Source organism: Leucopleurus acutus (assembly GCF_964270905.1).
Source record: "Leucopleurus acutus genome assembly, chromosome: 18".
Lineage (NCBI taxonomy): Eukaryota > Metazoa > Chordata > Mammalia > Artiodactyla > Delphinidae > Leucopleurus > Leucopleurus acutus.
Genome location: NC_139160.1, coordinates 78965196 through 79037284, shown reverse-complemented (window position 1 = coordinate 79037284; position 72089 = coordinate 78965196).

Genomic DNA, 72089 nt, shown 5'->3' with positions numbered 1-72089 from the left:
TCCCCTCACCCGTCCCCTAATCCTAACCCGTACGCTCACACTAACCCGCGCCCTCACACGTACGCTCCCCCTAAACCGTTGTCGTACCCTCACCTGGACCCTAAACCGTCCCCATCCCCTAACCCTAACCCTAGCCCGAACCCTAACCCTAACCCTTCCCCGAAACCTTCCCCTCACACGTCCCATAATCCGAACCCGTACGCTCACACTAACCCGCGCCCTCACACTTACGGTCCCCCTAAACCATTGTCGTACCCTCACCTGGACCCTAAACTGTCCCCGTCCCCTAACCCTAACCCTAGCTCGAACCCTAACCCTAACCCTTCCCCGAAGCGTTCCCCTCACCCGTCCCCTAATCCTAACCCGTACGCTCACACTAACCCGCGCCCTCACACGTACGCTCCCCCTAAACCGTTGTCGTACCCTCACCTGGACCCTAAACCGTCCCCGTCCCCTAACCCTAACCCTAGCCCGAACCCTAACCCTAACCCTTCCCCGAAGCCATCCCCTCACCCGTTCCCTAATCCTAACCCGTACGCTCACACTAACCCGCGCCCTCAAACGTACGCGGCCCCTAAACCGTTGTCGTACCCTCACCTGGACCCTAAACCGTCCCCGTAACCTAACCTTAACCCTAGCCAGAACCCTAACCCTAACCCTTCCCCGAAGCCTTCCCCTCACCCGTCCCCTAATCCTAACCCGTACGCTCACACTAACCCGCGCCCTCACAAGTACGCTCCCCCTAAACCATTGTCGTACCCTCACCTGGACCCTAAACCATCCCCGTCCCCTAACCCTAACCCTAGCCCGAACCCTAACCCTAATGCTTCCACGAAGCCTTCCCCTCACCCGTCCCCTAATCCTAACCTGTACGCTCACACTAACCCACGCGCTCACACGTACGCTCCCCCTAAACCGTTGTTGTACCCTCACCTGGACCCTAAACCGTTCCCGTCCCCTAACCCTAACCCTAGCCCGAACCCTAATCCTAACGCTTCCCCGAAGCCTTCCCCTCACCCGTCCCCTAATCGTAAACCGTACGCTCACATTAACCCGCGCCCTCACACGTACGCTCCCCCTCAACCGTTGTCGTACCCTCACCTGGACCCTAAACCGTCCCCGTCCCTTTACCCTAACCCTAGCCCGAACCCTAACCCTAACACTTCCCCGAAGCCTTCCCCTCACCCGTCCCCTAATCCTAACCTGTACGCTCACACTAACCCGCGCCCTCACACGTACGGTCCCCCTAAACCGTTGTCGTACCCTCACCTGGACCCTAAACCGTCCCCGTCCCCTAACCCTAACCCTAGCCCGAACCCTAACCCTAACCCTTCCCCGAAGCCTTCCCCTCACCCGTCCCCTAATCCTAACCCGTACGCTCACACTAACCCGCGCCCTCACACGTACGCTCCCCCTAAACCGTTGTCGTACCCTCACCTGGACCCTAAACCGTCCCCGTCCCCTAACACTAACCCTAGCCCGAACCCTGACCCTCACCCTTCCCCGAAGTCTTCCCCTCACCCGTCCCCTAATCCTAACCCGTACGCTCACACTAACCCGCGCCCTCACACGTACGCTCCCCCTAAACCGTTGTCGTACCCTCACCTGGACCCTAAACCGTCCCCGTCCCCTAACCCTAACCCTAGCCCGAACCCTAACCCTAACACTTCCCCGAAGCCTTCCCCTCACCCGTCCCCTAATCCTAACCCGTACGCTCACACTAACCCACGCCCTCACACGTACCCTCCCCCTAAACCGTTGTCGTACACTCACCTGGACCCTAAACCGTCCCCGTCCCCAAACCCTAACCCTAGCCCGAACCCTAACCCTAACCCTTCCCCGAAGCCTTCCCCTCACCCGTTCCCTAATCCTAACCCGTACGCTCACACTAACCCGCGCCCTCACACGTACGCTCCCGCTAAACCGTTGTCGTACCCTCACCTGGACCCTAAACCGTCCCCGTCCCCAACCCTAAACCTAAACCTAACGCTTCCCCGAAGCGTTCCCCTCACCCGTCCCCTAATCCTAACCCGTACGCTCACTCTAAGCCGCACCCTCACACGTACGCTCCCCCTAAAGCGTTGTAGTACCTCACCTGGACCCTAAACCGTCCCCGTCCCCTAACCCTAACCCTAGCCCGAACCCTAACCCTAACCCTTCCCTGAAGCCTTCCCCTCACCCGTCCCCTAATCCTAACCCGTACGCTCAATCTAACCCGCGCCCTCACACGTACAGTCCCCCTAAACCGTTTTCGTACCCTCACCTGGACCCTAAACCGTCCCCGTCCCCTAACCCTAACCCTAGACCGAACCCTAACCCTAACCCATCCCCGAAGCCTTCCCCTCACCCGTCCCCTAATCCTAACCCGTACGCTCACACTAACCCGCGCCCTCACACGTACCCTCCCCCTAACCGTTGTCGTACCCTCACCTGGACCCTAAACCGTCCCCGTCCCCAAACCCTAACCCTAGCCCGAACCCTGACCCTCACCCTTCCCCGAAGCCTTCCCCTCACCCGTCTTCTAATCCTAACTCGTACGCTCACACTAACCCGCGCCCTCATACGTACGCTCCCCCTCAACCGTTCTCGTACCCTCACCTGGACCCTAAACCGTCCCCGTCCCCTAACCCTAACCCTAGCCCGAACCCTAACCCTAACCCTTCCCCGAAGCCTTCCCCTCACCCGTCCCCTAATCCTAACCCGTACGCTCACACTAACCGCGCCCTAACACGTACGCTCCCCCTCAATCGTTGTCGTACCCTCACCTGGACCCAAAACCGTCCCCGTCCACGTCCCCTAACCCTAGCCCGAACCCTAACCCTAACCCTTCGCCGAAGCCTACCCCTCACCCGTCCCCTAATCCTAACCCGTACGCTGACACTAACCCGCGCCCTCACACGTACGCTCCCCCTAAACCGTTGTCATACCCTCACCTGGACCCTAAACCGTCCCCATCCCCTAATCCTAACCCTAGCCCGAACCCTAACCCTAACCCTTCCCCGAAGCCTTCCCCTCACCCGTCCCCTAATCCTAACCCGTACGCTCACACTAACCCTCGCCCTCACACGTACGCTCCCCTTAACCGTTGTCGTACCCTCACCTGGACCCTAAACCGTCCCCGTCCCCTAACCCTAACCCTAGCCCGAACCCTAACCCTAAACCTTCCCCGAAGCCTTCCCCTCACCCGTCCCCTAATCCTAACCCGTACGCTCACACTAACCCGCGCCCTCAAACGTACGCGCCCCCTAAACCGTTGTCGTACCCTCACCTGGACCCTAAACCGTCCCCGTCCCCTAACCCTAACCCTAGCCCGAACCCTAATCCTAACCATTCCCCGAAGCCTTCCCCTCACCCGTCCCCTAATCCTAACCCGTACGCTCACACTAATCCGCGCCCTCACACGTACGCTCCCCCTAAACCATTGTCGTACCCTCACCTGGACCCTAAACCATCCCCGTCCCCTAACCCTAACCCTAGCCCGAACCCTAACCCTAACGCTTCGCCGAAGCCTTCCCCTCACCCGTCCCCTAATCCTAACCCGTACGCTCACACTAACCCACGCCCTCACACGTACGCTCCCCCTAAACCGTTGTCGTACCCTCACCTGGACCCTAAACCGTCCCCGTCCCCTAACCCTAACCCTAGCACGAACCCTAACCCTAACCCTTCCCCGAAGCCTTCCCCTCAGCCGTCCCCTAATCCTAACCCGTACGCTTACACTAACCCGCGCCGTCACACGTACGCTCCCCTTAAACCGTTGTCGTGCCCTCACCTGGACCCTAAACCGTCCCCGTTCCCTAACCCTAACCCTAGCCCGAACCGTAACCCTAACCCTTCCCCGAAGCCTTCCCTTCACCCGTCCCCTAATCCTAACCCGTACGCTCAATCTAACCCGCGCCTTCACACGTACGGTCCCCCTAAACCGTTGTCGTACCCTCACCTGGACCCTAAACCGTCCCCGTCCCCTAACCCTAACCCTAGCCCGAACCCTAACCCTAACCCTTCCCCGAAGCCTTCCCCTCACCCGTCCCCTAATCCTAACCCGTACGCTCACACTAACCTGCGCTCTCACACGTACCCTCCCCCTAAACCGTTGTCGTACCCTCACCTGGACCCTAAACCGTCCCCGTCCCCTAACCCTAACCTTAGCCCGAACCCTGACCCTCACCCTTCCCCGAAGCCTTCCCCTCACCCGTCTTCTAATCCTAACCCGTACGCTCACACTAACCCGCGCCCTCATACGTACGCTCCCCCTAAACCGTTGTCGTACCCTCACCTGGACCCTAAACCGTCCCCGTCCCCAACCCTAACCCTAAACCTAACGCTTCCCCGAAGCGTTCCCCTCACCCGTCCCCTAATCCTAACCCGTACGCTCACACTAACCCACGCCCTCACACGTACGCTTCCCCTAAACCGTTGTCGAATCCTCACCTGGACCCTAAACCGTCCCCGTCCCATAACCCTAACCCTAGCCCGAACCCTGACCCTCACCCTTCCCCGAAGCCTTCCCCTCACCCGTCCCCTAATCCTAACCCGTACGCTCACACTAACCCGCGCCCTCACACGTACGCTCCCCCTAAAGCGTTGTCGTACCCTCAACTGGACCCTAAACCGTCCCCGTCCCCTAACCCTAACCCTAGCCCGAACCCTAACCCTAACGCTTCGCCGAAGCCTTCCCCTCACCCGTCCCCTAATCCTAACCCGTACGCTCACACTAAGCCACGCCCACACACGTACGCTCCCCCAAAACCGTTGTCGTACCCTCACCTGGACCCTAAACCGTCCCCGTCCCCTAACCCTAACCCTAGCCCGAACCCTAACCCTAACCCTTCCCCGAAGCCTTCCCCTCACCCGTCCCCTAATCCTAACCCATACGCTCACACTAACCCGCGCCCTCACACGTACGCTCCCCTTAAACCGTTGTCGTACCCTCACCTGGACCCTAAACCGTCCCCGTCCCCTAAACCTAACCCTAGCCCGAACCCTGACCCTCACCCTTCCCCGAAGCCTTCCCCTCACCCGTCCCCTAATCCTAACCCGTACGCTCACACTAACCCGCGCCCTCACACGTACGCTCCCCCTAAAGCGTTGTCGTACCCTGACCTGGACCCTAAACCGTCCCCGTCCCCTAACTCTAACCCTAGCCCGAACCCTAACCCTAACCCTTCCCCGAAGCCTTCCCTTCACCCGTCCCCTAATCCTAACCCGTACGCTCAATCTAACCCGCGCCCTCACACGTACCCTCCCCCTAAACCGTTGTCGTACCCTCACCTGGACCCTAAACCGTCCCCGTCCCATAACCCTAACCCTAGCCCGAACCCTGACCCTCACCCTTCCCCGAAGCCTTCCCCTCACCCGTCCCCTAATCCTAACCCGTACGCTCACACTAACCCGCGCCCTCATACGTACGCTCCCCCTCAACCGTTCTCGTATCCTCACCTGGACCCTAAACCGTCCCCGTCCCCTAACCCTAACCCTAGCCCGAACCCTAACCCTAACCCTTCCCCGAAGCCTTCCCCTCACCCGTCCCCTAATCCTAACCCGTACGCTCACACTAACCTGCGCCCTAACACGTACGGTCCCCCTCAACCGTTGCCGTACCCTCACCTGGACCCTAAACCGTCCCCGTCCCCTAACCCTAACCCTAGCCCGAACCCTAAACCTAACCCTTCCCCGAAGCCTTCCCCTCACCCGTCCCCTAATCCTAACCCGTACGCTCACACTAACCCACGCCCTCACACGTACGCTCCCCCTAAACCGTTGTCGTACCCTCACCTGGACCCTAAACCGTCCCCGTCCCCTAACCCTAACCCTAGCCCGAACCCTAAGAGTAACCCTTCCCCGAAGGCTTCCCCTCACCCGTCCCCTAATCCTAACCCATACGCTCACACTAACCCGCGCCCTCACACGTACGCTCACCCTCAACCGTTGTCGTACCCTCACCTGGACCCTAAACCGTCCCCGTCCCCTAACCCTAACCCTAGCCCGAACCCTAACCCTATCCCTTCCCCGAAGCCATCCCCTCACCCGTCCCCTAATCCTAACCCGTACACTCACACTAACCCGCGCCCCCACACGTACGCTCCCCCTAAACCGTTGTCGTACCCTCACCTGGACCCTAAACCGTCCCCGTCCCTTAACCCTAACCCTAGCCTGAACCCTTACCCTAACCCTTCCCCGAAGCCTTCCCCTCACCCGTCCCCTAATCCTAACCCGTTCGCTCACACTAAACCACGCCCTCACACGTACGCTCCCCCTAAACCTTTGTCGTACCCTCACCTGGACTCTAAACCGTCCCCGTCCCCTAACCCTAACCATAGCCCGAACCCTAACCCTAACCCTTCCCCGAAGCGTTCCCCTCACCCGTCCCCTAATCCTAACCCATACGCTCACACTAACCCGCGCCCTCACACGTATGCTCCCCCTCAACCGTTGTCGTACCATCACCTGGACCCTAAACCGTCCCCGTCCCCTAACCCTAACCCTAGCCCGAACCCTAACCCTAACCCTTCCCCGAAGCCTTCCCCTCACCCGTCCCCTAATCCTAACCCGTACGCTCAAACTAACCCGCGCCCTCACACGTACGTTCCCCCTAAACCGTTGTCGTACCCTCACCTGGACCCTAAACCGTCCCCGAACCCTAACCCTAACCCTAGCCCGAACCCTAACCCTAACCCTTCCCCGAAGCCTTCCCCTCACCCGTCCCCAAATCGTAACCCGTACGCTCACACTAACTTGTGCCCTCACACGTACGCTCCCCCTAAACCGTTGTCGTACCCTCACCTGGACCCTAAACCGTTCCCGTCGCCTAACCCTAACCCTAGCCCGAACCCTGACCCTCACACTTCCCCGAAGCCTTCCCCTCACCCGTCCCCTAATCCTAACCCGTACGCTCACACTAACCTGCGCCCTCACACGTACGCTCCCCCTAAACCGTTGTCGTACCCTCACCTGGACCCTAAACCGTCCCCGTCCCCTAACCCTAACCCTAGCCCGAACCCTAACCCTAACCCTTCCCCGAAGCCTTCCCCTCACCCGTCCCCTAATCCTAACCCGTACGCTCACACTAACCCGCGCCCTCACACGTACGCTCCCCCTAAACCATTGTCGTACCCTCACCTGGACCCTAAACCGTCCCCGTCCCCTAACCCTAGACCTACCCCGAACCCTAACCCTAAACCTTCCCAGAAGCCTTCCCCTCACCCGTCCCCTAATCCTAACCCGTACGCTCACATTAACCCCCGCCCTCACACGTACACTCCCCCTCAACCGTTGTCGTACCCTCACCTGGACCCTAAACCGTCCCCATCCCCTAACCCTAACCCTAGCCCGAATCCTAACCCTAACCCTTCCCCGAAGCCTTCCCCTCACCCGTCCCCTAATCCTAACCCGTACGCTCACACTAACCCGCGCCCTCAAACGTACGTGCCCCCTATACCGTTGTCGTACCCTCACCTGGACCCTAAACCGTCCCCGTCCCCTAACCCTAGCCCAAACCCTAACCCTAACCCTTCCCCGAAGCCTTCCCCTCACCCGTCCCCTAATCCTAACCCGTACGCTCACACTAACCCGCGCCCTCACACGTACGCTCCCCCTAAACCATTGTCGTACCCTCACCTGGACCCTAAACCATCCCCGTCCCCTAACCCTAACCCTAGCCCGAACCCTAACCCTAACGCTTCGCCGAAGCCTTCCCCTCACCCGTCCCCTAATCCTAACCCGTACGCTCACACTAACCCACGCCCTCACACGTACGCTCCCCCTAAACCGTTGTCGTACCCTCACCTGGACCCTAAACCGTCCCCGTCCCCTAACCCTAACCCTAGCCCGAACCCTGACCCTATCCCTTCCCCGAAGCCTTCCCCTCACCCGTCCCCTAATCCTAAACCGTACTCTCACACTAACCCGCGCCCTCACACGTACGCTCCCCTTAAACCGTTGTCATACCCTCACCTGGACCCTAAACCGTCCCCGTACCCTCAACCTAACCCTAGCCCGAACCCTGACCCTCACCCTTCCCCAAAGCCTTCCCCTCACCCGTCCCCTAATCCTAACCCGTACGCTCACACTAACCTGCGCCCTCACACGTACGCTCCCCCTAAAGCGTTGTCATACCCTCACCTGGACCCTAAACCGTCCCCGTCCCCTAACCCTAACCCTAGCCCGAAACCTAACCCTAACCCTTCCCCGAAGCCTTCCCTTCACCCGTCCCCTAATCCTAACCCGTACGCTCAATCTAACCCGCGCCCTCACACGTACGGTCCCCCTAAACCGTTGTCGTACCCTGACATGGACCCTAAACCGTCCCCATCCCCTAACCCTAACCCTAGCCCGAACCCTAACCCTAACCCTTCCCCGAAGCCTTCCCCTCACCCGTCCCCTAATCCTAACCCGTACGCTCACACTAACCCGCGCCCTCACACGTACCCTCCCCCTAAACCGTTGTCGTACCCTCACCTGGACCCTAAACCATCCCCGTCCCCTAACCCTAACCCTAGCCCGAACCCTGACCCTCACCCTTCCCCGAAGCCTTCCCCTCACCCGTCTTCGAATCCTAACCCGTACGCTCACAATAACCTGCGCCCTCATACGTACGCTCCCCCTCAACCGTTCTCGTATCCTCACCTGGACCCTAAACCGTCCCCGTCCCCTAACCCTAACCCTAGCCTGAACCCTAACCCTAACCCTTCCCCGAAGCCTTCCCCTCACCCGTCCCCTAATCCTAACCCGTACGCTCAGACTAACCCGCGCCCTAACACGTACCCTCCCCATCAACCGTTGTCGTACCCTCACCTGGACCTAAAACCGTCCCCGTCCCCGTCCCCTAACCCTAGCCCGAACCCTAACCCTAACCCTTCCTCGAAGCCTTCCCCTCACCCGTCCCCTAATCCTAACCTGTACGCTCACACTAACCCGCGCCCTCACACGGACGCTCCCCCTAAACCGTTGTCGTACCCTCACCTGGACCCTAAACCGTCCCCGTCCCCTAACCCTAACCCTATCCCGAACCCTAACCCTAACCCTTCCCCGAAGCCTTCCCCTCACCCGTCCCCTAATCCTAACCCGTACGCTCACACTAACCCGCGCCCTCACACGTACGCTCCCCCTAAACCGTTGTCGTACCCTCACCTGGACCCTAAACCGTCCCCGTCCCCTAACCCTAACCCTACCCCGAACCCTAACCCTAAACCTTCCCAGAAGCCTTCCCCTCACCCGTCCCCTAATCCTAAACCGTACGCTCACATTAACCCCCGCCCTCACACGTACACTCCCCCTCAACCGTTGTCGTACCCTCACCTGGACCCTAAACCGTCCCCATCCCCTAACCCTAACCCTAGCCCGAACCCTAACCCTAACCCTTCCCCGAAGCCTTCCCCTCACCCGTCCCCTAATCCTAACCCGTACGCTCACACTAACCCGCGCCCTCACACGTACGCTCCCCCTAAACCATTGTCGTACCCTCACCTGGACCCTAAACCATCCCCGTCCCCTAACCCTAACCCTAGCCCGAACCCTAACCCTAACGCTTCGCCGAAGCCTTCCCCTCACCCGTCCCCTAATCCTAACCCGTATGCTCACACTAACCCACGCCCTCACACGTACGCTCCCCCTAAACCGTTGTCGTACGCTCACGTGGACCCTAAACCGTCCCCGTCCCCTAACCCTAACCCTAGCCCGAACCCTAACCCTAACCCTTCCCCGAAGCCTTCCCCTCACCCGTCCCCTAATCCTAAACCGTACTCTCACACTAACCCGCGCCCTCACACGTACGCTCCCCTTAAACCGTTGTCATACCCTCACCTGGACCCTAAACCGTCCCCGTACCCTCAACCTAACCCTAGCCCGAACCCTGACCCTCACCTTTCCCCAAAGCCTTCCCCTCACCCGTCCCCTAATCCTAACCCGTACGCTCACACTAACCCGCGCCCTCACACGTACGCTCCCCCTAAAGCGTTGTCGTACCCTCACCTGGACCCTAAACCGTCCCCGTCCCCTAACCCTAACCCTAGCCCGAAACCTAACCCTAACCCTTCCCCGAAGCCTTCCCTTCACCCGTCCCCTAATCCTAACCCGTACGCTCAATCTAACCCGCGCCCTCAAACGTACGGTCCCCCTAAACCGTTGTCGTACCCTCACCTGGACCCTAAACCGTCCCCGTCCCCTAACCCTAACCTTAGCCCGAACCCTAACCCTAACCCTTCCCCGAAGCCTTCCCCTCACCTGTCCCCTAATCCTAACCCGTACGCTCACACTAACCCGCGCCCTCACACGTACCCTCCCCCTAAACCGTTGTCGTACCCTCACCTGGACCATAAACCGTCCCCGTCCCCTAACCCTAACCCTAGCCCGAACCGTGACCCTCACCCTTCCCCGAAGCCTTCCCCTCACGCGTCTTCTAATCCTAACCCGTACGCTCACACTAACCCGCGCCCTCATACGTACGCTCCCCCTCAACCGTTCTCGTATCCTCACCTGGACCCTAAACCGTCCCCGTCCCCTAACCCTAACCCTAGCCTGAACCCTAACCCTAACCCTTCCCCGAAGCCTTCCCCTCACCCGTCCCCTAATCCTAACCCGTACGCTCACACTAACCCGCGCCCTAACATGTACGCTCCCCCTCAACCGTTGTCGTACCCTCACCTGGACCTAAAACCGTCCCCGTCCCCGTCCCCTAACCCTAGCCCGAACCCTAACCCTAACCCTTCCTCGAAGCCTTCCCCTCACCCGTCCCCTAATCCTAACCTGTACGCTCACACTAACCCGCGCCCTCACACGTACGCTCCCCCTAAACCGTTGTCGTACCCTCACCTGGACCCTAAACCGTCCCCGTCCCCTAACCCTAACCCGAACCCTTAACCTAACACTTCCCCGAAACCTTCCCCTCACCGTCCCCTAATCCTAACCCGTATGCTCACACTAACACGCGCCCTCACACGTACGCTCCCCCTAAACCGTTGTCGTACACTCACCTGGACCCTAAACCGTCCCCGTCCCCTAACCCTAACCCTAGCCCGAACCCTAACCCTAACCCTTCCCCGAAGCCTTCCCCTCACCCGTCCCCTAATCCTAACCCGTACGCTCACCCTAACCCGCGCCCTCACATATACGATCCCCCTAAACCGTTGTCGTACCCTCACCTGGACCCTAAACCGTCCCCGTCCCCTAACCCTAACCCTAGCCCGAACCCTAACCCTAACCCTTCCCCGAAGCCTTCCCCTCACCCGTCCCCTAATCCTAACCCGTACGCTCACAGTAACCCGTGCCCTCACACGTACGCTCCCCCTAAACCATTGTCGTACCCTCACCTGGACCCTAAACCGTCACCATCCCCTAACCCTAACCCTAGCCCGAACCCTAACCCTAACCCTTCCCCGAAGCCTTCCCCTCACCCGTCCCCTAATCCTAACCCGTACGCTCACACTAACCCACGCCCTCACACGTACGCTCCCCCTCAACCGTTGTCGTACCCTCACCTGGACCCTAAACCGTCCCCGAACCCTAACCCTAACCCTAGCCCGAACCATAACCCTAACCCTTCCCCGAAGGCTTCCCCTCACCCGTCCCCGAATCCTCACCCATACGCTCACACTAACCCGCGCCCTCCTAAACCGTTGCCGAACCCTCACCTGGACCTTAAACCGTCCCCGTCCCCTAACGCTAACCCTAGCCCGAACCCTAACCCTAAACCTTCCCCGAAGCCTTCCCCTCACCCGTACCCTAATCCTAACCCGTACGCTCACACTAACCCTGGCCCTCACATGTACGCTCCTCCTAAACCGTTGTCGTACCCTCACCTGGACCCTAAACCGTCCCCGTCCCCTAACCCTAACCCTAGCCCGAACCCTAACCCTAACCCTTCCCCGAAGCCTTTCCCTCACCCGTCCCCTAATCCTAACCCGTACGCGCACACTAACCCGCGCCCTCACACGTACGCTCCCCCTAAACCGTTGTCGTACCCTCACCTGGACCCTAAACCGTCCCCATCCCCTAACCCTAACCCTAGCCCGAACCCTAACCCTAACCCTTCCCCGAAGCCTTCCCCTCACCCGTCCCCTAATCCTAACCCGTACGCTCACATTAAGCCCCGCCCTCACACGTACGCTCCCCCTCAACCGTTGTCGTACCCTCACCTGGACCCTAAACCGTCCCCGTCCCCTAACCCTAACCCTAGCCCGAACCCTAACCCTAACCTTTCGCCGAAGCCTTCCCCTCACCCGTCCCCTAATCCTAACCCGTACGCTCACACTAACCCGCGCCCTCACACGTACGCTCCCCCTAAACCGTTGTCGTACCCTCACCTGGACCCTAAACCGTCCCCGTCCCCTAACCCTAACCCGAACCCTTAACCTAACACTTCCCCGAAACCTTCCCCTCACCGTCCCCTAATCCTAACCCGTATGCTCACACTAACCCGCGCCCTCACACGTACGCTCCCCCTAAACCGTTGTCGTACACTCACCTGGACCCTAAACCGTCCCCGTCCCCTAACCCTAACCCTAGCCCGAACCCTAACCCTAACCCTTCCCCAAAGCCTTCCCCTCACCCGTCCCCTAATCCTAACCCGTACACTCACCCTAACCCGCGCCCTCACATATACGATCCCCCTAAACCGTTGTCGTACCCTCACCTGGACCCTAAACCGTCCCCGTCCCCTAACCCTAACCCTAGCCCGAACCCTAACCCTAACCCTTCCCCGAAGCCTTCCCCTCACCCGTCCCCTAATCCTAACCCGTACGCTCACAGTAACCCTCGCCCTCACACGTACGCTCCCACTAAACCATTGTCGTACCCTCACCTGGACCCTAAACCGTCCCCGTCCCCTAACCCTAACCCTAGCCCGAACCCTAACCCTAACACTTCCCCGAAGCCTTCCCCTCACCCGTCCCCTAATCCTAACCCGTACGCTCACACTAACCCACGCCCTCACACGTACGCTCCCCCTCAACCGTTGTCGTACCCTCACCTGGACCCTAAACCGTCCCCGAACCCTAACCCTAACCCTAGCCCGAACCCTAACCCTAACCCTTCCCCGAAGGCTTCCCCTCACCCGTCCCCTAATCCTCACCCATACGCTCACACTAACCCGCGCCCTCCTAAACCGTTGCCGAACCCTCACCTGGACCTTAAACCGTCCCCGTCCCCTAACGCTAACCCTAGCCCGAACCCTAACCCTAACCCTTCCCCGAAGCCTTCCCCTCACCCGTCCCCTAATCCTAACCCGTATGCTCACACTAACCCGGGCCCTCACATTTACGCTCCTCCTAAACCGTTGTCGTACGCTCACCTGGACCCTAAACCATCCCCGTCCCCTAACCCTAACCCTAGCCCGAACCCTAACCCTAACCCTTCCCCGAAGCCTTCCCCTCACCCGTCCTCTAATCCTAACCCGTACGCGCACCCGAACCCGCGCCCTCACACGTACGCTCCCCCTAAACCGTTGTCGTACCCGCACCTGGACCCTAAACCGTCCCCGTCCCCTAACACTAACCCTAGCCCGAACCCTAAACCTAACCCTTCCCCGAAGCCTTCCCCTCACCCGTCACCTAATCCTAACCCGTACGCTCACACTAACCTGCGCCCTCACACGTACGCTCCCCCTAAACCGTTGTCGTACCCTCACCTGGACCCGAAACCGTCCCCTAACCCTAACCCTAACCCTAGCCCGAACCCTAACCCTAACCCTTCCCCGAAGCCTGCCCCTCACCCGTCCCCTAATGCTAACCCGTACGCTCACACTAACACGCGCCCTCACAGGTACGCTCCCCCTAAACCGTTGTCGTACCCTCACCTGGACCGTAAACCGTCCCCGTCCCCGAACCCTAACCCTAGCCCGAACCCTAACCCTAACCATTCCCCGAAGCCTTCCCCTCACCCGTCCCCTAATCCTAACCCGTACGCTCACACTAACCCGCGCCCTCACACATACGCTCCCCCTAAACCATTGTCGTACCCTCACCTGGACCCTAAACCATCCCCGTCCCCTAACCCTAACCCTAGCCCGAACCCTAACCCTAACGCTTCGCCGAAGCCTTCCCCTCACCCGTCCCCTAATCCTAACCCGTACGCTCACACTAACCCACGCCCTCACACGTACGCTCCCCGTAAACTGTTGTCGTACGCTCACCTGGATCCTAAACCGTTCCCGTCCCCTAACCCTAACCCTAGCCCGAACCCTAACCCTAACCCTTCCCCGAAGCCTTCCCCGCACCCGTGCCCTAATCCTAACCCGTACGCTCACACTAACCCGCGCCCTCACACGTACGCTCCCCTTAAACCGTTGTCGTACCCTCACCTGGACCCTAAACCGTCCCCGTCCCCTAAACCTAACCCTAGCCCGAACCCTGACCCTCACCCTTCCCCGAAGCCTTCCCCTCACCCGTCCCCTATTCCTAAACCGTACGCTCACACTAACCCGCGCCCTCACACGTACGCTCCCCCTAAAGCGTTGTCGTACCCTCACCTGGACCCTAAACCGTCCCCGTCCCCTAACCCTAACCCTAGCCCGAACCCTAACCCTAACCCTTCCCCGAAGCCTTCCCTTCACCCGTCCCCTAATCCTAACCCGTACGCTCAATCTAATCCGCGCCCTCACACGTACGGTCCCCCTAAACCGTTGTCGTACCCTCACCTGGACCCTAAACCGTCCCCGTCCCCTAACCCTAACCCTAGCCCGAACCCTAACCCTAACCCTTCCCCGAAGCCTTCCCCTCACCCGTCCTCTAATCCTAACCCGTACGCTCACACTAACCCGCGCCCTCACACGTACCCTCCCCCTAAACCGTTGTCGTACCCTCACCTGGACCCTAAACCATCCCCGTCCCCTAACCCTAACCCTAGCCCGAACCCTGACCCTCACCCTTCCCCGAAGCCTTCCCCTCACCCGTCTTCTAATCCTAACCCGTACGCTCACACTAACCCGCGCCCTCATACGTACGCTCCCCCTCAACCGTTCTCGTATCCTCACCTGGACCCTAAACCGTCCCCGTCCCCTAACCCTAACCCTAGCCCAAACCCTAACCCTAACCCTTCCCCGAAGCCTTCCCCTCACCCGTCCCCTAATCCTAACCCGTACGCTCACACTAACCCGCGCCCTCACACGTACGCTCCCCTTAAACCGTTGTCGTACCCTCACCTGGACCCTAAACCGTCCCCGTCCCCTAAACCTAACCCTAGCCCGAACCCTGAACCTCACCCTTCCCCGAAGCCTTCCCCTCACCCGTCCCCTATTCCTAACCCGTACGCTCACACTAACCCGCGCCCTCAAACGTACGCTCCCCCTAAAGCGTTGTCGTACCCTCACCTGGACCCTAAACCGTCCCCGTCCCCTAACCCTAACCCTAGCCCGAACCCTAACCCTAACCCTTCCCCGAAGCCTTCCCTTCACCCGTCCCCTAATCCTAACCCGTACGCTCAATCTAACCCGCGCCCTCACACGTACGGTCCCCCTAAACCGTTGTCGTACCCTCACCTGGACCCTAAACCGTCCCCGTCCCCTAACCCTAACCCTAGCCCGAACCCTAACCCTAACCCTTCCCCGAAGCCTTCCCCTCACCCGTCCTCTAATCCTAACCCGTACGCTCACACTAACCCGCGCCCTCACACGTACCCTCCCCCTAAACCGTTGTCGTACCCTCACCTGGACCCTAAACCGTCCCCGTCCCCTAACCCTAACCCTAGCCCGAACCCTGACCCTCACCCTTCCCCGAAGCCTTCCCCTCACCCGTCTTCTAATCCTAACCCGTACGCTCACACTAACCCGCGCCCTCATACGTACGCTCCCCCTCAACCGTTCTCGTATCCTCACCTGGACCCTAAACCGTCCCCGTCCCCTAACCCTAACCCTAGCCCAAACCCTAACCCTAACCCTTCCCCGAAGCCTTCCCCTCACCCGTCCCCTAATCCTAACCCGTACGCTCACACTAACCCGCGCCCTAACACGTACGCTCCCCCTCAACTGTTGTCGTACCCTCACCTGGACCTAAAACCGTCCCGGTCCCCGTCCCCTAACCCTAGCCCGAACCCTAACCCTAACACTTCCTCGAAGCCTTCCCCTCACCCGTCCCCTAATCCTAACCTGTACGCTCACACTAACCCGCGCCCTCACACGTACGCTCCCCCTAAACCGTTGTCGTACCCTCACCTGGACCCTAAACCGTCCCCGTCCCCTAACCCTAACCCGAACCCTTAACCTAACACTTCCCCGAAACCTTCCCCTCACCGTCCCCTAATCCGAACCCGTATGCTCACACTAACACGCGCCCTCACACGTACGCTCCCCCTAAACCGTTGTCGTACACTCACCTGGACCCTAAACCGTTCCCGTCCCCTAACCCTAACCCTAGCCCGAACCCTAACCCTAACCCTTCCCCGAAGCCTTCCCCTCACCCGTCCCCTAATCCTAACCCGTACGCTCACCCTAACCCGCGCCCTCACATATACGATCCCCCTAAACCGTTGTCGTACCCTCACCTGGACCCTAAACCGTCCCCGTCCCCTAACCCTAACCCTAGCCCGAAACCTAACCCTAACCCTTCCCCGAAGCCTTCCCCTCACCCGTCCCCTAATCCTAACCCGTACGCTCACAGTAACCCGCGCCCTCACACGTACGCTCCCCCTAAACCACTGTCGTACCCTCACCTGGACCCTAAACCGTCACCGTCCCCTAACCCTAACCCTAGCCCGAACCCTAACCCTAACCCTTCCCCGAAGCCTTCCCCTCACCCGTCCCCTAATCCTAACCCGTACGCTCACACTAAACCACGCCCTCACACGTACGCTCCCCCTCAACCGTTGTCGTACCCTCACCTGGACCCTAAACCGTCCCCGAACCCTAACCCTAACCCTAGCCCGAACCCTAACCCTAACCCTTCCCCGAAGGCTTCCCCTCACCCGTCCCCTAATCCTCACCCATACGCTCACACTAACCCGCGCCCTCCTAAACCGTTGCCGAACCCTCACCTGGACCTTAAACCGTCCCCGTCCCCTAACGCTAACCCTAGCCCGAACCCTAACCCTAAACCTTCCCCGAAGCCTTCCCCTCACCCGTCCCCTAATCCTAACCCGTACGCTCACATTAAGCCCCGCCCTCACACGTACGCTGCCCCTCAACCGTTGTCGTACCCTCACCTGGACCCTAAACCGTCCCCGTCCCCTAACCCTAACCCTAGCCCGAACCCTAACCCTAACCCTTCGCCGAAGCCTTCCCCTCACCCGTCCCCTAATCCTAACCCGTACGCTCACACTAACCCGCGCCCTCACACGTACGCTCCCCCTAAACCGTTGTCGTACCCTCACCTGGACCCTAAACCGTCCCCGTCCCCTAACCCTAACCCTAGACCGAACCCTAACCCTAACCCTTCCCAGAAGCCTTCCCCTCACCCGTCCCCTAATCCTAACCCGTACGCTCACACTAACCCGCGCCCTCAAACGTACGCGCCCCCTATACCGTTGTCGTACCCTCACCTGGAACCTAAACCGTCCCCGTCCCCTAACCCTAACCCTAGCCCGAACCCTAACCCTAACCCTTCCCCGAAGCCTTCCCCTCACCCGTCCCCTAATCCTATCCCGTACGCTCACACTAACCCGCGCCCTCACACGTACGCTCCCCCTAAACCGTTGTCGTACCCTCACCTGGACCCTAAACCGTCCCCATCCCCTAACCCTAACCGTAGCCCGAACCCTAACCCTAACGCTTTGCCGAAGCCTTCCCCTCACCCGTCCCCTAATCCTAACCCGTACGCTCACACTAACCCATGCCCTCACACGTACGCTCCCCCTAAACCGTTGTCGTACCCTCACCTGGACCCTAAACCGTCCCCGTCTCCTAACCCTAACCCTAGCCCGAACCCTGACCCTAACCCTTCCCCGAAGCCTTCCCCTCACCCGTCCCCTAATCCTAACCCGTACGCTCACACTAACCCGCGCCCTCACACATACGCTCCCCTTAAACCGTTGTCGTACCCTCACCTGGACCCTAAACCGTCCCCGTCCCCTAAAACTAACCCTAGCCCGAACCCTGACCCTCACACTTCCCCGAAGCCTTCCCCTCACCCGTCCCCTAATCCTAACCCGTACGCTCACACTAACCCGCGCCCTCACACGTACGCTCCCCCTAAAGCGTTGTTGTACCCTCACCTGGACCCTAAACCGTCCCCGTCCCCTAACCCTAACCCTAGCCCGAACCCTAACCCTAACCCTTCCCCGAAGCCTTCCCTTCACCCGTCCCCTAATCCTAACCCGTACGCTCAATCTAACCCGCGCCCTCACACGTACGGTCCCCCTAAACCGTTGTCGTACCCTCACCTGGACCCTAAACCGTCCCCGTCCCCTAACCCTAACCCTAGCCCGAACCCTAACCCTAACCCTTCCCCGAAGCCTTCCCCTCACCCGTCCTCTAATCCTAACCCGTACGCTCACACTAACCCGCGCCCTCATACGTACGCTCCCCCTCAACCGTTCTCGTATCCTCACCTGGACCCTAAACCGTCCCCGTCCCCTAACCCTAACCCTAGCCCAAACCCTAACCCTAACCCTTCCCCGAAGCTTTCCCCTCACCCGTCCCCTAATCCTAACCCGTACGCTCACACTAACCCGCGCCCTAACACGTACGCTCCCCCTCAACCGTTGTCGTACCCTCACCTGGACCTAAAACCGTCCCCGTCCCCGTCCCCTAACCCTAGCCCGAACCCTTACCCTAACCCTTCCTCGAAGCCTTCCCCTCACACGTCCCCTAATCCTAACCTGTACGCTCACACTAACCCGCGCCCTCACACGTACGCTCCCCCTAAACCGTTGTCGTACCCTCACCTGGACCCTAAACCATCCCCGTCCCCTAACCCTAACCCGAACCCTTAACCTAACACTTCCCCGAAACCTTCCCCTCACCGTCCCCTAATCCTAACCCGTATGCTCACACTAACCCGCACCCTCACACGTACGCTCCCCCTAAACCATTGTCGTATACTCACCTGGACCCTAAACCGTCCCCGTCCCCTAACCCTAACCCTAGCCCGAACCCTAACCCTAACCCTTCCCCGAAGCCTTCCCCTCACCCGTCCCCTAATCCTAACCCGTACGCTCACCCTAACCCGCGCCCTCACATATACGCTCCCCCTAAACCATTGTCGTACCCTCACCTGGACCCTAAACCGTCCCTGTCCCCTAACCCTAACCCTAACCCGAACCCTAACCCTAACCCTTCCCCGAAGCCTTCCCCTCACCCGTCCCCTAATCCTAACCCGTACGCTCACACTAACCCACGCCCTCACACGTACGCTCCCCCTAAACCGTTGTCGTACCCTCACCTGGACCCTAAACCGTCCCCGAACCCTAACCCTAACACTAGCCCGAACCCTAACCCTAACCCTTCCCCGAAGGCTTCCCCTCACCCGTCCCCTAATCCTAACCCATACGTTCACACTAACCCGCACCCTCCTAAACCGTTGCCGAGCCCTCACCTGGACCTTAAACTGTCCCCGTCCCCTAACGCTAACCCTAGCCCGAACCCTAACCCTAACCCTTCCCCGAAGCCTTCCCCTCACCCGTCCCCTAATCCTAACCCGTACGCTCACACTAACCCGGGCCCTCACATGTACGCTCCTCCTAAACCGTTGTCGTACCCTCACCTGGACCCTAAACCGTCCCCGTCCCCTAACCCTAACCCTAGCCCGAACCCTAACCCTAACCCTTCCCCGAAGCCTTCCCCTCAACCGTCCCCTAATCCTAACCCGTACGCGCACACTAACCCGCGCCCTCACACGTACGCTCCCCCTAAACCGTTGTCGTACCCTCACCTGAACCCTAAACCGTCCCCGTCCCCTAACCCGAACCCTAGCCCGAACCCTAACCCTAACCCTTCCCCGAAGCCTTCCCCTCACCCGTCACCTAATCCTAACCCGTACGCTCACACTAACCTGCGCCCTCACACGTACGCTCCCCCTAAACCGTTGTCGTACCCTCACCTGGACCCGAAACCGTCCCCTAACCCTAACCCTAACCCTAGCCCGAACCCTAACCCTAACCCTTCCCCGAAGCCTGCCCCTCACCCGTCCCCTAATGCTAACCCGTACGCTCACACTAACACGCGCCCTCACAGGTACGCTCCCCCTAAACCGTTGTCGTACCCTCACCTGGACCCTAAACCGTCCCCGTCCCCGAACCCTAACCCTAGCCCGAACCCTAACCCTAACCCTTCCCCGAAGCCTTCCCCTCACCCGTCCCCTAATCCTAACCCGTACGCTCACACTAACCCGCGCCCTAACACGTACGCTCCCCCACAACCGTTGTCGTACCCTCACCTGGACCCTAAACCGTCCCCGTCCCCTAACCCTAACCCTAGCCCGAACCCTAACCCTAACCCTTCCCCGAAGCCTTCCCCTCACCCGTCCCCTAATCCTAACGCGTACGCTCACACTAACCTGCGCCCTCACACGTACGCTCCCCCAAACCGTTGTCGTACCCTCACCTGGAGCCTAAACCATCCCCGTCCCCTAACCCTAACCCTAGCCCGAACCTTAACCCTAAACCTTCCCCGAAGCCTGCCCCTCACCCGTCCCCTAATCCTAACCTGTACGCTCACACTAACTGGCACCCTCACACGTACGCTCCCCCTAAACCGTTGTCGTATCCTCACCTGGACCCTAAACCGTCCCCATCCCCTAACCCTAACCCTAGCACGAACCCTAACCCTAACCCTTCCCCGAAGCCTTCCCCTCACTCGTCGCCTAATGCTAACCCGTAGGCTCACACTAACCCGCGCCCTCACACGTACGCTCCCCCTAAACCGTTTTCGTACCCTCACCTGGACCCTAAACCGTCCCCGTCCCCTAAACCTGACCCTAGCCCGAACCCTATCCCTAACCCTTCCCCGAAGCCTTCCCCTCACCCGTCCCCTAATGCTAACCCGTACGCTCACACTAACCCGCGCCCTCACACGTACGCTCCCCCTAAACCGTTGTCGTACCCTCACCTGGACCCTAAACCGTCCCCGTCCCGAACCCTAACCCTAAACCTAACGCTTCCCCGAAGCGTTCCCCTCACCCGTCCCCTAATCCTAACCCGTACGTTCACACTAACCCACGCCCTCACACGTACGCTCCCCCTAAACCGTTGTCGTACCCTCACCTGGACCCTAAACCGTCCCCATCCCCTAACCCTAACCCTAGCCAGAACCCTAACCCTAAGCCTTCCCGGAAGCCTTCCCCTGACCCGTCCCCTAATCCTAACCCGTACGCTCACCCTAACCCGCGCCCTCACATATACGCTCCCCCTAAAGCGTTGTCATACCTCACCTGGACCCTAAACCGTCCCCGTCCCCTAACCCTAACCCTAGCACGAATCCTAACTCTAACCCTTCCCCGAAGCCTTCCCCTCACCCGTCCCCTAATCCTAACCCGTACGCTCAATCTAACCCGCGCCCTCACACGTACGGTCCCCCTAAACCGTTTTCGTACCCTCACCTGGACCCTAAACCGTCCCCGTCCCCTAACCCTAACCCTAGCCCGAACCCTAACCCTAACCCATCCCCGAAGCCTTCCCCTCACCCGTCCCCTAATCCTAACCCGTACGCTCACACTAACCCGCGCCCTCACACGTACCCTCCCCCTAAACCGTTGTCGTACCCTCACCTGGACCCTAAACCGTCCCCATCCCCTAACCCTAACCCTAGCCCAAACCCTAACCCTAACCCTTCCCCGAAGCCTTCCCCTCACCCGTCCCCTAATCCTAACCCGTACGCTCACACTAAGCCTCGCCCTCACATGTACGCTCCCCCTAAACCGTTGTCGTACCCTCACCTGGACCCTAAACCGTCCCCGTGCCCTAACCCTAACCCTAGCCCGAACCCTAACCCTAACCCTTCCCCGAAGCCTTCCCCTCACCCGTCCCCTAATCCTAACCCGTACGCTCACACTAACCTGCGCCGTCAAACATACGCGCCCCCTAAACCGTTGTCGTACCCTCACCTGGACCCTAAACCGTCCCCGTCCCCTAACCCTAACCCTAGCCCGAACCCTAACACTAACCCTTCCCCGAAGCCTTCCCCTCACCAGTCCCCTAATCCTAACCCGTACGCTCACAGTAACCCGCGCCCTCACACGTACGCTCCCCCTAAACCATTGTCATACCCTCACCTGGACCCTAAACCATCCCCGTCCCCTAACCCTAACCCTAGCCCGAACCCTAACCCTAACGCTTCGCCAAAGCCTTCCCCTCACCCGTCCCCTAATCCTAACCCGTACGCTCACACTAACCCACGCCCTCACACGTACGCTCCCCCTAAACCGTTGTCCTACCCTCACCTGTACCCTAAACCGTCCCCCTCCCCTAACCCTAACACTAGCCCGAACCCTAACCTTAACGCTTCGCCGAAGCCTTCCCCCACCCGTCCCCTAATCCTAACCCGTACGCTCACACTAACCCACGCCCTCACACGTACGCTCCCCCTAAACCGTTGTCGTACCCTCACCTGGACCCTAAACCGTCCCCGTCCCCTAACCCTAACCCTAGCCCGAACCCTAACCCTAACACTTCCACGAAGCCTTCCCCTCACCCGTCCCCTAATCCTAACCCGTACGCTCACACTAACCCGCGCCCTCACACGTACGCTCCCCTTAAACCGTTGTCGTACCCTCACCTGGACCCTAAACCGTCCCCGTCCCCTAAACCTAACCCTAGCCCGAACCCTGACCCTCACACTTCCCCGAAGCCTTCCCCTCACCCGTCCCCTAATCCTAACCCGTACGCTCACACTAACCTGCGCCCTCACACGTACGCTCCCCCTAAAGCGTTGTCGTACCCTCACCTGGACCCTAAACCGTCCCCGTCCCCTAACCCTAACCCTAGCCCGAACCGTAACCCTAACCCTTCCCCGAAGCCTTCCCTTCACCCGTCCCCTAATCCTAACCCGTACGCTCAATCTAACCCGCGCCTTCACACGTACGGTCCCCCTAAACCGTTGTCGTACCCTCACCTGGACCCTAAACCGTCCCCGTCCCCTAACCCTAACCCTAGCCCGAACCCTAACCCTAACCCTTCCCCGAAGCCTTCCCCTCACCCGTCCCCTAATCCTAACCCGTACGCTCACACTAACCCGCGCCCTCACACGTACCCTCCCCCTAAACCGTTGTCGTACCCTCACCTAGACCCTCAACCGTCTCCGTCCCCTAACCCTAACCCTTGCCCGAACCCTGACCCTCACCCTTCCCCGAAGCCTTCCACTCAGCCGTCTTCTAATCCTAACCCGTACGCTCACACTAACCCGCGCCCTCATACGTACGCTCCCCCTCAACCGTTCTCGTATCCTCACCTGGACCCTAAACCGTCCCCGTCCCCTAACCCTAACCCTAGCCCGAACCCTAACCCTAACCCTTCCCCGAAGCCTTCCCCTCACCCGTCCCCTAATCCTAACCCGTACGCTCACACTAACCGGCGCCGTAACACGTACGCTCCCCCTCAACCGTTGTCGTACCCTCACCTGGACCTAAAACCGTCCCCGTCCCCGTCCCCTAACCCTAGCCCGAACCCTAACCCTAACCCTTCCTCGAAGCCTTCCCCTCACCCGTCCCCTAATCCTAACCCGTACGCTCACACTAACCCGCGCCCTCACACGTACGCTCCCCCTAAACCGTTGTCGTACCCTCACCTGGACCCTAAACCATCCCCATCCCCTAACCCTAACCCTAAACCTAACGCTTCCCCGAAGCGTTCCCCTCACCCGTCCCCTAATCCTAACCCGTACGCTCACACTAACCCACGCCCTCACACGTATGCTCCCCCTAAACCGTTGTCGTACCCTCACCTGGACCCTAAACCGTCCCCATCCCCTAACCCTAACCCTAGCCCGAACCCTAACCCTAACGCTTCGCCGAAGCCTTCCCCTCACCCGTCCCCTAATCCTAACCCGTACGCTCACACTAACCCACGCCCTCACACGTACGCTCCCCCTAAACCGTTGTCGTACCCTCACCTGGACCCTAAACCGTCCCCGTCTCCTAACCCTAACCCTAGCCCGAACCCTGACCCTAACCCTTCCCCGAAGCCTTCCCCTCACCCGTCCCCTAATCCTAACCCGTACGCTCACACTAACCCGCGCCCTCACACGTACGCTCCCCTTAAACCGTTGTCGTACCCTCACCTGGACCCTAAACCGTCCCCGTCCCCTAAAACTAACCCTAGACCGAACCCTGACCCTCACACTTCCCCGAAGCCTTCCCCTCACCCGTCCCCTAATCCTAACCCGTACGCTCACACTAACCCGCGCCCTCATACGTACGCTCCCCCTCAACCGTTCTCGTATCCTCACCTGGACCCTAAACCGTCCCCGTCCCCTAACCCTAACCCTAGCCCAAACCCTAACCCTAACCCTTCCCCGAAGCTTTCCCCTCACCCGTCCCCTAATCCTAACCCGTACGCTCACACTAACCCGCGCCCTAACACGTACGCTCCCCCTCAACCGTTGTCGTACCCTCACCTGGACCTAAAACCGTCCCCGTCCCTGTCCCCTAACCATAGCCCGAACCCTAACCCTAACCCTTCCTCGAAGCCTTCCCCTCACCGTCCCCTAATCCTAACCCGTATGCTCACACTAACCCGCACCCTCACACGTACGCTCCCCCTAAACCGTTGTCGTACACTCACCTGGACCCTAAACCGTCCCCGTCCCCTAACCCTAACCCTAGCCCGAACCCTAACCCTAACCCTTCCCCGAAGCCTTCCCCTCACCCGTCCCCTAATCCTAACCCGTACGCTCACCCTAACCCGCGCCCTCACATATACGCTCCCCCTAAACCATTGTCGTACCCTCACCTGGACCCTAAACCGTCCCTGTCCCCTAACCCTAACCCTAACCCGAACCCTAACCCTAACCCTTCCCCGAAGCCTTCCCCTCACCCGTCCCCTAATCCTAACCCGTACGCTCACACTAACCCACGCCCTCACATGTACGCTCCCCCTAAACCGTTGTCGTACCCTCACCTGGACCCTAAACCGTCCCCGAACCCTAACCCTAACCCTAGCCCGAACCCTAACCCTAACCCTTCCCCGAAGGCTTCCCCTCACCCGTCCCCTAATCCTAACCCATACGCTCACACTAACCCGCGCCCTCCTAAACCGTTGCCGAGCCCTCACCTGGACCTTAAACCGTCCCCGTCCCCTAACGCTAACCCTAGCCCGAACCCTAACCCTAACCCTTCCCCGAAGCCTTCCCCTCACCCGTCCCCTAATCCTAACCCGTACGCTCACACTAACCCGGGCCCTCACATGTACGCTCCTCCTAAACTGTTGTCGTACCCTCACCTGGACCCTAAACCGTCCCCGTCCCCTAAACCTAACCCTAGCCCGAACCCTGACCCTCACCCTTCCCCGAAGCCTTCCCCTCACCCGTCCCCTAATCCTAACCCGTACGCTCACACTAACCCGCGCCCTCACACGTACGCTCCCCCTAAAGCGTTGTCGTACCCTCACCTGGACCCTAAACCATCCCCGTCCCCTAACCCTAACCCTAGCCCGAACCCTAACCCTAACCCTTCCCCGAAGCCTTCCCCTCACCCGTCACCTAATCCTAACCCGTACGCTCACACTAACCTGCGCCCTCACACGTACGCTCCCCCTAAACCGTTGTCGTACCCTCACCTGGACCCGAAACCGTCCCCTAACCCTAACCCTTACCCTAGCCCGAACCCTAACCCTAGCCCTTCCCCGAAGCCTGCCCCTCACCCGTCCCCTAATGCTAACCCGTACGCTCACACTAACACGCGCCCTCACAGGTACGCTCCCCCTAAACCGTTGTCGTACCCTCACCTGGACCCTAAACCGTCCCCGTCCCCGAACCCTAACCCTAGCCCGAACCCTAACCCTAACCCTTCCCCGAAGCCTTCCCCTCACCCGTCCCCTAATCCTAACCCGTACGCTCACACTAACCCGCGCCCTCACACGTACGCTCCCCCACAACCGTTGTCGTACCCTCACCTGGACCCTAAACCGTCCCCGTCCCCTAACCCTAACCCTAGCCCGAACCCTAACCCTAACCCTTCCCCGAAGCCTTCCCCTCACCCGTCCCCTAATCCTAACGCGTACGCTCACACTAACCTGCGCCCTCACACGTACGCTCCCCCAAACCGTTGTCGTACCCTCACCTGGAGCCTAAACCATCCCCGTCCCCTAACCCTAACCCTAGCCCGAACCTTAACCCTAAACCTTCCCCGAAGCCTGCCCCTCACCCGTCCCCTAATCCTAACCTGTACGCTCACACTAACTGGCGCCCTCACACGTACGCTCCCCCTAAACCGTTGTCGTACCCTCACCTGGACCCTAAACCGTCCCCATCCCCTAACCCTAACCCTAGCACGAACCCTAACCCTAACCCTTCCCCGAAGCCTTCCCCTCACCCGTCGCCTAATGCTAACCCGTAGGCTCACACTAACCCGCGCCCTCACACGTACGCTCCCCCTAAACCGTTTTCGTACCCTCACCTGGACCCTAAACCGTCCCCGTCCCCTAACCCTGACCCTAGCCCGAACCCTATCCCTAACCCTTCCCCGAAGCCTTCCCCTCACCCGTCCCCTAATGCTAACCCGTACGCTCACACTAACCCGCGCCCTCACACGTACGCTCCCCCTAAACCGTTGTCGTACCCTCACCTGGACCCGAAACCGTCCCCGTCCCCAACCCTAACCCTAAACCTAACGCTTCCCCGAAGCGTTCCCCTCACCCGTCCCCTAATCCTAACCCGTACGCTCACACTAACCCACGCCCTCACACGTACGCTCCCCCTAAACCGTTGTCGTACCCTCACCTGGACCCTAAACCGTCCCCATCCCCTAACCCTAACCCTAGCCAGAACCCTAACCCTAACCCTTCCCGGAAGCCTTCCCCTGACCCGTCCCCTAATCCTAACCCGTACGCTCACCCTAACCCGCGCCCTCACATATACGCTCCCCCTAAACCGTTGTCGTACCCTTACCTGGACCCTAAACCGTCCCAGTCCCCTAACCCTAACCCTAGCCCGAACCCTGACCCTCACCCTTCCCCGAAGCCTTCCCCTCACCCGTCCCCTAATCCTAACCCGTACGCTCACACTAACCCGCGCCGTCACACGTACGCTCCCCCTAAAGCGTTGTCGTACCTCACCTGGACCCTAAACCGTCCCCGTCCCCTAACCCTAACCCTAGCACGAATCCTAACCCTAACCCATCCCCGAAGCCTTCCCCTCACCCGTCCCCTAATCCTAACCCGTACGCTCAATCTAACCCGCGCCCTCACACGTACGGTCCCCCTAAACCGTTTTCGTACCCTCACCTGGACCCTAAACCGTCCCCGTCCCCTAACCCTAACCCTAGCCCGAACCCTAACCCTAACCCATCCCCGAAGCCTTCCCCTCACCCGTCCCCTAATCCTAACCCGTACGCTCACACTAACCCGCACCCTCACACGTACCCTCCCCCTAAACCGTTGTCGTACCCTCACCTGGACCCTAAACCGTCCCCGTCCCCAAACCCTAACCCTAGCCCGAACCCTGACCCTCACCCTTCCCCGAAGCCTTCCCCTCACCCGTCTTCTAATCCTAACCCGTACGCTCACACTAACCCGCGCCCTCATACGTACGCTCCCCCTCAACCGTTCTCGTACCCTCACCTGGACCCTAAACCGTCCCCGTCCCCTAACCCTAACGCTACCCGAACCCTAACCCTAACCCTTCCCCGAAGCCTTCCCCTCACCCGTCCCCTAATCCTAACCCGTACGCTCACACTAACCCACGCCCTAACACGTACGCTTCCCCTCAACCGTTGTCGTACCCTCACCTGGACCCAAAACCGTCCCCGTCCCCGTCCCCTAACCCTAGCCCCAACCCTAACCCTAACCCTTCCCCGAAGCCTTCCCCTCACCCGTCCCCTAATCCTAACCCGTACGCTCACACTAACCCGCGCCCTCACACGTACGCTCCCCCTAAACCGTTGTCGTACCCTCACCTGGACCCTAAACCGTCCCCATCTCCTAACCCTAACCCTAGCCCGAACCCTAACCCTAACCCTTCCCCGAAGCCTTCCCCTCACCCGTCCCCTAATCCTAACCCGTACGCTCACACTAACCCTCGCCCTCACACGTACGCTCCCCCTAATACGTTGTCGTACCCTCACATGGACCCTAAACCGTCCCCGTCCCCTAACCCTAACCCTAGCACGAACCCTAACCCTAACCCTTCCCCGAAGCCTTCCCCTCACCCGTCCCCTAATCCTAACCCGTACGCTCACACTAACCCGCGCCCTCAAACGTACGCGCCCCCTAAACCGTTGTCGTACCCTCACCTGGACCCTAAACCGTCCCCGTCCCCTAACCCTAACCCTAGCCCGAACCCTAACACTAACCCTTCCCCGAAGCCTTCCCCTCACCCGTCCCCTAATCCTAACCCGTACGCTCACACTAACCCGTGCCCTCACACTTACGCTCCCCCTAAACCATTGTCGTACCCTCACCTGGACCCTAAACCATCCCCGTCCCCTAACCCTAACCCTAGCCCGAACCCTAACCCTAACGCTTCGCCGAAGCCTTCCCCTCACCCGTCCCCTAATCCTAACCCGTACGCTCACACTAACCCACGCCCTCACACGTACGCTCCCCCTAACCGTTGTCGTACCCTCACCTGGACCCTAAACCGTCGCCGTCCCCTAACCCTAACCCTAGCCCGAACCCTAACCCTAGCCCTTCCCCGAAGCCTTCCCCTCACCCGTCCCCTAATCCTAACCCGTACGCTCACACTAACCCGCGCCCTCACACGTACGCTCCCCTTAAACCGTTGTCGTACCCTCACCTGGACCCTAAACCGTCCCCGTCCCCTAAACCTAACCCTAGCCCGAACCCTGACCCTCACCCTTCCCCGAAGGCTTCCCCTCACCCGTCCCCTAATCCTAACCCGTACGCTCACACTAACCCGCGCTCTCACACGTACGCTCCCCCTAAAGCGTTGTCGTACCCTCACCTGGACCCTAAACCGTCCCCATCCCCTAACCCTAACCCTAACCCGAACCCTAACCCTAACCCTTCCCCGAAGCCTTCCCCTCACCCGTCCCCTAATCCTAACCCGTACGCTCACACTAACCCTCGCCCTCACATGTACGCTCCCCCTAAACCGTTGTCGTACCCTCACCTGGACCCTAAACCGTCCCCGTGCCCTAACCCTAACCCTAGCCCGAACCCTAACCCTAACCCTTCCCCGAAGCCTTCCCCTCACCCGTCCCCTAATCCTAACCCGTACGCTCACACTAACCTGCGCCCTCAAACATACGCGCCCCCTAAACCGTTGTCGTACCCTCACCTGGACCCTAAACCGTCCCCGTCCCCTAACCCTAACCCTAGCCCGAACCCTAACACTAACCCTTCCCCGAAGCCTTCCCCTCACCCGTCCCCTAATCCTAACCCGTACGCTCACAGTAACCGCGCCCTCACACGTACGCTCCCCCTAAACCATTGTCATACCCTCACCTGGACCCTAAACCATCCCCGTCCCCTAACCCTAACCCTAGCCCGAACCCTAACCCTAACGCTTCGCCGAAGCCTTCCCCTCACCCGTCCCCTAATCCTAACCCGTACGCTCACACTAACCCACGCCCTCACACGTACGCTCCCCCTAAACCGTTGTCCTACCCTCACCTGGACCCTAAACCGTCCCCCTCCCCTAACCCTAACACTAGCCCGAACCCTAACCTTAACGCTTCGCCGAAGCCTTCCCCCACCCGTCCCCTAATCCTAACCCGTACCTCACACTAACCCACGCCCTCACACGTACGCTCCCCTTAAACCGTTGTCGTACCCTCACCTGGACCCTAAACCGTCCCCGTCCCCTAAACCTAACCCTAGCCTGAACCCTGACCCTCACACTTCCCCGAAGCCTTCCCCTCACCCGTCCCCTAATCCTAACCCGTACGCTCACACTAACCTGCGCCCTCACACGTACGCTCCCCCTAAAGCGTTGTCGTACCCTCACCTGGACCCTGAACCGTCCCCGTCCCCTAACCCTAACCCTAGCCCGAACCGTAACCCTAACCCTTCCCCGAAGCCTTCCCTTCACCCGTCCCCTAATCCTAACCCGTACGCTCAATCTAACCCGCGCCTTCACACGTACGGTCCCCCTAAACCGTTGTCGTACCCTCACCTGGACCCTAAACCGTCCCCGTCCCCTAACCCTAACCCTAGCCCGAACCCTAACCCTAACCCTTCCCCGAAGCCTTCCCCTCACCCGTCCCCTAATCCTAACCCGTACGCTCACACTAACCCGCGCCCTCACACGTACCCTCCCCCTAAACCGTTGTCGTACCCTCACCTAGACCCTCAACCGTCCCCGTCCCCTAACCCTAACCCTAGCCCGAACCCTGACCCTCACCCTTCCCCGAAGCCTTCCCCTCAGCCGTCTTCTAATCCTAACCCGTACGCTCACACTAACCCGCGCCCTCATACGTACGCTCGCCCTCAACCGTTCACGTATCCTCACCTGGACCCTAAACCGTCCCCGTCCCCTAACCCTAACCCTAGCCCGAACCCTAACCCTAACGCTTCCCCGAAGCCTTCCCCTCATCCGTCCCCTAATCCTAACCCGTACGCTCACACTAACCGGCGCCGTAACACGTACGCTCCCCCTCAACCGTTGTCGTACCCTCACCTGGACCTAAAACCGTCCCCGTCCCCGTCCCCTAACCCTAGCCCGAACCCTAACCCTAACCCTTCCTCGAAGCCTTCCCCTCACCCGTCCCCTTATCCTAACCCGTACGCTCACACTAACCCGCGCCCTCACACGTACGCTCCCCCTAAACCGTTGTCGTACCCTCACCTGGACCCTAAACCATCCCCGTCCCCTAACCCTAACCCTAAACCTAACGCTTCCCCGAAGCGTTCCCCTCACCCGTCCCCTAATCCTAACCCGTACGCTCACACTAACCCACGCCCTCACACGTATGCTCCCCCTAAACCGTTGTCGTACCCTCACCTGGACCCTAAACCGTCCCCATCCCCTAACCCTAACCCTAGCCCGAACCCTAACCCTAACGCTTCGCCGAAGCCTACCCCTCACCCGTCCCCTAATCCTAACCCGTACGCTCACACTAACCCACGCCCTCACACGTACGCTCCCCCTAAACCGTTGTCGTACCCTCACCTGGACCCTAAACCGTCCCCGTCTCCTAACCCTAACCCTAGCCCGAACCCTGACCCTAACCCTTCACCGAAGCCTTCCCCTCACCCGTCCCCTAATCCTAACCCGTACGCTCACACTAACCCGCGCCCTCACACGTACGCTCCCCTTAAACAGTTGTCGTACCCTCACCTGGACCCTAAACCGTCCCCGTCCCCTAAAACTAACCCTAGCCCGAACCCTGACCCTCACACTTCCCCGAAGCCTTCCCCTCACCCGTCCCCTAATCCTAACCCGTACGCTCACACTAACCCGCGCCCTCACACATACGCTCCCCCTAAAGCGTTGTTGTACCCTCACCTGGACCCTAAACCGTCCCCGTCCCCTAACCCTAACCCTAGCCCGAACCCTAACCCTAACCCTTCCCCGAAGCCTTCCCTTCACCCGTCCCCTAATCCTAACCCGTACGCTCAATCTAACCCGCGCCCTCACACGTACGGTCCCCCTAAACCGTTGTCGTACCCTTACCTGGACCCTAAACCGTCCCCGTCCCCTAACCCAAACCCTAGCCCGAACCCTAACCCTAACCCTTCCCCGAAGCCTTCCCCTCACCCGTCCTCTAATCCTAACCCGTACGCTCACACTAACCCGCGCCCTCATACGTACGCTCCCCCTCAACCGTTCTCGTATCCTCACCTGGACCCTAAACCGTCCCCGTCCCCTAACCCTAACCCTAGCCCAAACCCTAACCCTAACCCTTCCCCGAAGCTTTCCCCTCACCCGTCCCCTAATCCTAACCCGTACGCTCACACTAACCCGCGCCCTAACACGTACGCTCCCCCTCAACCGTTGTCGTACCCTCACCTGGACCTAAAACCGTCCCCGTCCCCGTCCCCTAACCCTAGCCCGAACCCTAACCCTAACCCTTCCTCGAAGCCTTCCCCTCACCCGTCCCCTAATCCTAACCTGTACGCTCACACTAACCCGCGCCCTCACACGTACGCTCCCCCTAAACCGTTGTCGTACCCTCAACCGGACCCTAAACCATCCCCGTCCCCTAACCCTAACCCGAACCCTTAACCTAACACTTCCCCGAAACCTTCCCCTCACCGTCCCCTAATCCTAACCCGTATGCTCACACTAACCCGCACCCTCACACGTACGCTCCCCCTAAACCGTTGTCGTACACTCACCTGGACCCTAAACCGTCCCCGTCCCCTAACCCTAACCCTAGCCCGAACCCTAACCCTAACCCTTCCCCGAAGCCTTCCCCTCACCCGTCCCCTAATCCTAACCCGTACGCTCACCCTAACCCGCGCCCTCACATATACGCTCCCCCTAAACCATTGTCGTACCCTCACCTGGACCCTAAACCGTCCCTGTCCCCTAACCCTAACCCTAACCCGAACCCTAACCCTAACCCTTCCCCGAAGCCTTCCCCTCACCCGTCCCCTAATCCTAACCCGTTCGCTCACACTAACCCACGCCCTCACACGTACGCTCCCCCTAAACCGTTGTCGTACCCTCACCTGGACCCTAAACCGTCCCCGAACCCTAACCCTAACCCTAGCCCGAACCCTAACCCTAACCCTTCCCCGAAGGCTTCCCCTCACCCGTCCCCTAATCCTAACCCATACGCTCACACTAACCCGCGCCCTCCTAAACCGTTGCCGAGCCCTCACCTGGACCTTAAACCGTCCCCGTCCCCTAACGCTAACCCTAGCCCGAACCCTAACCCTAACCCTTCCCCGAAGCCTTCCCCTCACCCGTCCCCTAATCCTAACCCGTACGCTCACACTAACCCGGGCCCTCACATGTACGCTCCTCCTAAACCGTTGTCGTACCCTCACCTGGACCCTAAACCGTCCCCGTCCCCTAACCCTAACCCTAGCCCGAACCCTAACCCTAACCCTTCCCCGAAGCCTTCCCCTCACCCGTCCCCTAATCCTAACCCGTACGCGCACACTAACCCGCGCCCTCACACGTACGCTCCCCCTAAACCGTTGTCGTACCCTCACCTGAACCCTAAACCGTCCCCGTCCCCTAACCCGAACCCTAGCCCGAACCCTAACCCTAACCCTTCCCCGAAGCCTTCCCCTCACCCGTCACCTAATCCTAACCCGTACGCTCACACTAACCTGCGCCCTCACACGTACGCTCCCCCTAAACCGTTGTCGTACCCTCACCTGGACCCGAAACCGTCCCCTAACCCTAACCCTAACCCTAGCCCGAACCCTAACCCTAACCCTTCCCCGAAGCCTGCCCCTCACCCGTCCCCTAATGCTAACCCGTACACTCACACTAACACGCGCCCTCACAGGTACGCTCCCCCTAAACCGTTGTCGTACCCTCACCTGGACCCTAAACCGTCCCCGTCCCCGAACCCTAACCCTAGCCCGAACCCTAACCCTAACCCTTCCCCGAAGCCTTCCCCTCACCCGTCCCATAATCCTAACCCGTACGCTCACACTAACCCGCGCCCTAACACGTACACTCCCCCTCAACCGTTGTCGTACCCTCACCTGGACCTAAAACCGTCCCCGTCCCCGTCCCCTAACCCTAGCCCGAACCCTAACCCTAACCCTTCCCCGAAGCCTTCCCCTCACCCGTCCCCTAATCCTAATCCGTACGCTCACACTAACCCGCGCCCTCACATGTACGCTCCCCCTAAACCGTTGTCGTACCCTCACCTGGACCCTAAACCGTCCCCGTCCCCAACCCTAACCATAAACCTAACGCTTCCCCGAAGCGTTCCCCTCACCCGTCCCCTAATCCTAACCCGTACGCTCACACTAACCCACGCCCTCACACGTACGCTCCCCCTAAAGCGTTGGCGTACCCTCACCTGGACCCTAAACCGTCTCCGTCCCCTAACCCTAACCCTAGCCCGAACCCTAACCCTAAACCTTCCCGGAAGCCTTCCCCTCACCCGTCCCCTAATCCTAACCCGTACGCTCACACTAACCCGAGCCCTCACGTACGCTCCCCCTAAACCGTTGTCGTACCTTCACCTGGACCCTAAACCGTCCCCGTCCCCTAACCCTAACCCTAGCCCGAACCCTAAATCTAACCCTTCCCCGAAGCCTTCCCCTCACACGTCCCCTAATCCTAACCCGTACGCTCACACTAACCCGCGCCCTCACACGTACGCTCCCCCTAAACCGTTGTCCTACCCTCAGCTGGACCCTAAACCGTCCCCGTCCCCTAACCCTAACCCTAGCCCGAACCCTAACCCTATCCCTTCCCCGAAGCCTTCCCTTCACGCGTACCCTAATCCTAACCCGTACGCTCACACTAACCCGCGCCGTCACACGTACGCTCCACATAAACCGTTGTCGTACCCTCACCTGGACCCTAAACCGTCCCCGTCCCCTAACCCTACCCTAGCCCGAACCCTAACCCTAAACCTTCCCGGAAGCCTTCCCCTCACCCGTCCCCTAATCCTAACCCGTAGGCTCACACTAACCCGCGCCCTCACACGTACGCTCCCCCTAAACCGTTGTCGTACGCTCACCTGGACCCTAAACCGTCCCCATCCCCTAACCCTAACCCTAGCCCGAACCCTAACCCTAACCCTTTCCCGAAGCCATCCCCTCACCCATCACCTAATCCTAACCCGTACGCTCACACTAACCCGTGCCCTCACACGTACGCGCCCCCTCAACCGATGTCGTACGCTCACCTGGACACTAAACGGTCCCCGTCCCCTAACCCTAAAGCTAGCCCGAACCCTAACCCTAACCCTTCCCCGAAGCCTTCCCCTCACCCGTCCCCTAATCCTAACCCGTAGTCTCACACTAACCCGCGCCCAAACACGTACGCTCCCCCTAAAGCGTTGTCGTACCCTCACCTGGACCCTAAACCGTCCCCGTCCCCTAACCCTAACTCTAGCCCGAACCCTAACCCTAACCCTTCCCCGGAGCCTTCCCTTCACCCGTCCCCTAATCCTAACCCGTACGCTCACACTAACCCGCGCCCTCACACGTACGCTCCCCCTCAACCGTTGTCGTACCCTCACCTGGACCCTAAACCGTCCCCGTCCCCTAACCCTAACCCTAGCCCGAACCCTAACCCTAACCCTTCCCCGAAGCCTTCCCCTCACCCGTCCCCTAATCCTAACCCGTTCGCTCACACTAACCCGCCCCCTCACACGTACGCTCCCCCTCAACCGTTGTCGTACCCTCACCTGGACCTTAAACTGTCCCCGTCCCCTAACCCTAACCCTAGCCCGAAACCTAACCCTAACCCTTCCCTGAAGCCTTCCCCTCACCCGTCCCCTAATCCTAACCCGTACGGTCACACTAACCCGCGCCCTCACACGTACGCTCCCCCTCAACCGTTGTCGTACCCTCACCTGTACCCTAAACCTTCCCCGTCCACTAACCCTAACCCTAGCCCGAACACTAACCCTCACCCTTCCCCGAAGCCTTCCCCTCACCCGTCCCCTAATCCTAACCCGTACGCTCACACTAACCCGCGCCCTCACTTACGCTCCCCCTAAACCGTTGTCGTACCCTCACCTGGACCCTAAACCGTCCTCGTCCCCTAACCCTAACCCTAGCCCGAACCCTAAACCTAACCCTTCCCCGAAGCCTTCCCCTCACACGTCCCCTAATCCTAACCCGTACGCTCACACTAACCCGCGCCCTCTCACGTACGCTTCCCCTAAACCGTTGTCCTACCCTCAGCTGGACCCTAAACCGTCCCCGTCCCCTAACCCTAACCCTACCCGAACCCTAACCCTAACCCTTCTCCGAAGCCTTCCCCTTACCCATCACCTAATCCTAATCCGTACGCTCACACTAACCCGCGCCCTCACACGTACGCTCCCCCTAAACCGTTGTCGTACCCTCACCTGGACCCTAAACCGTCCCCGTCCCCTAACCCTAACCCTAGCCCGAACCCTAACCCTAACACTTACCCGAAGCCTTCCCCTCACCCGTCCCCTAATCCTTACCAGTACGCTCACAGTAACCCGCGCCCTCTCACGTACGCTCCCCCTTAACCGTTGTCGTACCCTCACCTTGACCCTAAAATGTCCCCGTCCCCTAAACCTAACCCTAGCCCGAACCCTAACCCTAACCCTTCCCCGAAGCCTTCCCCTCACCCGTCCCCTAATCCTAACCCGTACGCTCACACTAACCCGCGCCCTCACACGTACGCTCCCCCTAAACCTTTGTCGTACCCTCACCTGGACCATAAACCCCCGTCCCCTAACCCTAACCCTAGCCCGAACCCTAACCCTAACCCTTCCCCGAAGCCTTCCCCTCACCCGTCCCCTAATCCTAACCCGTACGCTCACACTAACCCGCGCCCTCACACGTACGCTCCCCCTCAACCGTTGTCGTACCCTCACCTGGACCCTAAACCGTCCCCGTCCCCTAACCCTAACCCTAGCCCGATACCTAACCCTAACCCTTACCCGAAGCCTTCCCCTCACCCGTCCCCTAATCCTAACGACTACGCTCACAGTAACCCGCGCCCTCTCAAGTACGCTCCCCCTTAACCGTTGTCGTACCCTCACCTGGACCCTAAAATGTCCCCGTCCCTTAACCCTAACCCTAGCCCGAACCCTAACCCTAACCCTTCCCCGAAGCCTTCCCCTCACCCGTCCCCTAATCCTAACCCGTACGGTCACACTAACCCGCGCCCTCACACGTACGCTCCCCCTCAACCGTTGTCGTACCCTCACCTGTACCCTAAACCTTCCCCGACCACTAACCCTAACCCTAGCCCGAACCCTAACCCTCACCCTTCCCCGAAGCCTTCCCCTCACCCGTCCCCTAATCCTAACCCGTACGCTCTCACTAACCCGCGCCCTCACGTACGCTCCCCCTAAACCATTGTCGTACCCTCACCTGGACCCTAAACCGTCCTCGTCCCCTAACCCTAACCCTAGCCTGAACCCTAACCCTAACCCTTCCCCGAAGCCTTCCCCTCACACGTCCCCTAATCCTAACCCGTACGCTCACACTAACCCACGCCCTCACACGTACGCTCCCCCTAAACCGTTGTCCTACCCTCACCTGGACCCTAAACCGTCCCCGTCCCCTAACCCTAACCCTAGCCCGAACCCTAACCCTAACCCTTACCCGAAGCCTTCCCCTCACCCGTCCCCTAATCCTAACCCGTACGCTCACACTAACCCGCGCCCTCACACGTACGCTCCCCCTAAACCGTTGTCGTACGCTCACCTGGACCCTAAACCGTCCCCATCCCCTAACCCTAACCCTAGCCCGAACCCTAACCCTAACCCTTTCCCGAAGCCATCCCCTCACCCATCACCTAATCCTAACCCGTACGCTCACACTAACCCGTGCCCTCACACGTACGCGCCCCCTCAACCGATGTCGTACGCTCACCTGGACACTAAACGGTCCCCGTCCCCTAACCCTAAAGCTAGCCCGAACCCTAACCCTAACCCTTCCCCGAAGCCTTCCCCTCACCCGTCCCCTAATCCTAACCCGTAGTCTCACACTAACCCGCGCCCAAACACGTACGCTCCCCCTAAAGCGTTGTCGTACCCTCACCTGGACCCTAAACCGTCCCCGTCCCCTAACCCTAACTCTAGCCCGAACCCTAACCCTAACCCTTCCCCGGAGCCTTCCCTTCACCCGTCCCCTAATCCTAACCCGTACGCTCACACTAACCCGCGCCCTCACACGTACGCTCCCCCTCAACCGTTGTCGTACCCTCACCTGGACCCTAAACCGTCCCCGTCCCCTAACCCTAACCCTAGCCCGAACCCTAACCCTAACCCTTCCCCGAAGCCTTCCCCTCACCCGTCCCCTAATCCTAACCCGTTCGCTCACACTAACCCGCCCCCTCACACGTACGCTCCCCCTCAACCGTTGTCGTACCCTCACCTGGACCTTAAACTGTCCCCGTCCCCTAACCCTAACCCTAGCCCGAAACCTAACCCTAACCCTTCCCTGAAGCCTTCCCCTCACCCGTCCCCTAATCCTAACCCGTACGGTCACACTAACCCGCGCCCTCACACGTACGCTCCCCCTCAACCGTTGTCGTACCCTCACCTGTACCCTAAACCTTCCCCGTCCACTAACCCTAACCCTAGCCCGAACACTAACCCTCACCCTTCCCCGAAGCCTTCCCCTCACCCGTCCCCTAATCCTAACCCGTACGCTCACACTAACCCGCGCCCTCACTTACGCTCCCCCTAAACCGTTGTCGTACCCTCACCTGGACCCTAAACCGTCCTCGTCCCCTAACCCTAACCCTAGCCCGAACCCTAAACCTAACCCTTCCCCGAAGCCTTCCCCTCACACGTCCCCTAATCCTAACCCGTACGCTCACACTAACCCGCGCCCTCTCACGTACGCTTCCCCTAAACCGTTGTCCTACCCTCAGCTGGACCCTAAACCGTCCCCGTCCCCTAACCCTAACCCTACCCGAACCCTAACCCTAACCCTTCTCCGAAGCCTTCCCCTTACCCATCACCTAATCCTAATCCGTACGCTCACACTAACCCGCGCCCTCACACGTACGCTCCCCCTAAACCGTTGTCGTACCCTCACCTGGACCCTAAACCGTCCCCGTCCCCTAACCCTAACCCTAGCCCGAACCCTAACCCTAACACTTACCCGAAGCCTTCCCCTCACCCGTCCCCTAATCCTTACCAGTACGCTCACAGTAACCCGCGCCCTCTCACGTACGCTCCCCCTTAACCGTTGTCGTACCCTCACCTTGACCCTAAAATGTCCCCGTCCCCTAAACCTAACCCTAGCCCGAACCCTAACCCTAACCCTTCCCCGAAGCCTTCCCCTCACCCGTCCCCTAATCCTAACCCGTACGCTCACACTAACCCGCGCCCTCACACGTACGCTCCCCCTAAACCTTTGTCGTACCCTCACCTGGACCATAAACCCCCGTCCCCTAACCCTAACCCTAGCCCGAACCCTAACCCTAACCCTTCCCCGAAGCCTTCCCCTCACCCGTCCCCTAATCCTAACCCGTACGCTCACACTAACCCGCGCCCTCACACGTACGCTCCCCCTCAACCGTTGTCGTACCCTCACCTGGACCCTAAACCGTCCCCGTCCCCTAACCCTAACCCTAGCCCGATACCTAACCCTAACCCTTACCCGAAGCCTTCCCCTCACCCGTCCCCTAATCCTAACGACTACGCTCACAGTAACCCGCGCCCTCTCAAGTACGCTCCCCCTTAACCGTTGTCGTACCCTCACCTGGACCCTAAAATGTCCCCGTCCCTTAACCCTAACCCTAGCCCGAACCCTAACCCTAACCCTTCCCCGAAGCCTTCCCCTCACCCGTCCCCTAATCCTAACCCGTACGGTCACACTAACCCGCGCCCTCACACGTACGCTCCCCCTCAACCGTTGTCGTACCCTCACCTGTACCCTAAACCTTCCCCGACCACTAACCCTAACCCTAGCCCGAACCCTAACCCTCACCCTTCCCCGAAGCCTTCCCCTCACCCGTCCCCTAATCCTAACCCGTACGCTCTCACTAACCCGCGCCCTCACGTACGCTCCCCCTAAACCATTGTCGTACCCTCACCTGGACCCTAAACCGTCCTCGTCCCCTAACCCTAACCCTAGCCTGAACCCTAACCCTAACCCTTCCCCGAAGCCTTCCCCTCACACGTCCCCTAATCCTAACCCGTACGCTCACACTAACCCACGCCCTCACACGTACGCTCCCCCTAAACCGTTGTCCTACCCTCACCTGGACCCTAAACCGTCCCCGTCCCCTAACCCTAACCCTAGCCCGAACCCTAACCCTAACCCTTACCTGAAGCCTTCCCCTCACCCGTCCCCTAATCCTAACCCGTACGCTCACACTAACCCGCGCCCTCACACGTACGCTCCCCCTAAACCGTTGGCGTACCCTCACCTGGACCCTAAACCGTCCCCATCCTCTAACCCTAACCCTAGCCCGAACCCTAACCCTAACCCTTCCCCGAAGCCTTCCCCTCACCCGTCCCCTAATCCTAACCCGTACGCTGAGACTAACCCGCGCCCTCACACGTACGCTCCCCCTAAACCGTTGGCGTACCCTCACCTGGACCCTAAACCGTTCCCGTCCCCTAACCCTAACCGTAGCCCGAACCCTAACCCTAACCCTTCCCCGAAGCCTTCCCCTCACCCGTCCCCTAATCCTAACCCGTACGCTCACACTAACCCGCGCCCTCACATATACGCTCCCCCTCAACCGTTGTCGTACCCTCACCTGGACCCTCAACCGTCCCCGTCCCCTAACCCTAACACAAGTCCGAACCCTAACCCTAACCCTTCCCCGAAGCCTTCCCCTCACCCGTCCCCTAATCCTAACCCGTACGCTCACACTAACCCTCGCCCTCACACATACGCTCCCCCTAAACCGTTGTCGTACCCTCACCTGGACCCAAAACCGTCCCCGTCCCCTAACACTAACCCTAGCCCGAACCCTAACCCTAACACTTTCCCGAAGCCTTCCCCTCACCCGTCCCCTAATCCTAACCCGTACGCTCACAATAACCCGCGCCCTCACACGTACGCTCCCCCTAAACCGTTGTCGTACACTCACCTGGACCCTAAACCGTCCCCGTCCCCTAACCCTAAACCTAGGCCGAACCCTAACCCTAACCCTTCGCCGAAGCCTTCCCCTCACCCGTCCCCTAATCCTAACCCGTACGCTCACACTAACAGGCGCCCTCAAACGTAAGCGCCCCCTAAACCTTTGTCGTACCCTCACCTGGACCCTAAACCGTCCCCGTCCCCTAACCCTAACCCTAGCCCGAACCCTAACCCTAACCCTTCCCCGAAGCCTTCCCCTCACCCGTCCCCTAATCCTAACCCGTACGCTCACACTAACCCGCGCCCTCACACGTACGCTCCCCCTAAACCATTGTCGTACCCTCACCTGGACCTAAACCATCCCCGTCCCCTAACCCTAACCCTAGCCCGAACACTAACCCTAACGCTTCGCCGAAGCCTTCCCCTCACCCGTCCCCTAATCCTAACCCGTACGCTCACACTAACTCGCGCCTTCACACGTACGCTCCCCCTCAACCGTTGTCATACCCTCACCTGGACCCTAAACCGTCCCCGTCCCCTAACCATAACCCTAGCCGGAAACCTAACCCTAACCCTTCCCCGAAGCCTTCCCCTCACCCGTCCCCTAATCCTACCCCGTTCGCTCACACTAACCCGCGCCCTCACACGTACACTCCCCCTCAACCGTTGTCGTACCTTCACCTGGACCCTAAACTGTCCCCGTCCCCTAACCCTAACCCTAGCCCGAAACCTAACCCTAACCCTTCCCTGAAGCCTTCCCCTCACCCGTCCCCTAATCCTAACCCGTACGGTCACACTAACCCGCGCCCTCACACGTACGCTCCCCCTCAACCGTTGTCGTACCCTCACCTGTACCCTAAACCTTCCCCATCCACTAACCCTAACCCTAGCCCGAACACTAACCCTCACCCTTCCCCGAAGCCTTCCCCTCACCCGTCCCCAAATCCTAACCCGTACGCTCACACTAACCCGCGCCCTCACTTACGCTCCCCCTAAACCATTGTCGTACCCTCACCTGACCCTAAACCATCCACGACCCTAACCCTAACCCTAGCCCGAACCCTAACCCTAACGCTTCGCCGAAGCCTTCCCCTCACCCGTCCCCTAATCCTAACCCGTACGCTCACCCTAACCCACGCTCTCACACGTACGCTCCCCCTAAACTGTTGTCGTATCCTCACCTGACCCTAAACCGTCACCGTCCCCTAACCCTAACCCTAGCCCGAACCCTAACCCTAACCCTTCCCCGAAGCCTTCCCCTCACCCGTCCCCTAATCCTAACCCGTACGCTCACACTAACCCGCGCCCTCACACGTACGCTCCCCTTAAACCGTTGTCGTACACTCACCTGGACCCTAAACCGTCCCCGTGCCCTAAACCTAACCCTAGCCCGAACCCTGACCCTCACACTTCCCCGAAGCCTTCCCCTCACCCGTCTCCTAATCCTAACCCGTACGCTCACACTAACCCGCGCCCTAACACGTACGCTCCCCCTCAACCGTTGTCGTACCCTCACCTGGACCTAAAACCGTCCCCGTCCCCGTCCCCTAACCCTAGCCCGAACCCTAACCCTAACCCTTCCCCGAAGCCTTCCCCTCACCCGTCCCCTAATCCTAATCCGTACGCTCACACTAACCCGCGCCCTCACATGTACGCTCCCCCTAAACCGTTGTCGTACCCTCACCTGGACCCTAAACCGTCCCCGTCCCCACCCTAACCCTAAACCTAACGCTTCCCCGAAGCGTTCCCCTCACCCGTCCCCTAATCCTAACCCGTACGCTCACACTAACCCACGCCCTCAGACGTACGCTCCCCCTAAATCGTTGTGGTACCCTCACCTGGACCCTAAACCGTCCCCGTCCCCTAACCCTAACCCTAGCCCGAACCCTAACCCTAACCCTTCCCCGAAGCCTTCCCCTCACCCGTCCCCTAATCCTAAACCGTACGCTCAATCTAACCCGCGCCCTCACATGTACGGTCCCCCTAAACCGTTTTCGTACCCTCACCTGGACCCTAAACCGTCCCCGTCCCCTAACCCTAACCCTAGCTCGAACCCTAACCCTAACCCTTCCCCGAAGCCTTCCCCTCAACCGTCCCCTAATCCTAACCCGTACGCTCACACTAACCCGCGCCCTCACACGTACCCTCCCCCTAAACCGTTGTCGTAACCGCACCTGGACCCTAAACCGTCCCCGTCCCCAAACCCTAACCCTAGCCCGAACCCTGACCCTCACCCTTCCCCGAAGCCTTCCCCTCACCCGTCCCCTAATCCTAACCCGTACGCTCACACTAACAGGCGCCCTCAAACGTACGCGCCCCCTAAACCGTTGTCGTACCCTCACCTGGACCCTAAACCGTCCCCGGCCCCTAACCCTAACCCTAGCCCGAACCCTAACCCTAACCCTTCCCCGAAGCCTTCCCCTCACCCGTCCCCTAATCCTAACCCGTACGCTCACACTAACCCGCGCCCTCACACGTACGCTCCCCCTAAACCATTGTCGTACCCTCACCTGGACCTAAACCATCCCCGTCCCCTAACCCTAACTCTAGCCCGAACACTAACCCTAACGCTTCGCCGAAGCCTTCCCCTCACCCGTCCCCTAATCCTAACCCGTACGCTCACACTAACCCGCGCCTTCACACGTACGCTCCCCCTCAACCGTTGTCGTACCCTCACCTGGACCCTAAACCGTCCCCGTCCCCTAACCCTAACCCTAGCCCGAACCCTAACCCTAACCCTTCCCCGAAGCCTTCCCCTCACCCGTCCCCTAATCCTACCCCGTTCGCTCACACTAACCCGCGCCCTCACACGTACACTCCCCCTCAACCGTTGTCGTACCCTCACCTGGACCCTAAACTGTCCCCGTCCCCTAACCCTAACCCTAGCCCGAAACCTAACCCTAACCCTTCCCTGAAGCCTTCCCCTCACCCGTCCCCTAATCCTAACCCGTACGGTCACACTAACCCGCGCCCTCACACGTACGCTCCCCCTCAACCGTTGTCGTACCCTCACCTGTACCCTAAACCTTCCCCGTCCACTAACCCTAACCCTAGCCCGAACACTAACCCTCACCCTTCCCCGAAGCCTTCCCCTCACCCGTCCCCTAATCCTAACCCGTACGCTCACACTAACCCGCGCCCTCACTTACGCTCCCCCTAAACCATTGTCGTACCCTCACCTGACCCTAAACCATCCACGACCCTAACCCTAACCCTAGCCCGAACCCTAACCCTAACGCTTCGCCGAAGCCTTCCCCTCACCCGTCCCCTAATCCTAACCCGTACGCTCACACTAACCCACGCTCTCACACGTACGCTCCCCCTAAACTGTTGTCGTACCCTCACCTGGACCCTAAACCGTCACCGTCCCCTAACCCTAACCCTAGCCCGAACCCTAACCCTAACCCTTCCCCGAAGCCTTCCCCTCACCCGTCCCCTATTCCTAACCCGTACGCTCACACTAACCCGCGCCCTCACACGTACGCTCCCCTTAAACCGTTGTCGTACACTCACCTGGACCCTAAACCGTCCCCGTCCCCTAAACCTAACCCTAGCCCGAACCCTGACCCTCACACTTCCCCGAAGCCTTCCCCTCACCCGTCCTCTAATCCTAACCCGTACGCTCACACTAACCCGCGCCCTAACACGTACGCTCCCCCTCAACCGTTGTCGTACCCTCACCTGGACCTAAAACCGTCCCCGTCCCCGTCCCCTAACCCTAGCCCGAACCCTAACCCTAACCCTTCCCCGAAGCCTTCCCCTCACCCGTCCCCTAATCCTAATCCGTACGCTCACACTAACCCGCGCCCTCACATGTACGCTCCCCCTAAACCGTTGTCGTACCCTCACCTGGACCCTAAACCGTCCCCGTCCCCACCCTAACCCTAAACCTAACGCTTCCCCGAAGCGTTCCCCTCACCCGTCCCCTAATCCTAACCCGTACGCTCACACTAACCCACGCCCTCACACGTACGCTCCCCCTAAAGCGTTGTGGTACCCTCACCTGGACCCTAAACCGTCCCCGTCCCCTAACCCTAACCCTAGCCCGAACCCTAACCCTAACCCTTCCCCGAAGCCTTCCCCTCACCCGTCCCCTAATCCTAACCCGTACGCTCAATCTAACCCGCGCCCTCACATGTACGGTCCCCCTAAACCGTTTTCGTACCCTCACCTGGACCCTAAACCGTCCCCGTCCCCTAACCCTAACCCTAGCTCGAACCCTAACCCTAACCCTTCCCCGAAGCCTTCCCCTCACCCGTCCCCTAATCCTAACCCGTACGCTCACACTAACCCGCGCCCTCACACGTACCCTCCCCCTAAACCGTTGTCGTAACCGCACCTGGACCCTAAACCGTCCCCGTCCCCAAACCCTAACCCTAGCCCGAACCCTGACCCTCACCCTTCCCCGAAGCCTTCCCCTCACCCGTCTTCTAATCCTAACCCGTACGCTCACACTACCCCGCGCCCTCATACGTACGCTCCCCCTCAACCGTTCTCGTACCCTCACCTGGACCCTCAACCGTCCCCGTCCCCTAACCCTAACCCTACCCGAACCCTAACCCTAACCCTTCCCCGAAGCCTTCCCCTCACCCGTCCCCTAATCCTAACCCGTACGCTCACACTAACCCGCGCCCTAACACGTACGCTCCCCCTCAACGGTTGTCGTACCCTCACCTGGACCCAAAACCGTCCCCGTCCCCGTCCCCTAACCCTAGCCCGAACCCTAACCCTAACCCTTCCCCGAAGCCTTCCCCTCAACCGTCCCCTAATCCTAATCCGTACGCTCACACTAACCCGCGCCCTCACACGTACGCTGCCCCTAAACCGTTGTCGTACCCTCACCTGGACCCTAAACCGTCCCCATCACCTAACCCTAACCCTAGCCCGAACCCTAACCCTAACCCTTCCCCGAAGCCTTCCCCTCACCCGTCCCCTAATCCTAACCCGTACGCTCACACTAACCCGCGCCCTCACACGTACGCTCCCCCTAAACCATTGTCGTACCCTCACCTGGACCCTAAACCATCCCCGACCCTAACCCTAACCCTAGCCCGATCCCTAACCCTAACGCTTCGCCGAAGCCTTCCCCTCACCCGTCCCATAATCCTAACCCGTACGCTCACACTAACCCACGCCCTCACACGTACGCTCCCCCTAAACTGTTGTCGTACCCTCACCTGGACCCTAAACCGTCACCGTCCCCTAACCCTAACCCTAGCCCGAACCCTAACCCTAACCCTTCCCCGAAGCCTTCCGCTCACCCGTCCCCTAATCCTAACCCGTACGCTCACACTAACCCGCGCCCTCACACGTACGCTCCCCTTAAACCGTTGTCGTACACTCACCTAGACCCTAAACCGTCCCCGTCCCCTAACCCTAACCCTAGCCCGAACCCTAACCCTAACCCTTCCCCGAAGCCTTCCCCTCACCCGTCCCCTAATCCTAACCCGTACGCTCAATCTAACCCGCGCCCTCACATGTACGGTCCCCCTAAACCGTTTTCGTACCCTCACCTGGACCCTAAACCGTCCCCGTCCCCTAACCCTAACCCTAGCTCGAACCCTAACCCTAACCCTTCCCCGAAGCCTTCCCCTCACCCGTCCCCTAATCCTAACCTGTACGCTCACACTAACCCGCACCCTCACACGTACCCTCCCCCTAAACCGTTGTCGTAACCGCACCTGGACCCTAAACCGTCCCCGTCCCCAAACCCTAACCCTAGCCCGAACCCTGACCCTCACCCTTCCCCGAAGCCTTCCCCTCACACGTCTTCTAATCCTAACCCGTACGCTCACACTACCCCGCGCCCTCATACGTACGCTCCCCCTCAACCGTTCTCGTACCCTCACCTGGACCCTAAACCGTCCCCGTCCCCTAACCCTAACCCTACCCGAACCCTAACCCTAACCCTTCCCCGAAGCCTTCCCCTCACCCGTCCCCTAATCCTAACCCGTACGCTCACACTAACCCGCGCCCTAACACGTATGCTCCCCCTCAACTGTTGTCGTACCCTCACCTGGCCCCAAAACCGTCCCCGTCCCCGTCCCCTAACCCTAGCCCGAACCCTAACCCTAACCCTTCCCCAAAGCCTTCCCCTCACCCGTCCCCTAATCCTAACCCGTACGCTCACACTAACCCGCGCCCTCACACGTACGCTGCCCCTAAACCGTTGTCGTACCCTCACCTGGACCCTAAACCGTCCCCATCCCCTAACCCTAACCCTAGCCCGAACCCTAACCCTAACCCTTCCCCGAAGCCTTCCCCTCACCCGTCCCCTAATCCTAACCCGTACGCTCACACTAACCCGCGCCCTCACACGTACGCTCCCCCTAAACCGTTGTCGTACACTCACCTGGACCCTAAACCGTACCCGTCCCCTAACCCTAACCCTAGCCCGAACCCTAACCCTAACCCTTCCCCGAAGCCTTCCCCTCACCCGTCCCCTAATCCTAACCCGTTCGCTCACACTAACCCGCGCCCTCACACGTACGCTCCCCCTCAACCGTTGTCGTACCCTCACCTGGACCCAAAACTGTCCCCGTCCCCTAACCCTAACCCTAGCCCGAAACCTATCCCTAACCCTTCCCTGAAGCCTTCCCCTCACCCGTCCCCTAATCCTAAACCGTACGCTCACACTAACCCGCGCCCTCACACGTACGCTCCCCCTAAACCGTTGTCGTACCCTCACCTGGACCCTAAACCATCCCCGACCCTAACCCTAACCCTAGCCCGAACCCTAACCCTAACGCTTCGCCGAAGCCTTCCCCTCACCCGTCCCCTAATCCTAACCCGTACGCTCACACTAACCCACGCCCTCACACGTACGCTCCCCCTAAACTGTTGTCGTACCCTCACCTGGACCCTAAACGGTCACCGTCCCCTAACCCTAACCTTAGCCCGAACCCTAACCCTAACCCTTCCCCGAAGCCTTCCCCTCACCCGTCCCCTAATCCTAACCCGTACGCTCACACTAACCCGCGCCCTCACACGTACGCTCCCCTTAAACCGTTGTCGTACACTCACCTGGACCCTAAACCGTCCCCGTCCCCTAAACCTAACCCTAGCCCGAACCCTGACCCTCACACTTCCCCGAAGCCTTCCCCTCACCCGTCCCCTAATCCTAACCCGTACGCTCACACTAACCCGCGCCCTAACACGTACGCTCCCCCTCAACCGTTGTCGTACCCTCACCTGGACCTAAAACCGTCCCCGTCCCCGTCCCCTAACCCTAGCCCGAACCCTAACACTAACCCTTCCCCGAAGCCTTCCCCTCACCCGTCCCCTAATCCTAATCCGTACGCTCACACTAACCCGCGCCCTCACACGTACGCTCCCCCTAAACCGTTGTCGTACCCTCACCTGGACCCTAAACCGTCCCCGTCCCCACCCTAACCCTAAACCTAACGCTTCCCCGAAGCGTTCCCCTCACCCGTCCCCTAATCCTAACCCGTACGCTCAATCTAACCCGCGCCCTCACATGTACGGTCCCCCTAAACCGTTTTCGTACCCTCACCTGGACCCTAAACCGTCCCCGTCCCCTAACCCTAACCCTAGCTCGAACCCTAACCCTAACCCTTCCCCGAAGCCTTCCCCTCACCCGTCCCCTAATCCTAACCCGTATGCTCACACTAACCCGCGCCCTCACACGTACCCTCCCCCTAAACAGTTGTCGTAACCGCACCTGGACCCTAAACCGTCCCCGTCCCCAAACCCTAACCCTAGCCCGAACCCTGACCCTCACCCTTCCCCGAAGCCTTCCCCTCACCCGTCCCCTAATCCTAACCCGTACGCTCACACTAACAGGCGCCCTCAAACGTACGCGCCCCCTAAACCGTTGTCGTACCCTCACCTGGACCCTAAACCGTCCCCGTCCCCTAACCCTAACCCTAGCCCGAACCCTAACCCTAACCCTTCCCCGAAGCCTTCCCCTCACCCGTCCCCTAATCCTAACCCGTACGCTCACACTAACCCGCGCCCTCACACGTACGCTCCCCCTAAACCATTGTCGTACCCTCACCTGGACCTAAACCATCCCCGTCCCCTAACCCTAACCGTAGCCCGAACACTAACCCTAACGCTTCGCCGAAGCCTTCCCCTCACCCGTCCCCTAATCCTAACCCGTACGCTCACACTAACCCGCGCCTTCACACGTACGCTCCCCCTCAACCGTTGTCATACCCTCACCTGGACCCTAAACCGTCCCCGTCCCCTAACCCTAACCCTAGCCCGAACCCTAACCCTAACCCTTCCCCGAAGCCTTCCCCTCACCCGTCCCCTAATCCTACCCCGTTCGCTCACACTAACCCGCGCCCTCACACGTACACTCCCCCTCAACCGTTGTCGTACCCTCACCTGGACCCTAAACCGTCCCCGTCCCCACCCTAACCCTAAACCTAACGCTTCCCCGAAGCGTTCCCCTCACCCGTCCCCTAATCCTAACCCGTACGCTCACACTAACCCACGCCCTCACACGTACGCTCCCCCTAAAGCGTTGTGGTACCCTCACCTGGACCCTAAACCGTCCCCGTCCCCTAACCCTAACCCTAGCCCGAACCCTAACCCTAACCCTTCCCCGAAGCCTTCCCCTCACCCGTCCCCTAATCCTAACCCGTACGCTCAATCTAACCCGCGACCTCACATGTACGGTCCCCCTAAACCGTTTTCGTACCCTCACCTGGACCCTAAACCGTCCCCGTCCCCTAACCCTAACCCTAGCTCGAACCCTAACCCTAACCCTTCCCCGAAGCCTTCCCCTCACCCGTCCCCTAATCCTAACCCGTACGCTCACACTAACCCGCGCCCTCACACGTACCCTCCCCCTAAACCGTTGTCGTAACCGCACCTGGACCCTAAACCGTCCCCGTCCCCAAACCCTAACCCTAGCCCGAACCCTGACCCTCACCCTTCCCCGAAGCCTTCCCCTCACCCGTCTTCTAATCCTAACCCGTACGCTCACACTACCCCGCGCCCTCATACGTACGCTCCCCCTCAACCGTTCTCGTACCCTCACCTGGACCCTAAACCGTCCCCGTCCCCTAACCCTAACCCTACCCGAACCCTAACCCTAACCCTTCCCCGAAGCCTTCCCCTCACCCGTCCCCTAATCCTAACCCGTACGCTCACACTAACCCGCGCCCTAACACGTACGCTCCCCCTCAACGGTTGTCGTACCCTCACCTGGACCCAAAACCGTCCCCGTCCCCGTCCCCTAACCCTAGCCCGAACCCTAACCCTAACCCTTCCCCGAAGCCTTCCCCTCAACCGTCCCCTAATCCTAACCCGTACGCTCACACTAACCCGCGCCCTCACACGTACGCTGCCCCTAAACCGTTGTCGTACCCTCACCTGGACCCTAAACCGTCCCCATCACCTAACCCTAACCCTAGCCCGAACCCTAACCCTAACCCTTCCCCGAAGCCTTCCCCTCACCCGTCCCCTAATCCTAACCCGTACGCTCACACTAACCCGCGCCCTCACACGTACGCTCCCCCTAAACCATTGTCATACCCTCACCTGGACCCTAAACCATCCCCGACCCTAACCCTAACCCTAGCCCGATCCCTAACCCTAACGCTTCGCCGAAGCCTTCCCCTCACCCGTCCCCTAATCCTAACCCGTACGCTCACACTAACCCACGCCCTCACACGTACGCTCCCCCTAAACTGTTGTCGTACCCTCACCTGGACCCTAAACCGTCACCGTCCCCTAACCCTAACCCTAGCCCGTACCCTAACCCTAACCCTTCCCCGAAGCCTTCCCCTCACCCGTCCCCTAATCCTAACCCGTACGTTCACACTATCCCGCGCCCTCACACGTACGCTCCCCTTAAACCGTTCTCGTACACTCACCTAGACCCTAAACCGTCCCCGTCCCCTAACCCTAACCCTAGCCCGAACCCTAACCCTAACCCTTCCCCGAAGCCTTCCCCTCACCCGTCCCCTAATCCTAACCCGTACGCTCAATCTAACCCGCGCCCTCGCATGTACGGTCCCCCTAAACCGTTTTCGTACCCTCACCTGGACCCTAAACCGTCCCCGTCCCCTAACCCTAACCCTAGCTCGAACCCTAACCCTAACCCTTCCCCGAAGCCTTCCCCTCACCCGTCCCCTAATCCTAACCTGTACGCTCACACTAACCCGCGCCCTCACACGTACCCTCCCCCTAAACCGTTGTCGTAACCGCACCTGGACCCTAAACCGTCCCCGTCCCCAAACCCTAACCCTAGCCCGAACCCTGACCCTCACCCTTCCCCGAAGCCTTCCCCTCACCCGTCTTCTAATCCTAACCCGTACGCTCACACTACCCCGCGCCCTCATACGTACGCTCCCCCTCAACCGTTCTCGTACCCTCACCTGGACCCTAAACCGTCCCCGTCCCCTAACCCTAACCCTACCCGAACCCTAACCCTAACCCTTCCCCGAAGCCTTCCCCTCACCCGTCCCCTAATCCTAACCCGTACGCTCACACTAACCCGCGCCCTAACACGTATGCTCCCCCTCAATGGTTGTCGTACCCTCACCTGGCCCCAAAACCGTCCCCGTCCCCGTCCCCTAACCCTAGCCCGAACCCTAACCCTAACACTTCCCCGAAGCCTTCCCCTCACCCGTCCCCTAATCCTAACCCGTACGCTCACACTAACCCGCGCCCTCACACGTACGCTGCCCCTAAACCGTTGTCGTACCCTCACCTGGACCCTAAACCGTCCCCATCCCCTAACCCTAACCCTAGCCCGAACCCTAACCCTAACCCTTCCCCGAAGCCTTCCCCTCACCCGTCCCCTAATCCTAACCCGTACGCTCACACTAACCCTCGCCCTCACACGTACGCTCCCCCTAAACCGTTGTCGTACACTCACCTGGACCCTAAACCGTACCCGTCCCCTAACCCTAACCCTAGCCCGAACCCTAACCCTAACCCTTCCCCGAAGCCTTCCCCTCACCCGTCCCCTAATCCTAACCCGTTCGCTCACACTAACCCGCGCCCTCACACGTACGCTCCCCCTCAACCGTTGTCGTACCCTCACCTGGACCCTAAACTGTCCCCGTCCCCTAACCCTAACCCTAGCCCGAAACCTATCCCTAACCCTTCCCTGAAGCCTTCCCCTCACCCGTCCCCTAATCCTAAACCGTTCGCTCACACTAACCCGCGCCCTCACACGTACGCTCCCCCTAAACCGTTGTCGTACCCTCACCTGGACCCTAAACCATCCCCGACCCTAACCCTAACCCTAGCCCGAACCCTAACCCTAACGCTTCGCCGAAGCCTTCCCCTCACCCGTCCCCTAATCCTAACCCGTACGCTCAAACTAACCCACGCCCTCACACGTACGCTCCCCCTAAACTGTTGTCGTACCCTCACCTGGACCCTAAACCGTCCCCGTCCCCTAACCCTAACCCTAGCCCGAACCCTAACCCTAACCCTTCCCCGAAGCCTTCCCCTCACCCGTCCCCTAATCCTAACCCGTACGCTCACACTAACCCGCGCCCTCACACGTACGCTCCCCTTAAACCGTTGTCGTACACTCACCTAGACCCTAAACCGTCCCCGTCCCCTAAACCTAACCCTAGCCCGAACCCTGACCCTCACACTTCCCCGAAGCCTTCCACTCACCCGTCCCCTAATCCTAACCCGTACGCTCACACTAACCCGCGCCCTCACACATACGCTCCCCCTAAAGCGTTGTCGTACCCTCACCTGGACCCTAAACCGTCCCCGTCCCCTAACCCTAACCCTAGCCCGAACCCTAACCCTAACCCTTCCCTGAAGCCTTCCCTTCACCCGTCCCCTAATCCTAACCCGTACGCTCAATCTAACCCGCGCCCTCACACGTACGGTCCCCCTAAACCGTTGTCGTACCCTCACCTGGACCCTAAACCGTCCCCATCCCCTAACCCTAACCCTAGCCCGAACCCTGACCCTCACCCTTCCCCGAAGCCTTCCCCTCACCCGTCTTCTAATCCTAACCCGTACGCTCACACTAACCTGCACCCTCATACGTACGCTCCCCCTCAACCGTTCTCGTATCCTCACCTGGACCCTAAACCGTCCTCGTCCCCTAACCCTAACCCTAGCCCTAACCCTAACCCTAACCCTTCCCCGAAGCCTTCCCCTCACCCGTCCCCTAATCCTAACCCGTACGCTCACACTAACCCGCGCCCTAACACGTACACTCCCCCTCAACCGTTGTCGTACCCTCACCTGGACCTAAAACCGTCCCCGTCCCCGTCCCCTAACCCTAGCCCGAACCCTAACCCTAACCCTTCCCCGAAGCCTTCCCCTCACCCGTCCCCTAATCCTAATCCGTACGCTCACACTAACCCGCGCCCTCACATGTACGCTCCCCCTAAACCGTTGTCGTACCCTCACCTGGACCCTAAACCGTCCCCGTCCCCAACCCTAACCCTAAACCTAATGCTTCCCCGAAGCGTTCCCCTCACCCGTCCCCTAATCCTAACCCGTACGCTCACACTAACCCACGCCCTCACACGTACGCTCCCCCTAAAGCGTTGTCGTACCCTCACCTGGACCCTAAACCGTCTCCGTCCCCTAACCCTAACCCTAGCCCGAACCCTAACCCTAACCCTTCCCCGAAGCCTTCCCCTCACCCGTCCCCTAATCCTAACCCGTACGCTCAATCTAACCCGCGCCCTCACATGTACGGTCCCCCTAAACCGTTTTCGTACCCTCACCTGGACCCTAAACCGTCCCCGTCCCCTAACCCTAACCCTAGCCCGAACCCTAACCCTAACCCTTCCCCGAAGCCTTCCCCTCACCCGTCCCCTAATCGTAAACCGTACGCTCACACTAACCCGCGCCCTCACACGTACCCTCCCCCTAAACCGTTGTCGTAACCGCACCTGGAACCTAAACCGTCCCCGTCCCCAAACCCTAACCCTAGCCCGAACCCTGACCCTCACCCTTCCCCGAAGCCTTCCCCTCACCCGTCTTCTAATCCTAACCCGTACGCTCACACTAACCCGCGCCCTCATACGTACGCTCCCCCTCAACCGTTCTCGTACCCTCACCTGGACCCTAAACCGTCCCCGTCCCCTAACCCTAACCCTACCCGAACCCTAACCCTAACCCTTCCCCGAAGCCTTCCCCTCACCCGTCCCCTAATCCTAACCCGTACGCTCACACTAACCCGCGCCCTAACACGTACGCTCCCCCTCAACGGTTGTCGTACCCTCACCTGGACCCAAAACCGTCCCCGTCCCCGTCCCCTAACCCTAGCCCGAACCCTAACCCTAACCCTTCCCCGAAGCCTTCCCCTCACCCGTCCCCTAATCCTAACCCGTACGCTCACACTAACCCTCGCCCTCACACGTACGCTCCCCCTAAACCGTTGTCGTACATTCACCTGGACCCTAAACCGTCCCCGTCCCCTAACCCTAACCCTAGCCCGAACCCTAACCCTAACACTTCCCCGAAGCCTTCCCCTCACCCGTCCCCTAATCCTAACCCGTTCGCTCACACTAACCCGCGCCCTCACACGTACGCTCCCCCTCAACCGTTGTCGTACCCTCACCTGGACCCTAAACTGTCCCCGTCCCCTAACCCTAACCCTAGCCCGAAACCTAACCCTAACCCTTCCCTGAAGCCTTCCCCTCACCCGTCCCCTAATCCTAACCCGTACGGTCACACTAACCCGCGCCCTCACACGTACGCTCCCCCTCAACCGTTGTCGTACCCTCACCTGTACCCTAAACCTTCCCCGTCCACTAACCCTAACCCTAGCCCGAACCCTAACCCTCACCCTTCCCCGAAGCCTTCCCCTCACCCGTCCCCTAATCCTAACCCGTACGCTCACACTAACCCGAACCCTCACGTACGCTCCCCCTAAACCGTTGTCATACCCTCACCTGGACCCTAAACCGTCCCCGTCCCCTAACCCTAACCCTAGCCCGAACCCTAAACCTAACCCTTCCCCGAAGCCTTCCCCTCACACGTCCCCTAATCCTAACCCGTACGCTCACACTAACCCGCGCCCTCACACGTAGGCTCCCCCTAAACCGTTGTCCTACCCTCAGCTGGACCCTAAACCGTCCCCGTCCCCTAACCCTAACCCTAGCCCGAACCCTAACCCTAACCCTTCCCCGAAGCCTTCCCTTCACCCGTACCCTAATCCTAACCCATACGCTCACACTAACCTGCCTCGTCACACGTACGCTCCACATAAACCGTTGTCGTACCCTCACCTGGACCCTAAACCGTCCCCATCCCCTAACCCTACCCTAGCCCGAACCATAACCCTAAATCTTCCCGGAAGCCTTCCCCTCACCCGTCCCCTAATCCTAACCCGTAGGCTCACACTAACCCGCGCCCTCACACGTACGCTCCCCCTAAACCGTTGTCGTACGCTCACCTGGACCCTAAACCGTCCCCATCCCCTAACCCTAACCCTAGCCCGAACCCTAACACTAACCCTTTCCCGAAGCCATCCCCTCACCCGTCACCTAATCCTAACCCGTACGCTCACACTAACCGTGCCCTCACACGTACGCACCCCCTCAACCGATGTCGTACGCTCACCTGGACACTAAACCGTCCCCGTCCCCTAACCCTAACCCTAGCCCGAACCCTAACCCTAACCCTTCCCCGAAGCCTTCCCCTCACCCGTCCCCTAATCCTAACCCGTTCGCTCACACTAACCCGCCCCCTCACACGTACGCTCCCCCTCAACCGTTGTCGTACCCTCACCTGGACCCTAAACTGTCCCCGTCCCCTAACCCTAACCCTAGCCCGAAACCTAACCCTAACCCTTCCCTGAAGCCTTCCCCTCACCCGTCCCCTAATCCTAACCCGTACGGTCACACTAACCCGCGCCCTCACACGTACGCTCCCCCTCAACCGTTGTCGTACCCTCACCTGTACCCTAAACCTTCCCCGTCCACTAACCCTAACCCTAGCCCGAACACTAACCCTCACCCTTCCCCGAAGCCTTCCCCTCACCCGTCCCCTAATCCTAACCCGTACGCTCACACTAACCCGCGCCCTCACTTACGCTCCCCCTAAATCGTTGTCGTACCCTCACCTGGACCCTAAACCGTCCTCGTCCCCTAACCCTAACCCTAGCCCGAACCCTAAACCTAACCCTTCCCCGAAGCCTTCCCCTCACACGTCCCCTAATCCTAACCCGTACGCTCACACTAACCCGCGCCCTCACACGTACGCTTCCCCTAAACCGTTGTCCTACCCTCAGCTGGACCCTAAACCGTCCCCGTCCCCTAACCCTAACCCTACCCGAACCCTAACCCTAACCCTTCCCCGAAGCCTTCCCTTCACCCGTACCCTAATCCTAACCCGTACGCTCACACTAACCCGCGCCCTCACACGTACGCTCCCCCTCAACCGTTGTCGTACCCTCACCTGGGCCCTAAACCGTCCCCGTCCCCTAACCCTAACCCTAGCCCGAACCCTAACCCTAACCCTTACCCGAAGCCTTCCCCTCACCCGTCCCCTAATCCTAACCAGTACGCTCACAGTAACCCGCGCCCTCTCACGTACGCTCCCCCTTAACCGTTGTCGTACCCTCACCTTGACCCTAAAATGTCCCCGTCCCCTAAACCTAACCCTAGCCCGAACCCTAACCCTAACCCTTCCCCGAAGCCTTCCCCTCACCCGTCCCCTAATCCTAACCCGTACGCTCACACTAACCCGCGCCCTCACACGTACGCTCCCCCTCAACCGTTGTCGTACCCTCACCTGGACCCTAAACCGTCCCCGTCCCCTAACCCTAACCCTAGCCCGATACCTAACCCTAACCCTTACCCGAAGCCTTCCCCTCACCCGTCCCCTAATCCTAACGACTACGCTCACAGTAACCCGCGCCCTCTCACGTACGCTCCCCCTTAACCGTTGTCGTACCCTCACCTGGACCCTAAAATGTCCCCGTCCCTTAACCCTAACCCTAGCCCGAACCCTAACCCTAACCCTTCCCCGAAGCCTTCCCCTCACCCGTGCCCTAATCCTAACCCGTACGGTCACACTAACACGCGCCCTCACACGTACGCTCCCCCTCAACCGTTGTCGTACCCTCACCTGTACCCTAAACCTTCCCCGTCCACTAACCCTAACCCTAGCCCGAACCCTAACCCTCACCCTTCCCCGAAGCCTTCCCCTCACCCGTCCCGTAATCCTAACCCGTACGCTGACACTAACCCGTGCCCTCACACCTACGCGCCCCCTCAACCGTTGTCGTACCCTCACCTGGACCCTAAACCGTTCCCGTCCCCTAACCCTAACCGTAGCCCGAACCCTAACCCTAACCCTTCCCCGAAGCCTTCCCCTCACCCGTCCCCTAATCCTAACCCGTACGCTCACACTAACCCGCGCCCTCACATATACGCTCCCCCTCAACCGTTGTCGTACCCTCACCTGGACCCTCAACCGTCCCCGTCCCCTAACCCTAATACTAGTCCGAACCCTAACCCTAACCCTTCCCCGAAGCCTTCCCCTCACCCGTCCCCTAATCCTAACCCGTACGCTCACACTAACCCGCGCCCTCACACATACGCTCCCCCTAAACCATTGTCGTACCCTCACCTGGACCCAAAACCGTCCCCGTCCCCTAACCCTAACCCTAGCCGGAACCCTAACCCTAACACTTTCCCGAAGCCTTCCCCTCACCCGTCCCCTAATCCTAACCCGTACGCTCACAATAACCCGCGCCCTCACACGTACGCTCCCCCTAAAACGTTGTCGTACACTCACCTGGACCCTAAACCGTCCCCGTCCCCTAACCCTAAACCTAGACCGAACCCTAACCCTAACCCTTCCCCGAAGCCTTCCCCTCACCCGTACCCTAATCCTAACCCGTACGCTCACACTAACAGGCGCCCTCAAACGTACGCGCCCCCTAAACCGTTGTCGTACCCTCACCTGGACCCTAAACCGTCCCCGTCCCCTAACCCTAACCCTAGCCCGAACCCTAACCCTAACCCTTCCCCGAAGCCTTCCCCTCACCCGTCCCCTAATGCTAACCCGTTCGCTCACACTAACCCACGCCCTCACACGTACGCTCCCCCTAAACCATTGTCGTACCCTCACCTGGACCTAAACCATCCCCGTCCCCTAACCCTAACCCTAGCCCGAACACTAACCCTAACGCTTCGCCGAAGCCTTCCCCTCACCCTTCCCCTAATCCTAACCCGTACGCTCACACTAACCCGCGCCTTCACACGTACGCTCCCCCTCAACCGTTGTCGTACCCTCACCTGGACCCTAAACCGTCCCCGTCCCCTAACCCTTACCCTAGCCCGAACCCTAACCCTAACCCTTCCCCGAAGCCTTCCCCTCACCCGTCCCCTAATCCTACCCCGTTCGCTCACACTAACCCGCGCCCTCACACGTACACTCCCCCTCAACCGTTGTCGTACCCTCACCTGGACCCTAAACTGTCCCCGTCCCCTAACCCTAACCCTAGCCCGAAACCTAACCCTAACCCTTCCCTGAAGCCTTCCCCTCACCCGTCCCCTAGTCCTAACCCGTACGGTCACACTAACCCGCGCCCTCACACGTACGCTCCCCCTAAACCGTTGTCGTACCCTCACCTGGACCCTAAACCGTCCCCGTCCCCTAAACTTAACCCTAGCCCGAACCCTATCCCTAACCCTTCCCCGAAGCCTTCCCCTTACCCATCACCTAATCCTAATCCGTACGCTCACACTAACCCGCGCCCGCACACGTACGCTCCCCCTAAAACTTTGTCGTACCCTCACCTGGACCATAAACCGTCCCCGTCCCCTAACCCTAACCCTAGCCCAAACCCTAACCCTAACCCTTCCCAGAAGCCTTCCCCTCACCCGTCCCCTAATCCTAACCCGTATGCTCACACTAACCCGCGCCCTCACACGTATGCTCCCCCTAAACCGTTGTCGTACACTCACCTGGACCCTAAACCGTCCCCGTCCCCTAACCCTAACCCTAGCCCGAACCCTAACCCTAACCCTTCCCCGAAGCCTTCCCCTCACCCGTCCCCTAATCCTTACCCGTACGCTCACCCTAACCCGCGCCCTCACATATACGCTCCCCCTAAACCGTTGTCGTACCCTCACCTGGACCCTAAACCGTCCCCGTCCCCTAACCCTAACCCTAGCCCGAACCCTAACACTAACCCTTCCCCGAAGGCTTCCCCTCACCCGTCCCCTAATCCTAACCCGTACACTCACACTAACCCGCGCCCTCACACGTACGATCCCCCTAAACCGTTGTTGTACCCTCACCTGGACCCTTAACCGTTCCCGTCCCCTAACCCTAACCCTAGCCCGAACCCTAATCCTAACCCTTCCCCGAAGCCTTCCCCTCACCCGTCGCCTAATTCTAAACCGTACGCTCACATTAACCCGCGCCCTCACACGTACGCTCCCCCTCAACCGTTGTCGTACCCTCACCTGGACCCTAAACCGTCCCCGTCCCTTTACCCTAACCCTAGCCCGAACCCTAACCATAACACTTCCCCGAAGCCTTCCCCTCACCCGTCCCCTAATCCTAACCCGTACGCTCACACTAACCTGCCCCCTCACACGTACGCTCCCCCTAAACCTTTGTCGTACCCTCACCTGGACCCTAAACCGTCCCCGTCCCCTAACCCTAACCCTAGCCCGAACCCTAACCCTAACCCTTCCCCGAAGCCTTCCCCTCACCCGTCCCCTAATCCTAACCCGTACGTTCACACTAAACCCCGCCCTCACACGTACACTCCCCCTCAACCGTTGTCGTTCCCTCACCTGGACCCTAAACCGTCCCCGTCCCCTAACCCTAACCCTAAACCTTACGCTTCCCCGAAGCGTTCCCCTCACCCGTCCCCTAATCCTAACCCGTACGCTCACACTAACCCTCGCCCTCACACGTACGCTCCCCCTAAACCGTTGTCGTACCCTCACCTGGACCCTAAACCGTCCCCATCCCCTAACCCTAACCCTAGCCCGAACCCTAACCGTAACCCTTCCCCGAAGCCTTCCCCTCACCCGTCCCCTAATCCTAACCCGTACGCTCACACTAACCCTCGCCCTCACACGTACGCTCCCCCTAAACCGTTGTCGTACCCTCACCTGGACCCTAAACCGTCCCCGTCCCCTAACCCTAACCCTAGCCCGAACCCTAACCCTAACACTTCCCCAAAGTCTTCCCCTCACCCGTCCCCAATCCTAACCCGTACCCTCACACTAACCCGCGCCCTCAAACGTATGCGCCCCCTAAAACGTTGTCGTACCCTCACCTGGACCCTAAACCGTCCCCGTCCCCTAACCCTAACCCTAGCCCGAACCCTAACCCTAACCCTTCCCCGAAGCCTTCCCCTCACCCGTCCCCTAATCCTAACCCGTACGCTCACACTAACCCGCGCCCTCACACGTACGCTCCCCCTAAACCATTGTCGTACCCTCACCTGGACCCTAAACCATCCACGACCCTAACCCTAACCCTAGCCCGAACCCTAACCCTAACGCTTCGCCGAAGCCTTCCCCTCACCCGTCCCCTAATCCTAACCCGTACGCTCACACTAACCCACGCCCTCACACGTACGCTCCCCCTAAACTGTTGTCGTACCCTCACCTGGACCCTAAACCGTCACCGTCCCCTAACCCTAACCCTAGCCCGAACCCTAACCCTAACCCTTCCCCGAAGCCTTCCCCTCACCCGTCCCCTAATCCTAAACCGTACGCTCACACTAACCTGCGCCCTCACACGTACGCTCCCCTTAAACCGTTGTCGTACACTCATTTGGACCCTAAACCGTCCCCGTCCCCTAAACCTAACCCTAGCCCGAACCCTGACCCTCACACTTCCCTGAAGCCTTCCCCTCACCCGTCCCCTAATCCTAACCCGTACGCTCACACTAACCCGCGCCCTAACACGTACGCTCCCCCTCAACCGTTGTCGTACCCTCACCTGGACCTAAAACCGTCCCCGTCCCCGTCCCCTAACCCTAGCCCGAACCCTAACCCTAACCCTTCCCCGAAGCCTTCCCCTCACCCGTCCCCTAATCCTAATCCGTACGCTCACACTAACCCGCGCCCTCACATGTACGCTCCCCCTAAACCGTTGTCGTACCCTCACCTGGACCCTAAACCGTTGTCGTACCCTCACCTGGACCCTAAACCGTCCCCGTCCCCACCCTAACCCTAAACCTAACGCTTCCCCGAAGCGTTCCCCTCACCCGTCCCCTAATCCTAACCCGTACGCTCACACTAACCCACGCCCTCACACGTACGCTCCCCCTAAAGCGTTGTGGTACCCTCACCTGGACCCTAAACCGTCCCCGTCCCCTAACCCTAACCCTAGCCCGAACCCTAACCCTAACCCTTCCCCGAAGCCTTCCCCTCACCCGTCCCCTAATCCTAACCCGTACGCTCACCCTAACCCGCGCCCTCACACGTACCCTCCCCCTAAACCGTTGTCGTAACCGCCCCTGGACCCTAAACCGTCCCCGTCCCCAAACCCTAACCCTAGCCCGAACCCTGACCCTCACCCTTCCCCGAAGCCTTCCCCTCACCCGTCTACTAATCCTAACCCGTACGCTCACACTAACCCGCGCCCTAACACGTACACTCCCCCTCAACCGTTGTCGTACCCTCACCTGGACCTAAAACCGTCCCCGTCCCCGTCCCCTAACCCTAGCCCGAACCCTAACCCTAACCCTTCCCCGAAGCCTTCCCCTCACCCGTCCCCTAATCCTAATCCGTACGCTCACACTAACCCGCGCCCTCACATGTACGCTCCCCCTAAACCGTTGTCATACCCTCACCTGGACCCTAAACCGTCCCCGTCCCCAACCCTAACCCTAAACCTAACGCTTCCCCGAAGCGTTCCCCTCACCCGTCCCCTAATCCTAACCCGTACGCTCACACTAACCCACGCCCTCACACGTACGCTCCCCCTAAAGCGTTGTCGTACCCTCACCTGGACCCTAAACCGTCTCCGTCCCCTAACCCTAACCCTAGCCCGAACCCTAACCCTAACCCTTCCCCGAAGCCTTCCCCTCACCCGTCCCCTAATCCTAACCCGTACGCTCAATCTAACCCGCGCCCTCACATGTACGGTCCCCCTAAACCGTTTTCGTACCCTCACCTGGACCCTAAACCGTCCCCGTCCCCTAATCCTAACCCTAGCCCGAACCCTAACCCTAACCCTTCCCCGAAGCCTTCCCCTCACCCGTCCCCTAATCGTAACCCGTACGCTCACACTAACCCGCGCCCTCACACGTACCCTCCCCCTAAACCGTTGTCGTAACCGCACCTGGACCCTAAACCGTCCCCGTCCCCTAACCCTAACCCTAGCCCGAACCCTAAACCTAACCCTTCCCCGAAGCCTTCCCCTCACACGTCCCCTAATCCTAACCCGTACGCTCACACTAACCCGTGCCCTCACACGTAGGCTCCCCCTAAACCGTTGTCCTACCCTCAGCTGGACCCTAAACCGTCCCCGTCCCCTAACCCTAACCCTAGCCCGAACCCTAACCCTAACCCTTCCCCGAAGCCTTCCCTTCACCCGTACCCTAATCCTAACCCGTACGCTCACACTAACCCGCGCCGTCACACGTACGCTCCACATAAACCGTTGTCGTACCCTCACCTGGACCCTAAACTGTCCCCGTCCCCTAACCCTACCCTAGCCCGAACCCTAACCCTAAACCTTCCCAGAAGCCTTCCCCCACCCGTCCCCTAATCCTAACCCGTAGGCTCACACTAACCCGCGTCCTCACACGTACGCTCCCCCTAAACCGTTGTCGTACGCTCACCTGGACCCTAAACCGTCCCCATCCCCTAACCCTAACCCTAGCCCGAACCCTAACACTAACCCTTTCCCGAAGCCATCCCCTCACCCGTCACCTAATCCTAACCCGTACGCTCACACTAACCCGTGCCCTCACACGTACGCGCCCCCTCAACGGATGTCGTACGCTCACCTGGACACTAAACGGTCCCCGTCCCCTAACCCTAAAGCTAGCCCGAACCCTAACCCTAACCCTTCCCCGAAGCCTTCCCCTCACCCGTCCCCTAATCCTAACCCGTAGTCTCACACTAACCCGCGCCCAAACACGTACGCTCCCCCTAAAGCGTTGTCGTACCCTCACCTGGACCCTAAACCGTCCCCGTCCCCTAACCCTAACCCTAGCCCGAACCCTAACCCTAACCCTTACCCGAAGCCTTCCCCTCACCCGTCCCCTAATCCTAACCAGTACGCTCACAGTAACCCGCGCCCTCTCACGTACGCTCCCCCTTAACCGTTGTCGTACCCTCACCTTGACCCTAAAATGTCCCCGTCCCCTAAACCTAACCCTAGCCCGAACCCTAACCCTAACCCTTCCCCGAAGCCTTCCCCTCACCCGTCCCCTAATCCTAACCCGTACGCTCACACTAACCCGCGCCCTAACACGTACGCTCCCCCTCAACGGTTGTCGTACCCTCACCTGGACCCAAAACCGTCCCCGTCCCCGTCCCCTAACCCTAGCCCGAACCCTAACCCTAACCCTTCCCCGAAGCCTTCCCCTCACCCGTCCCCTAATCCTAACCCGTACGCTCACACTAACCCGCGCCCTAACACGTACGCTGCCCTAATCCGTTGTCGTACCCTCACCTGGAACCTAAACCGTCCCCATCCCCTAACCCTAACCCTAGCCCGAACCCTAACCCTAACCCTTCCCCGAAGCCTTCCCCTCACCCGTCCCCTAATCCTAACCCGTACGCTCACACTAACCCTCGCCCTCACACGTACGCTCCCCCTAAACCGTTGTCGTACACTCACCTAGACCCTAAACCGTCCCCGTCCCCTAACCCTAACCCTAGCCCGAACCCTAACCCTAACCCTTCCTCGAAGCCTTCCCCTCACCCGTCCCCTAATCCTAACCCGTTCGCTCACACTAACCCGCGCCCTCACACGTACGCTCCCCCTCAACCGTTGTCGTACCCTCACCTGGACCCTAAACTGTCCCCGTCCCCTAACCCTAACCCTTGCCCGAATCCTATCCCTAACCCTTCCCTGAAGCCTTCCCCTCACCCGTCCCCTAATCCTAACCCGTACGGTCACACTAACCCGCGCCCTCACACGTACGCTCCCCTTAAACTGTTGTCGTACCCTCAACTGGACCCTAAACCGTCACCGTCCCCTAACCCTAACCCTAGCCCGAACCCTAACCCTCACCCTTCCCCGAAGCCTTCCCCTCACCCGTCCCCTAATCCTAACCCGTACGCTCACACTAACCCGCGCCCTCACACGTACGCTCCCCTTAAACTGTTGTCGTACACTCACCTAGACCCTAAACCGTCCCCGTCCCCTAACCCTAACCCTAGCCCGAAACCTGACCCTCACACTTCCCCGAAGCCTTCCCCTCACCCGTCCCCTAATCCTAACCCGTACGCTCACACTAACCCGCGCCCTCACACGTACGCTCCCCCTAAAGCGTTGTCGTACCCTCACCTGGACCCTAAACCGTCCCCGTCCCCTAACCCTAACCCTAGCTCGAACCCTAACCCTAACCCTTCCCCGAAGCCTTCCCTTCACCCGTCCCCTAGTCCTAACTCGTACGCTCAATCTAACCCGCGCCCTCACACGTACGGTCCCCCTAAACCGTTGTCGAAGCCTCACCTGGACCCTAAACCGTCCCCGTCCCCTAACCCTAACCCTAGCCCGAACCCTGACCCTCACCCTTCCCCGAAGCCTTCCCCTCACCCGTCTTCTAATCCTAACCCGTACGCTCACACTAACCCGCGCCCTCATACGTACGCTCCCCCTCAACCGTTCTCGTATCCTCACCTGGACCCTAAACCGTCCCCGTCCCCTAACCCTAACCCTAGCCCGAACCCTAACCCTAACCCTTCCCCGAAACCTGCCCCTCACCCGTCCCCTAATCCTAACCCGTACGCTCACACTAACCCGCGCCCTAACACGTACACTCCCCCTCAACCGTTGTCGTACCCTCACCTGGACCTAAAACCGTCCCCGTCCCCGTCCCCTAACCCTAGCCCGAACCCTAACCCTAACCCTCCCCGAAGCCTTCCCCTCACCCGTCCTCTAATCCTAATCCGTACGCTCACACTAACCCGCGCCCTCACACGTACGCTCCCCCTCAACCGTTGTCGTACCCTCACCTGTACCCTAAACCTTCCTCGTCCACTAACCCTAACCCTAGCCCGAACCCTAACCCTCACCCTTCCCCAAAGCCTTCCCCTCACCCGTCCCCTAATCCTAACCCGTACGCTCACACTAACCCGCGCCCTCACACGTACGCTCCCCCTAAACCATTGTCGTACCCTCACCTGGACCCTAAACCATCCCCGACCCTAACCATAACCATAGCCCGAACCCTAACCCTAACGCTTCGCCGAAGCCTTCCCCTCACCCGTCCCCTAATCCTAAACCGTACGCTCACACTAACCCACGCCCTCACACGTACGCTCCCCCTAAACTGTTGTCGTACCCTCACCTGGACCCTAAACCGTCACCGTCCCCTAACCCTAACCCTAGCCCGAACCCTAACCCTAACCCCTCCCCGAAGCCTTCCCCTCATCCGTCCCCTAATCCTAACCCATACGCTCACACTAACCCGCGCCCTCACATGTACGCTCCCCCTAAACCGTTGTCGTACCCTCACCTGGACCCTAAACCGTCCCCGTCCCCAACCCTAACCCTAAACCTAACGCTTCCCCGAAGCGTTCCCCTCACCCGTCCCCTAATCCTAACCCGTACGCTCACACTAACCCACGCCCTCACACGTACGCTCCCCCTAAAGCGTTGTCGTACCCTCACCTGGACCCTAAACCGTCTCCGTCCCCTAACCCTAACCCTAGCCCGAACCCTAACCCTAACCCTTCCCCGAAGCCTTCCCCTCACCCGTCCCCTAATCCTAACCCGTACGCTCAATCTAACCCGCGCCCTCACATGTACGGTCCCCCTAAACCGTTTTCGTACCCTCACCTGGACCCTAAACCGTCCCCGTCCCCTAACCCTAACCCTAGCCCGAACCCTAACCCTAACCCTTCCCCGAAGCCTTCCCCTCACCGGTCCCCTAATCGTAACCCGTACGCTCACACTAACCCGCGCCCTCACACGTACCCTCCCTCTAAACCGTTGTCGTAACCGCACCTGGAACCTAAACCATCCCCGTCCCCAAACCCTAACCCTAGCCCGAACCCTGACCCTCACCCTTCCCCGAAGCCTTCCCCTCACCCGTCTTCTAATCCTAACCCGTACGCTCACACTAACCCGCGCCCTCATACGTACGCTCCCCCTCAACCGTTCTCGTACCCTCACCTGGACCCTAAACCGTCCCCTTCCCCTAACCCTAACCCTACCCGAACCCTAACCCTAACCCTTCCCCGAAGCCTTCCCCTTACCCGTCCCCTAATCCTAACCCGTACGCTCACACTAACCCGCGCCCTAACACGTACGCTCCCCCTCAACGGTTGTCGTACCCTCACCTGGACCCAAAACCGTCCCCGTCCCCGTCCCCTAACCCTAGCCCGAACCCTAACCCTAACCCTTCCCCGAAGCCTTCCCCTCACCCGTCTCCTAATCCTAACCCGTACGCTCACACTAACCCGCGCCCTCACACGTACGCTGCCCCTAAACCGTTGTCGTACCCTCACCTGGACCCTAAACCGTCCCCATCACCTAACCCTAACCCTAGCCCGAACCCTAACCCTAACCCTTCCCCGAAGCCTTCCCCTCACCCGTCCCCTAATCCTAACCCGTACGCTCACACTAACCCGCGCCCTCACACATACGCTCCCCCTAAACCGTTGTCGTACACTCACCTGGACCCTAAACCGTCCCCGTCCCCTAACCCTAACCCTAGCCCGAACCCTAACCCTAACCCTTCCCCGAAGCCTTCCCCTCACCCGTCCCCTAATCCTAACCCGTTCGCTCACACTAACCCGCGCCCTCACACGTACGCTCCCCCTCAACCGTTGTCGTACCCTCACCTGGACCCTAAACTGTCCCCGTCCCCTAACCCTAACCCTAGCCCGAAACCTAACCCTAACCCTTCCCTGAAGCCTTCCCCTCACCCGTCCCCTAATCCTAACCCGTACGGTCACACTAACCCGCGCCCTCACACGTACGCTCCCCCTCAACCGTTGTCGTACCCTCACCTGTACCCTAAACCTTCCCCGTCCACTAACCCTAACCCTAGCCCGAACCCTAACCCTCACCCTTCCCCGAAGCCTTCTCCTCACCCGTCCACTAATCCTAACCCGTACCCTCACACTAACCCGAGCCCTCACGTACCCTCCCCCTAAACCGTTGTCGTACCCTCACCTGGACCCTAAACCGTCCCCGTCCCCTAACCCTAACCCTAGCCCGAACCCTAAACCTAACCCTTCCCCGAAGCCTTCCCCTCACACGTCCCCTAATCCTAACCCGTACGCTCACACTAACCCGCGCCCTCACACGTAGGCTCCCCCTAAACCGTTGTCCTACCCTCAGCTGGACCCTAAACCGTCCCCATCCCCTAACCCTAACCCTAGCCCGAACCATAACCCTAACCCTTCCCCGAAGCCTTCCCTTCACCCGTACCCTAATCCTAACCCGTACGCTCACACTAACCCGCGCCGTCACACGTACGCTCCACATAAACCGTTGTCGTACCCTCACCTGGACCCTAAACCGTCCCCGTCCCCTAACCCTACCCTAGCCCGAACCCTAACCCTAAACCTTCCCGGAAGCCATCCCCTCACCCGTCACCTAATCCTAACCCGTACGCTCACACTAACCCGTGCCCTCACACGTACGCGCCCCCTCAACCGATGTCGTACGCTCACCTGGACACTAAACCGTCCCCGTCCCCTAACCCTAAAGCTAGCCCGAACCCTAACCCTAACCCTTCCCCGAAGCCTTCCCCTCACCCGTCCCCTAATCCTAACCCGTAGTCTCACACTAACCCACGCCCAAACACGTACGCTCCCCCTAAAGCGTTGTCGTACCCTCACCTGGACCCTAAACCGTCCCCGTCCCCTAACCCTAACCCTAGCCCGAACCCTAACCATAACCCTTCCCCGGAGCCTTCCCTTCACCCGTCCCCTAATCCTAACCCGTACGCTCACACTAACCCGCGCCCTCACACGTACGCTCCCCCTCAACCGTTGTCGTACCCTCACCTGGACCCTAAACCGACCCCGTCCCCTAACCCTAACCCTAGCCCGAACCCTAACCCTAACCCTTCCCCGAAGCCTTCCCCTCACCCGTCCCCTAATCCTAACCCGTTCGCTCACACTAACCCGCCCCCTCACACGTACGCTCCCCCTCAACCGTTGTCGTACCCTCACCTGGACCCTAAACTGTCCCCGTCCCCTAACCCTAACCCTAGCCCGAAACCTAACCCTAACCCTTCCCTGAAGCCTTCCCCTCACCCGTCCCCTAATCCTAACCCGTACGGTCACACTAACCCGCGCCCTCACACGTACGCTCCCCCTCAACCGTTGTCGTACCCTCACCTGTACCCTAAACCTTCCCCGTCCACTAACCCTAACCCTAGCCCGAACACTAACCCTCACCCTTCCCCGAAGCCTTCCCCTCACCCGTCCCCTAATCCTAACCCGTACGCTCACACTAACCCGCGCCCTCACTTACGCTCCCCCTAAACCGTTGTCGTACCCTCACCTGGACCCTAAACCGTCCTCGTCCCCTAACCCTAACCCTAGCCCGAACCCTAAACCTAACCCTTCCCCGAAGCCTTCCCCTCACACGTCCCCTAATCCTAACCCGTACGCTCACACTAACCCGCGCCCTCACACGTACGCTTCCCCTAAACCGTTGTCCTACCCTCAGCTAGACCCTAAACCGTCCCCGTCCCCTAACCCTAACCCTACCCGAACCCTAACCCTAACCCTTCCCCGAAGCCTTCCCTTCACCCGTACCCTAATCCTAACCCGTACGCTCACACTAACCCACGCCCTCACACGTACGCTCCCCCTAAACCGTTGTCGTACCCTCACCTGGACCCTAAACCGTCCAAGTCCCCTAAACCTAACCCTAGCCCGAACCCTATCCCTAACCCTTCCCCGAAGCCTTCCCCTTACCCATCACCGAATCCTAATCCGTACGCTCACACTAACCCGCGCCCGCCCACGTTCGCTCCCCCTAAACCTTTGTCGTACCCTCACCTGGACCATAAACCGTCCCCGTCCCCTAACCCTAACCCTAGCCCAAAGCCTAACCCTAACCCTTCCCAGAAGCCTTCCCCTCACCCGTCCCCTAATCCTAACCCGTACGCTCACAGTAACCCGCGCCCTCACACGTACGCTCCCCCTCAACCGTTGTCGTACCCTCACCTGGACCCTAAACCGTCCCCGTCCCCTAACCCTAACCCTAGCCCGAACCCTAACCCTCACCCTTCCCCGAAGCCTTCCCCTCACCCGTCCCCTAATCCTAACCCGTACGCTCACACTAACCCGCGCCCTCACACGTACGCTCCCCCTCAACCGTTGTCGTACCCTCACCTGGACCCTAAACCGTCCCCGTCCCCTAATCCTAACCCTAGCCCGATACTTAACCCTAACCCTTACCCGAAGCCTTCCCCTCACCCGTCCCCTAATCCTAACGACTACGCTCACAGTAACCCGCGCCCTCTCACGTACGCTCCCCCTTAACCGTTGTCGTACCCTCACCTGGACCCTAAAATGTCCCCGTCCCTTAACCTTAACCCTAGCCCGAACCCTAACCCTAACCCTTCCCCGAAGCCTTCCCCTCACCCGTCCCCTAATCTTAACCCGTACGGTCACACTAACCCGCGCCCTCACACGTACGCTCCCCCTCAACCGTTGTCGTACCCTCACCTGTACCCTAAACCTTCCCCGTCCACTAACCCTAACCCTAGCCCGAACCCTAACCCTAACCCTTCCCCGAAGCCTTCCCCTCACCCGTCCCCTAATCCTAACCCGTACGCTCACACTAACCCGAGCCCTCACGTATGCTCCCCCTAAACCGTTGTCGTACCCTCACCTGGACCCTAAACCGTCCCCGTCCCCTAACCCTACCCTAGCCCGAACCCTAACCCTAAACCTTCCCGGAAGCCTGCCCCTCACCCGTCCCCTAATCCTAACCCGTAGGCTCACACTAACCCGCGCCCTCACACGTAGGCTCCCCCTAAAACGTTGTCGTACGCTCACCTGGACCCTAAACCGTCCCCATCCCCTAACCCTAACCCTAGCCCGAACCCTAACCCTAACCCTTTCCCGAAGCCATCCCCTCACCCGTCACCTAATCCTAACCCGTACGCTCACACTAACCCGTGCCCTCACACGTACGCACCCCCTCAACCGATGTCGTACGCTCACCTGGACACTAAACCGTCCCCGTCCCCTAACCCTAACCGTAGCCCGAACCCTAACCCTAACACTTCCCCGAAGCCTTCCCCTCACCCGTCCCCTAATCCTAACCCGTACGCTCACACTAACCCGCGCCCTCACACATACGCTCCCCCTAAACCATTGTCGTACCCTCACCTGGACCTAAACCATCCCCGTCCCCTAACCCTAACCCTAGCCCGAACACTAACCCTAACGCTTCGCCGAAGCCTTCCCCTCACCCGTCCCCTAATCCTAACCCGTACGCTCACACTAACCCGCGCCTTCACACGTACGCTCCCCCTCAACCGTTGTCGTACACTCACCTGGACCCTAAACCGTCCCCGTCCCCTAACCCTAACCCTAGCCCGATCCCTAACCCTAACCCTTCCCCGAAGCCTTCCCCTCACCCGTCCCCTAATCCTACCCCGTTCGCTCACACTAACCCGCGCCCTCACACGTACACTCCCCCTCAACCGTTGTCGTACCCTCACCTGGACCCTAAACTGTCCCCGTCCCCTAACCCTAACCCTAGCCCGAAACCTAACCCTAACCCTTCCCTGAAGCCTTCCCCTCACCCGTCCCCTAATCCTAACCCTTACGGTCACACTAACCCGCGCCCTCACACGTACGCTCCCCCTCAACCGTTGTCGTACCCTCACCTGTACCCTAAACCTTCCCCGTCCACTAACCCTAACCCTAGCCCGAACACTAACCCTCACCCTTCCCCGAAGCCTTCCCCTCACCCGTCCCCTAATCCTAACCCGTACGCTCACACTAACCCGCGCCCTCACTTACGCTCCCCCTAAACCGTTGTCGTACCCTCACCTGGACCCTAAACCGTCCTCGTCCCCTAACCCTAACCCTAGCCCGAACCCTAAACCTAACCCTTCCCCGAAGCCTTCCCCTCACACGTCCCCTAATCCTAACCCGTACGCTCACACTAACCCGCGCCCTCACACGTACGCTTCCCCTAAACCATTGTCCTACCCTCAGCTGGACCCTAAACCGTCCCCTTCCCCTAACCCTAACCCTACCCGAACCCTAACCCTAACCCTTCCCCGAAGCCTTCCCTTCACCCGTACCCTAATCCTAACCCGTACGCTCACACTAACCCACGCCCTCACACGTACGCTCCCCCTAAACCGTTGTCGTACCCTCACCTGGACCCTAAACCGTCCCCGTCCCCTAAACCTAACCCTAGCCCGAACCCTAACCCTAACCCTTCCCCGAAGCCTTCCCCTCACCCGTCCCCTAATCCTAACCCGTACGCTCACACTAACCCGCGCCCTCACACGTACGCTCCCCCTCAACCGTTGTCGTACCCTCACCTGGACCCTAAACCGTCCCCGTCCCCTAATCCTAACCCTAGCCCGATACCTAACCCTAACCCTTACCTGAAGCCTTCCCCTCACCCGTCCCCTAATCCTAACGACTACGCTCACAGTAACCCGCGCCCTCTCACGTACGCTCCCCCTTAACCGTTGTCGTACCCTCACCTGGACCCTAAAATGTCCCCGTCCCTTAACCCTAACCCTAGCCCGAACCCTAACCCTAACCCTTCCCCGAAGCCTTCCCCTCACCCGTCCCCTAATCCTAACCCGTACGCTCACACTAACCCGCGCCCTCACACTTACGCTCCCCCTAAACCATTGTCCTACCCTCACCTGGACCCTAAACCGTCCCCATCCCCTAACCCTAACCCTAGACCGAACCCTAACCCTAACCCTTCCCCGAAGCCTTCCCCTCACCCGTCCCCTAATCCTAACCCGTACGCTGACACTAACCCGTGCCCTCACACCTACGCGCCCCCTCAACCGTTGTCGTACCCTCACCTGGACCCTAAGCCGTTCCCGTCCCCTAACCCTAACCGTAGCCCGAACCCTAACCCTAACCCTTCCCCGAAGCCTTCCCCTCACCCGTCCCCTAATCCTAACCCGTACGCTCACACTAACCCGCGCCCTCACATATACGCTCCCCCTCAACCGTTGTCGTACCCTCACCTGGACCCTCAACCGTCCCCGTCCCCTAACCCTAACACTAGTCCGAACCCTAACCCTAACCCTTCCCCGAAGCCTTCCCCTCACCCGTCCCCTAATCCTAACCCGTACGCTCACACTAACAGGCGCCCTCAAACGTACGCGCCCCCTAAAC